The following is a 64,695-nucleotide window of genomic DNA, read 5'->3' as shown; positions in this document are numbered from 1 at the left end:
AGACATGGAAGAAAGGGATAGATGTGATCAGGCCTGTGGAAGGACACATGTGTGAAGGGGGGTGGGGGTGGGGAGAACATGGGGCCTGTCTTTTAAGGGCCAGCTTGCACCTGCGCACACAGGCCTATGTGGCTACACTTGCACATAGATTATATGATTGCACCGCGCGATTACATGACCATGCAGCCACAGGGCATGGTTTACGTAGGACTAGGACATATGACCTGGAAATGGCTAGGCAGAAATGACTAAGTGTCTTGCTGGGCACGCACAACCATGGGGGCGTGGTTGGAATTCCTATCATCCCAGACTATTTGATTTTATAAAAGATGGCAGATGAGTGGGTGTGGGGCATCGTGTCTCCCAAAAACTGCTTCCAGCTGACTTGGTGTGCAGCCACTTCAGCTTCCCAACATGGCGGTGGTACGTTTTCTACCAGCTCTGGGAGCCATCAACTCTCAGAAATAGTGGGTCTATGCTTCTATCAAAGCAGCGTGTAGCCCAGAAACCTCTTTTTGTTTTGTATTAGCAAAGGCTAAATCCACCACGCAGCTTAATGTGCCCCTTGCATAGGCCTCATTCCCGCCATAGGGCAGGTCGAGTGCACACGCTAGGAACGCAGGTATAGTAGATAGTAGGTCAAACACGCAGGCTGCCGCTAACTTGAAAGAGACAACTAGGAACTGTTTTTAGGTCCGTTTTAGTATCTTTTTACTCAGGTTTTAGGTGGAAACTCTTGTCAATCCATTGGGTGCCATTTGTAGCTAGAGTTTTCCTGCCTGGCCCACAGTCAGGACAAATCTCTGTCATTTGCCACTCCCACAGCCGCTCAGACCCAACCAAGTAAACACAGAGACTTATATTGGTTACAAACTGTATGGCCATGCCAGGCTCTTGCTAATTGTTCTTATATCTTAAATTAATCCATTTCTATAAATCTATACTTTGCCACATGGCTCGTGGCTTACCGGCGTCTTTGCATGCTGCTTGTCATGGTGGTGGCTGGCAGTGTCTCCTTCCACCTTCCTGTTCTCTCAATTCTCCTCTCTGTTAGTCCTGCCTATACTTCCTGCCTGGCCACTGGCCAATCAGTGTTTTATTTATTGACCAATCAGAGCAACAGATTTGACATACAGACCATCCCACAGCATGGTGGGTGTCGGTTGGCTCTTGGGGGGAATAGGGAGGGGAGCTTCTGACGTCCTGGGATGGTGGGCTGTCTGTCGTCTGTTGCCCTGGAGTTGTCCGTCCTTTGTGGCTCGGAACTTTTTGGCTGACAGGATACTGGTGACACAGAAAAAGCTTAGAGAAAAAAAGAATCATTATTATTTTATTTTATTTTATTTGGAGTTTTCCCAGACCATGGGAGTTAGCACTTATCTGAAGTAGATCCAGCCTGTCCAGATGGGTTTAACATGGTTTCTGGAGCTTGGGAAAATTTTTGAACATGTTAAGAAGTAGCCATGAGGAAATTAGTGACCATTGTAGTGTTTAGTACTCTGCTTAATTTTTACCTGAGACAAGCTTTATTAGAGGTAGTTTATTTAAGGCACATGTTTCCTTTATTAGTTTAGCATTCAGGAGACACAGGTAATCAATTGCTGAACATTTAACAGTGATAGACTGTTACATTACAGTCTGTTTTTGCAGAGCCCAGACACTTTTGGGTCTGGGAGTGTAAATATCTTTTGATTATTACTGTTTTTTGTTTTTTTTCCTTACCACCTGGATATTTTTGGTGGTCCTTTTGCCTCTAGCTCTGTGTGGCCCTAATTAGGAAAGGAAGAGCTTATGGGGTGATACCTCGTTCCTCTGGAATTGGTGACAAGGCAGTGGATCCTGATGTCCTCTGGAGCTTGAGAGAATAGGGCCCTGTCTGTGTCCCTATATATGAAGGGAGATTTTTCTGGGATGGAGGTGAGATAAAAGGTTTCAGATGAGACAGGTGGACCAAGTGAGGAAAGCCCTCAAGTTTAGCAGCCGTGGAGATTACAAGAATTACCTTGAAGGGTCCCTGCCACTTAGTGGGAAGGGGTGAAGGGTACTGACCTGGAGAGGAAAGAAGAACCTGGTCCCCAATGTGGATTTGGGGTGGGCAAGGACTGTCACAAGGCTGAGGTAAGGAATGGTCTGCGAAGTTCCACAGGATAGACCTTAGGTGACATGGCAGGGGAGTTATCAGGCTGTCTGGAACAGTTGGAGGGTTGGATAGAAGACCTGGTGTTAGAACCGGCCTTCCATACATTAGTTCAAATGGAGAAATTGAAAGAGGCTTTTTAGGAAGAGCCCTGAGCATGAAGAGAGCTAGAAGCAATAATCTTACCCAGTCGAGATGAAGTTCCTGTGACATTTTAGTAAGAATAGTTTTTAAAGACTGGTTGGTACACTCCACCTTTCCTGAGGATTGAGGACGGTATGGGATATGAAAATGCCAAGGAATGTTAAGAGCCTTAGCTAGTGTCTGGGAAATCTTGGAGGTGAACTCTGGACCATTGTCAGACTGAAGGGAAGCAGGATTCCCAAACCAAGGAATGATTTCTTGGAGAAGGAGGTCTGCAACTATCTGAGCCCGCTTATAAGAAACTGGGTATGCCTCCACCCAATTTGAAAATGAGTCCACCATCACGAGGAGATATTTAACTCTCCTGACGGTGGGCATATGGGTAAAATTGAGCTGCCAGTCAGTCCCTGGAAGGGAACCTCTAGCCTGGTGGGTGGGAAAAGGCTGACTTCTATGCTTAGCGTTGGGATCTGGTTTTTGGCAACTCTCACAAGAGGGAGTAATAGTTCTTAAGAATTGTAAGTCATCAGAGCTGGGGGGCAGGTGGGCTTTTACAAATTGAGACAGAGCAAGACTATTAGGGTGAAAGAGCTGGTGTAGATAGGACAGAATTTTCCTAGTGTCAGGGGTTCCCTGTGAGGGTGTGAGCTGCACTGTATGGGTTCCCTGTGATCGGTGGGGTGAGACTTAGTTGTTTCCCTTAGAGGTGATGGAGCTATCAGTCTGATGAGACCAGCAGTGGACAATTCCTATAGCCCTGGGGAGGTGGGAAGCCTCTAGCATGGCCATTATTTGGCCTGAGTTAGATATGGATTCACCTTTTGCTGTGAGGGGGCCACGCTCCCTCCAAATAGCAGCATGGGACAGGAGGATATGAAAAGCATATTTGGAGGCAGTGTAAACATTTAGAGATTGCCTCTGTGCCAATTGGAAGGCACGGGTGAGAGCTATCAACTCAGTCTATGGGTTAGTGGTGTGTGCGAGCAATGCCTGAGCTTCTATTAACTCAGTATCTGGTGTAGCCCACTTTACAGGTCCCCTCATGTAAAAAGGAGCTGCCATCTGTGTACCAGGTATAAGTAACCTGAGGCAATGTGCCCTCCTGTATGTGTGAAGGATGAGGTAACAGTTCCTCTAAGGTTTCAGTGCAGGAATGAGAAGGAGAATAGTCAGCATTAGGTTGAGGGAGGAGGCTTGAAATATTAAGGGGTGGATAGGTCTGGAAAGTAAGTGTGGCATCTTCTAGTAATGCCACCTGGAGAGAAAGAACCTGGGAAGGAGGTAAAATTTGTAAGCCTTTATAAGTTAAGAGATGGGACAGGTTATGAGAGAAGACAGTAATAGGTGACCCAAAGGTTAGCTTCTCTGATTCCTGAATAAGGAGTTCAGCAGCTGCTAAGGCATGGATGCAAGGTGCCCAGCCCTGACTGGTAAGGTCTAACTTCTTTGACAGATAGGCTACAGGTGCAAAGGAGGGTCCCAGCTGATGCCCTAGAGTTCCTGGGGAAAATCCTTCCTTCTCTGCTACATAGAGGGAGAAGGGATGGGTTAGGAGGTGAAGCACTGGGGCCTGGAGAAGAGCCTGTTGGAGCTTCTGGAAAGGTTTAGTGACAGGGTGAAGGAGGGGCTCATGTGGGGAGGCCTAACTTGCCTCGTATAAGGGGCGAGCAAGGAGAGAAAAAGATGGAACCCAAGACCGTAGAAAGCCAGCTGTCCCTTATCTGCAGGTGTCCTAGCCTGCTCCCAAACCCACCTGCGTTCCTCAGGAAGTAAATTATTAGCAAGTATCATATATATGTCATGAAAGGTGAGACTATAAGATTGAGTAATATATTGAAATTCTTTAATAAAGGAAGCAGAATTAGAGGTATAAGAACCCAGTATTTTTTCTATATGAGAGAGTTCTGCGAGAGAGAATGGGACATGGACCTTAACCAGTCCATCAACTCTGGCCACTTCTCGCAAAGGAAGAATGGTTGGCGGGTTTGAATGGCTGGGATCAGACCCTTTAGCAGTCTGTAGCAGGAGTGGGTAGCAGGAGGCATAAAGGTTGGGGCCAGAGCCGGACCTTTGGAAATGGCCACCATTGAAGAGGAGGAGGAAGCCAGAGGAGGAGCCAAAGGTACAGGCGCCCTGGGAGTAGGGGTGGGAGCGGAAAGTCGGATAGGCAGAGGTTCGTTTGCAGGATCTGGAGCTAGAGATTCTGGGGTCAGGGAATCATCCAGTTCAGGCATAGCTAAGAGCATATGGGCAGGAGAGAAGGAATTCAGAAGAGATGGTTTAGAACTTAGATAGAAAAAAGCTATAATGTAGGGTAACTCTTTCCATTTGCCTGTTCCCTGGAAGAAGTTAGATAATTCCCATAAAATATCAGGATCTAAGGAGCCGCTCGGCAGCCATTTTTTGTTATTCTCTAAGGCATATTTGGGCCATCTCTTAGTACAGAGATGGACAAGCTTAGGAATCTTTAAGCAAGGCATTGAGCTGAGAGGTTTTAAAGCTTCAAGAAGACATCCTAGGGGAGAGGTAGGACTGATGGGGTTAGAAGCCTTATTTCTCATGTCTGCAGCAGAGAGGCAAAAAATAAAAAAATGTGATCCTAAGCCAAGGCCCCAGGTGTCCCTAAGGCCAAGGATGGATCTGTACCATGCACAAACTACCAGACGACTTGTCAGATGTAAGGTGGGAGCCTAAAGCACGTGAAGGCAAGGACTCCTGGGAGTCTGACAGCACTTCCTGCTTCGTCAAGCCAGAAAAATGTGCCGACCTTACACAGCCTGAAGACACACCCAAAGATGGGGGTCCAACTGTGAGAATTATAACTCAAACTGCAGATGTGGGAGATGGCTAGAAATTTTAGCCTGTGATAGGGGCTGGCCATAGCCAGTGAAGACTGTGGTTGGGGGTAGCCCCAGTTTCAAGGACACCAGTGGGTGCCGGACACTCAACGGTCATTCCCACAGATCCAGGAGACTGTTTACACTCTTTACGCTGAAAAGTGGGGGACTCACCAATCGAAGTAGTCAGTGGTGTGTGCAGGATCCTGTGGCTAGGCAAGTGGACAGTGGGCTGTCGTGGACGGAGTAGACTTCCCTTGTACAGGTTCCCAGGCACAAAGCGCCTGGAAGGGCCTGTTGAGTCATGGCACCAAAATGATGGTTTTTTTGGCGGTGCTCTTACCCTGCGAGGAAAAGTCACAAAACAGGACAGAATTCACTAACAAGAGTTTTATTAAGACAAGGAGAAAGGGGTAGACGTGATCAGGCCTGTGGAAGGACATGTGTATGAAGTGGGGCGGGGAGGAACATGGGGTCTGTCTTTTAAGGACCAGCTTGCACCTGTGCACACAGGCCCATGTAGTTACACTTGCGCATAGATCACATGATTACACCATGCGATTACACGACCACGTAGCCACAGGGCATGGGTTACGTAGAATGTATGACCAGGAAACGACGAGGCAGAAATGACTAAGTGTCCTGCTGGGCATGCACGACCATGGGGGCATGGTTGGAATTCCTATCACATCTGGCCTTAAAAAGAAAGATGTTCATTTCTTCCTTTTTGTGACACATTATAGAATGCAAGTTCTATATAGGAAGAAGTTGTTTTCTGCTTATTATCTTACTCTCAGAGTTTAATACATCTGGTATACTGTCTTAATGAACATTTAAAAACAAAATCTTTTTACAACATACTTTGTGATATTATTTATTTATTTTTATTTATTAATTGGCTGTCATCATTCTAACTTCACGTGTCTTCATGTACCTTTGATAACCAACTATCATGTTCATCTCAAGCTGCCATAACAAAATAACATAAGCTGGGTGACCCGAACAACAAAACTTGTGTTTTTTTTTCCCCCACAGTCTGGAAGCTTTATTCTTAAGCTGTTGACCAGTCTGTACCTGAAAAAGCTTCTCTTTCACTTTCTGGCTTGCAGACAGCCAATTCCTCAATACAACATATAAACATGGAGATTGGGGCTGGAGGAAAAGGCCAAACTCGCTGGCATTATTTGCTGTTTGTTTTTAATAAGGACAGGGATACTATCGGATTACCACTCTACACTTAGAACCTCGTTTAACACCAGTTACTTCCTCAGAAGCTCGTCTCCAGACACAGCAATATTGGTAATTAATCTGTTACTTTATGGTTTTCAAAGGGCACACCATCCTTTTCCTCAATGGTTTCATTCAAACACACAGGTGTTCATATTGCTGCTTCTCTCTAGTGAACTCCTTTTTAGGTCTTATTAAAGTTTATTCTTTGTTTTATGATGTCTTTATAGAGAGAAATGCCTTCATTCACATGTTAGTAGATATGCCCTTGTTTTTCTCCATAAAGGGCCCTATAAGGAGTAGTTTTTTGTACATTTATTGACTGACTAAATTCATTTACACATTTCCATAATGAACTTTCATCCAATACCATATTCTCTATCTCCAGCTGCTAATTGTATTTACAGTTGACTCATCGATTTCAGTTCCAAATTAAGTGTACCCACATTCACCATTTGCTGACTCCCTGGTCAGCTTCCTCTCATGCTTTTCTTCCCCACCGCAGTGCCTTCTCCAGGCCACTCAGGCCTAAAATCTTGCTGTAATCTGTGACTCATTCATTACATGTTCATCTGCTAGAGTGAATTGGTCACCAAGAAAGTTGTTACTTACTTTGATCTTGCATGAAATATTTCCTTAAAATTAGTCTCTTGATTTAAAAATTAACTTTCTTTTTAGAATGACTTTCGATCTATAGAAAATGACAAAATAGTTCAGAATATTCCCTTATTTCCTACCCCATCCCCTTGCCATCAGCATCTTGAACATCACAGTTAATTTAGCATGAGTGACTAATGAATCAATATCAATATATCTGTTACCAGGTGAAATTCAGACTCTAGGTTCATATGTTTTGAATTTTGTCGAGTTATCATGTTACAGTGAAATATTATAGTTTTATGTTGCTTTAGCTCCATTTAGAGTATAAGTTGGTCTTTCTTACGTCAGAAGGAGGGTTCCATCACCCTGACACAATGTCTGGTTTTTGACACATTTTCTCAGTTCCTCAATGTGGTCCACATAGATATCAGCTTTATATAACTTCTGCTCTTTGTGGGAAAGCTAGATATAGCCTGTTTAAATGGCCCTCTTGCCCCTCAGACTCTGCATGGGCACTAGAGATATGCCATAGTAACTACTGCTCAGTCATGTGGGTCCTCTTGGAACTTGTGTCTGCCTGCTTTAAACCTATCAGTTAACATTCTCCACAGGAAACAGGGGCGGAGGGATCTCTGCAAACACAGTAGGATTTACATGGGTGTATAAACCTTCTTTTTACTCTTAAAATTTGCTGTTTAAGTACTTAATGGTGATGCTTCACAATGGCTTGACCCTGTGGATTATAAGGGATTTCAGTCACATGATTAATATTCTATAAATTGCAAAATTCCTTAAATTGTTTGCTAGTATAAGCAGGACCATTATTAGTTTCCGTTGTAATTGGAGTCCTAGAAAGGAAATGCATAACAGATATTTGACAAAGCCAGGTTCCAGATATGACACAATGGTATTTTCCTGGAGCTCTTAGGGCCCCATGCCATGCCCAGGGCTGTGCTCTGTGGCAGTCTAGTTAGGTAGAGACACTATGTGGTGCACTCTGAGCACACCTGACAGCAGAGAACGACCCAGGCACAGACAGCACTAGCCCAGATATCAAGCTGATGTAAAAACCACCCATTAGTAATTATGCACCAGGAGCTTGGAATACTGTGTAAAATGTGCTCTCGGTCGAGGATATGCTCTCCTGAACCTCCTCTAACTTCCTCCCTTGCCACAGTCTGATCATTTATATCAGATCAAAGGCAAGCACAAATCCAAAATGCAACAAAAACCTATTTAATTAACAATGGTCATTAACTTCTAAAGATTTAAACCTAATGTTATTTGCATAAGATCTGGATCTTTAAATTTTGAGGCAGTTGAAATTCTGAGCTCAAGATGACTCTTCTACTAGGTAATAGAACACTCAGAAGTCCCCGAGAAATGAACACAGAAAACCCTGAAGGAGAAAACAATTGTATTTTCCCGTGCGAGCATGAAAGTACATATCTAGCTGATACTCTAAATGAAAGGAAAATGTCAACAGTATCAAAGCATAACAGTTCCATGTAGACAGAACTCGCTGGAAGGATCTAGTTCTTACTACATTTCACAGACAGTTTGATATAACAGATTCTCAGACTGCACCAAAAGTAATTTTAGGTGAAAATTTCAAAATAATCTAACTCCTACTAATTGTACTCTGGGTTAGCCCCTTTCAGCCTCCAAGGAAATTTGAGAAATGTGCAATTACGCTTGCATTCCTTGGCCACTGTATTTATAATCCAGAAGAAATATCCTAAAAAAACTTTCTTGATTCCAATTTACCCCAGTTTTTCTTCTTATACATCTCCCAAGCCTGCTCACATTATTAAAATACAAATTTGTACAAAAATACAAATTTAAAAACTGAAGTTTTAATAATAATAAATACAAAGGAACCTTGGTAGATTGTGCCCTCAGTGCCTGAGAGGCTGGAAATGAGGAAGTCTCCACTTCTGAGGTAAAAGACAAGATAAAATTCCTTATTTTGCATGTGTTTGGCCGTGATAATTTGATGGATGGTAACTTGAGCATGCACCAGCAGTGGAAACATCTATAGTTTCAGTAACAGACAACTCACTTCACCAACCCTTTGGAACAGCCTCCTACCAGCAACAGCCAGGGCTGCCCCAGGCTTCTCTTCTAGGCAGGCTCTCCCTGCTTATGCTCTAGAGACAGAGATGCCAGCAGCTCAGTGTTACTGCCGTGTTTCAATAGGATTGCTTTTATTGTTCTATTCACTCTTTATTTTCAAGGCAAGGAAACTCAGTTGAAAGAGTGTGCTAAACCTTTCTTCTGTTTCTGTGTCCAAGCTCATGTCCCATTCATTCCCACTTTGCACTTACTAGACTCCATCCTCAAGGACATCATCCCAAATATTTCCAGACTTCTAGTATACCCTCTCCACATTCACAATCCTTCTGCAACTTGCCTTTTTACTCAAGTTAGGCCAGTTCCCATTTTCAGTCCACCTCTATCCTTCATTGGCTAATTTATATGTGATATCAGTTTCTGTTGAGCCTCAGTCACTCTTTTCAGGGTACCCATTTTGGGTGGGGATGTGCAAACTGGAGCTCCAAAGCTACCCATTGTGACTGGAAGACTCTGATCCCTCCTCTGTGTACCCAATAAACTGCCACGTGAATTAAAACAAATGGCACAGACCCATCCCTGCCTCTCAGCCTTTTCAGTTTTCCTGGGGTCAGGGGTCTTGACCACTCTGGCTATCCTCAGTCTCTTCAACTTGTCTGCCAAGTACATCTTCAGGTGGCCAACAGTGGGATGTAAAAAAATAGAAAAAAAGCAGTCTTTCAAGTCAAGTATAACAATAAATATCCTTGAGGAATCATAGTAGCAGCAGGGAAATCTGGCTGGAGGGTCTCCCCCCCCCCCCCCCCCCGTTTCCATAGTAGCATTTATGTCCCAAAGATCATGTAATAGTAGAATGTTTTTCCCTCTTATGAATACAAAAACAGGGAAGTTCCAAAGGCCAACTGAAGTTCTATATATCCTGGTTGTAATTGTTCCTATACTAGGGTTTGGGCCTATTTTAATTTTTCCCAACGAAGGGGCCATTGATAATCAATACTGGCTCATTTCCGCAGTGAGGGAGAACAGAAAGCTAGGTGCGCTGGGGCAGCCCAGCCCTGTGGCTCATGTAGTTGTGGAGCCCTGCCTGCCCCTCGAAATTCAGGCAATGAGCATCGGATTCTTCTCAGTGTTCCGTGGACCCAGAGGTCAGAAAGGGCCAAGAGGCCAGAGAACTCTGAGCTCTGCTCAAACGGGCAAGCTTTAAACATACCTGGCTCAGTGACCACCAGGGAGCAAGAGAGGCTTCGGAGTTCACTTGGCCGGCTTTGCCAAGACTTGCCTGCATGTATCCAGAAGGGGTGTGTGTGTGTGTGTGTGTGTGTGTGTGTGTGTGTGTGTATGTATGTTATTATCCTCCTGAGGGGGTCCAAGCAATATGTAACCGTAGTCTAGAATGCAAAATAATTTACAGAGATTTTAGTATGGGCTCTTTTTACATTAGCTCCTATGTGTTTTCAATTTTCAACATCAATGGTTCCTTGTTTAGGATCCAAACCATTTAGGATTAAATTTTACAGTCACTTGTACAAAGTTGCAGAGCTGTTGCTTTGAATGTTTTGCTTCTCTGGATCTTAACAAAAAGCTCAATAATTGTATAAAATGTTTTGCCTCAGAGGACTGAGAGAAACCCATGTTATTTTACTCTGTCACTTACGGTTGCAACCCCTTGGGTGAGAGGACTGAATTCCTACCCTCTGCTTCTATTTAAAAAAAAATTTTTTGAATCTTTTCTGAGGGTCAAGCCCCACACATTGGGTGCCAGTTTTAGGGGTGTCTACAACCAGCAGAATAATGATCTGCCAGAGGCAAGAAGGTAGTTGGGGTCAACATGACTCAGTAGCCAGTGTTGGTTTAAACTTAGGGAGTCTGTCCCTGAGTAGTTTATTTTAGGCATGTTTAATTAAGCACAGCACAATTTGGTGAAAACTTTCCTGGTGATAACGAATGCAATCCATGTGCACAGTAAAGCTTTGAGACATGATTACATTGAAATTCTTTCATTCTTCATCCCCACTTATTTCTTAAAACCCCAACAGGCCACTTGTTAGTTAGGTTAGCTTCACTGCCTGTTTTAGACCTTTATCTCTTATTTAGGTGATTTCCCCTCCACTTTCTGGGCCTGAACATTTTAACTAGTCACTTTACAAATGAGCTGTAGTCCTATGCCCTGCCTGTTAATACTAGATTTTGTTTTTTCCAGATATTGTCTACCTTAATGCTTCCTATGTATCCAATCCTATTCAGCCTTGAAAATTCATTTATTATATCTATAACTAATATATGCTAGGTAATATGAATATTTCCCTTCCTTAAATCTTCTAGTTTTTTAAAATGAGAGTCCATAATACCTTATATTTAAAATCTTTAATAATCCAAGTAAGGAGGGTTCATTGGAAATCACTGAACACCTTTTTAAATTTTAATTACAATTTTTAAATGTTTTTTAGTGCTAGTGTAAAATTCACTGTCTTGTTTCTTTACATCTTTAAATCCACAGCTGTCAAACAAAAGTCTAATTACTCTTTTCCCACTTGTTTTTTCTATTCAGTCAAAGTAGGAAATTTATCTTTCTTTTAAGATATATTTAATGTTTAAAATAAAGGAAAACAGTAATTTTTTAAAGATTTATGTTGGTTTTTGTTTTGTTTTATTTTTTGCTTTGTTTTTATTCTTTTCGCTTTTTTGAGGAGGGGGGGGGCGCCACTCAGCTCCCAAATAAATCACACAAAGAGGCTTATTCTTACTTATAAATGCCCGGCCTTAACTTGGCTTGTTGCTAGCCAGGTTTTCCTTCTTTTTTTATCTAAGTTTTTTTTTTTTAATTCATTTTACATACCAACCGCAGATCCCCATCTTATCCCACCTCTGGCTCCCCATCAGTCTTCCCCCTATCACCCAGCTTTTCTTAACTTAAATTATCCCACTTATCTTTTGCCTCTGGGCTTTTACCTTTCTCTACTTCTCTGTGACTTGCTGTGTAGCTGGGTGGCTAACCCCTGGTATCCTCCTCCTGTTCTTACTTCTCCTTCTTTTCCCCAGATTTCACCTCCCATTTATTCTCTCTGACTGCCAGCCCCACCTATCCTTTCTCCTGCCTTGCTATTGGCCATTCAGCTCACTATTAGACAGATCAGGTATTTTAGACAGGCAAAGTAACACAGCTTCACAGAGTTAAACAAATGAACCATAAAAGAATGCAACAAATCTTTGCATCATCAAGACAAATATTCCACAGCATAAACAAATGTAACACATCTTAAAATAATATTTCACAACAGATTTATTTTATTTTATTTATTTTTGTGTGTGTATGTGTCTATGTGTATATGTATATTCACTTAGAGGCCAGAAGAGGGTTACAAGTGATTGTGAGCCATTTGACATGGATGCTCAGAACTGAATCTAGTCCTCTGTAAGAGCAGCAATCACTTTTAACCACTAAGTCATCTCTCCTCCTTCAAGGTTAGTAATATTTTTAAATATTAGCATACAAAGGAGTTATCTGGAAGACTGACAAAAGGCAAATTCCCATATATCCCCAAATCTTGATTTGTCATGTATTTTTGTTGATATAATTACCATAAACTTAGTGGCTTAAATAACAAAAATGTGTGACCTTCCTTTTTTTGTAAACTAGCATTTAAAAATGGCTTTTTGTGTGTGTGTGGGGGGTTAAGTTGGTTCCCTTTCTGGAGCCTTACATGATACTTTATCTTTTTACCCATAGCAGCTCCTGGAAGGCACACCCAGTCTGCTCGTGACTGCTTTCCTCCATCTTCCCAGCTGGCCACACTGAATTCTGGGACTTTCTTCTATAGTCACATTTTTTTCCTTTGGCAGCTGATTCTGCTTTTACAGAGCATGTGGGTACCTGGATACTTTCCATATTTTAAGATCAGCTGACTGGCAACCTTAATTCCATCTGTGACCTTTTCATTTGTCAACCAAAATAGACAACAGATTTGGGGATTTTGACATGTTGTCTTTAAGGAGTCGTTTATTCTGCCTCCTAGAAACTTGGGATGATGGGGTATAGACGATTTCTTTATTAACAGCCATTCCAGCTGATTCTAGTGAAAGCAGCCAGACCAGAACAGTGAGAAAGCCTCCTCTAGAGACTTACTCATAGTGGCCCTATGTACTCACTTTTGGATCCAAGCACAGAAGATTTGGTTTCCACACCACATTTGATGTGAGGAGACCATTGAATTAAGACTTCGGTAAGATGACAGAAAGAGCTGCTGACACAGAAGTGTTGGCCCTGGCAGAGTTCATCGTTGTCAGAGGGGCTTCATTTTAGCTTGTTTTACATGATAGCTTGAAAGTCAAATTTGAGAATCATTTAAAAGCCTGAACGCAGAATATCAAGAAAGACAATGTAGAATGTAATTCATGAAATTAGAGCTGGAGAGATGGTTTGTAAAATTATTTGTCATGAAAGCCCGTGAAACCCTGAGGACTTGAATCCAATCATCAGAACCCACCTTGAACAAAGAGAACAGACTCCTGAAAGTTGTCTTCTCATCTACACATATGCCATGGCATGCATGTGTACATGTGTGCACACATACACTCCATATATAATATATATGCATATATATACTAATAATAAATAATTTTCAAATTTAAGTCATAATATATGAAATTAAATCCTCATTTGGTTTTAATACTATATTTGGCTAGTATTTCCTTATTATTTTCTTGGTTATATTAACATTTGTATTTGTATTTATATTTATTTATGGAATATTCACATTGCGTATGGGAATATGTCTTTTATCTACCCAAACCAGAAGCTGTGCAATAATTATGTTAGGAATCACATTTAACCTCCTATCTATATTAACAAAAAGATTAAGTGTGCTGGGACTTGTATTACATGATAAAGACAAATTCAACTGTTTAAGTACATAATTCATTCTTGCTTAATGTATTTTGAAGTATAACCTGCTTTCTAAAAATGTGTACTTATCAATTTTGTGTGTACCATGGTACCTGTGTGAAAGACAGAGACAATACTGGGGAGTTGGCTTTCTGTACCACACGGATCCTGGAGTTCAAACTCAGGTTGTCAGGGGGCATCTTTACTGCCTGAGCCATCTCACCAGCCCCCAGACATCATCTACATGTTCATAGCTTGGGTACTGATTTATTGCTGACAGTTTATATTATATGAGAGGTCAATAAATATTTATTAAAATTCTCTTTGAAGAAATGGTCATAAAATTTAGTAACAGATGGATGTTGTATTAGCCAGGGTTCTCTAGAGGAATATAACTGTTGTGGAATAATCTTTTTGTATGCTCTGAAGATGTGTCACTCAGATTGGTTTATTTAAAAGCCGAATGGCCAATAGTTAGGCAGGATTTCCAGGCCCAGGGGATGTAGCACGAATCTTAAAAGGTCTTGTTAATAAAAACAAACCCAGAGCCAGGTATTGGGGTGAATGCTGAAAGATCAGAGAGACAGAACAAGCCATAGCCAACCTCACCTCGCCAACTTCTAAACTGATCTTGTTTCCTCAAACTGGAAGCCTCTGAGTCCTCATCCAAATGGATCTCAGCTGAACTGTTGCTGAAAGCCTCAAAGCTTAAAAGCCTAAAAGCCTCTAGTTCCTGGTCCTCACGCCTTACATATCTTTCTTCTTCCTGCCATCACTTCCTAGAATTAAAGGCGTGTGTCTTTCCCAAACAAGACATGAGATCTCAAGTCCTGGGATTAAAGGTGTGTGTCACCATACCTGACTGTTTCCAGTGTGGCCTTGAACTCACAGAGATCCACATAGTTGAAAGTTTTTCTGTGTCCCAGCCTGACCGCAGTCGGGACAAATCTCTCCCACTCCCATCCCTCAAGTAAACACACAGAGGCTTATATTAATTATAACTGCATGGCTATGGCTCAAGCCTTTTGCTTGCTAGCTCTTATATCTTAAATTAGTCCATAACTATTAATCTATGTACCACCTCATGTTCTGTGGCTTTACCTGTGTCCCATTACATGTTGCTCCTTGGGCAGCTCGCTGGCATCTCCTCAGCCTTCTTCCTGTCTCTCTCTTTGAATTTCCTGCCTGCTTCTAAGCTACCCTGCCATAGGCCAACTGCCTTTATTTATCAACCAATTAGAGCAACACATATTCACAGCATACAGAAAGCTACCCACAGCAGATCCGAATGGATCTCTGCTTCCAGCATGCTAGGATTAAAGGTGTGTGCTATCACTACCTAACCTCTATGTTTAATATAGTGGCTGTTCTGTTCTGTGACCCCCAGATAAGTTTATTAGGGTGCATAATATATCAACCACAAGAGGACACCGGGAAGATGGGAGGAGACATGGTGGAAGCAGGAAAGCAAGATGGACAGTATGTAGATGAGGTAAATGAGCCTCGGAGCAGCACATAGCTGAGTAGGAGTGGGTTAATTTAAGTTATGCAAGCTAGCTAAAAACATGTCTAAGCTATCAGCTGAGCTTTCATAATTAATAATAAGTCTCCGTGTCATGATTTGTAAGTTGGCTGGTGGGACAGAGAAAGATTCGCTACATACAACCTAGAGAGGGGATATATATTACAAGGAGGATTTTTAGATTGGCTTACAGGATATGGGTTGGGCTGTACAAAATGACTGTCTGCACACTGGAAAGCTGAGAATCTGTGAGCTGTTCAGACCCTAACGTCAAATTCCTTAGCACACCCAACTGACATTGAGGGTCCAGAGGATTCTGGAGAGCCAAAAAAAAAGCATGTTCTGATGTCAGGAGAGGGTAGCAACAGCTGTAGTAGGCAGATTAGATGTACTCATGGGCCAACAGGGGAAAATCAGCAGTATTTATTTTCCCACAGACTTCTCTATATCTGTGCCACAGCCTGAAGATGCCACCTACTCTGTGGGAAGACTCCTGCTCCTTCAATTAACTTTTCCAGATTTGTGCTTTTTAGTTGATCCCAGATCTAATCAAGTTGACAAATAATACCAACAACCACAGATGTGAATACTTAGCAGAATGTTTCTGAAGAACTAGTTGCATCAGTTTAGTTCCAAAAAGAAGGTGGTTAACCATATTTTTATTATTAACTTTGTAAAGTATTTTTTAGAGCTGAAGCATGGAAAAATCTATTTACTGTATTACTTTTGAAAGATTGGAGAAGAAAGAAAAGTTAGGCAATCATGAAATCTTAATGAACAAAATAATTAAGGCAATATTTTGTCTGGCCCAACTCATCTAAAATATTAATTCAACTTAATTCTCATTACAATCCAGAAGTAAAGAATAATTATCTTTCACTTTTGAGAGAGGAAACATGCTATATTGTATGATTTTTCTTCTAGCTATTAAGTAAAGTTAATTAGCTATTCAAACTTGAGTCTCTGAGTCCAAGGTAAATGCTCTTTATTGCATAAGCAGGCTTCAATATGTTTTATTTAGTATGATACTTGCTTTTAGTGGAGGTAGGGTGAGGAGACAAAGTTTTACCTTATTTATAACTCACTAATCCAGTATGATACTTGCTTTTAGTGGAGGTAGAGTGAGGAGACAAAGTTTTACCTTATTTATAACTCACTAATCCATAATTGTAGAAGGCATGCACAGGCAAGCCAAGCTTGTCAGTATTTACCTTGGAGTTAGGAGGTGATATGTTTTATGGCTGACTCTATTATATGTTCAAGCAAGAGCCATTCTATGGAATTTAGTAATTGTTCCAGAGTTCTTACTTAAGTGTGTCTGAGTACATTTGGGCCCTTTGTAAAGTCTGAAAATTTATTTTTCACATCTTGAAAGTTATGATGTCACCAATAAAGGTGCTGTCATATGGTGAGGATTACCTTGCTGTGTCCTCAAATGGGAGAAAGGGGAAGGACAGAAAGACAAACTCTTTCCAACAAGTCCATTGTAATGGTGTTGATCTTTTCACTGGGATACATTTCTCATTACCAAAACACCTCCCCTAAGGCATTACTTTATGAAACAGCTGGGTTGGAGGTTAGGTTCCCCACATGTGAACTTAGAGACACCATTCAGACCACAACATTGCATAACTTCATATAGTTCAGTATCCTTCAGGGCATTGAATAAAAGTGTCCCTAATACAAGTGATGTTCCCTGAGTCAGGACTCTGTACTGCTATAAGAAGACACCAATCAATTAAGATATAACTCCATTTCCAACTAAATACACAGACAACCACAAGCAAAACAGGTAGCTATGTTTGCTATATCTTGCTAAGGTTATAATTAAGAAAGTTTTAAGTTGGCATTAAGTCATCCAAATCAAGTAATCCCGTTTTGGACCTGAAATTCAGTCAATAGTATCATAAGGAATTTTTCCTGGTTGTTTTAGAGTTATCTGGGAAGAGGGATTTCAGTTGAGAAAATGCCTCCATCAGTTTGCCTGTAGGCAAGTCCCTAGGTCATTTTCTTGATTAATGACTGATGTGGGAGAGCCCAGGTCACTGTGGACAGTGCCACTCATGGCCAGTTGGTACTAGATTATATAAGAAAAGAGAATGGCCAGGCCATATTGAACAGACCTGAGGAGTAAGCCAGGAAGCAGTACTTGTCCATGGTCTCTGCTTTAGTTCATGCTTTCAAGTTCCTGCTTGAGTTCCGGCCCTAACTCTCCTCAGTGATGGAATGCGATCTGAGAGTTGCTCAATGGAAAAAAAATCAAGTTAATTTAAAGAGGGAAATTACACTGGTGGTGCCAAGATGAGCCCCTGAAGTGAAGACAAACAGAAACTGCTGAAGAGAGACAAACACTGGCAGAGAACAAAAGGAAGGAAGCTGATCTAGTTGTTTGGAGGAGATTCTGCAACTCACCTGTCAGGTGACTTTCCTTACATTACTTAACATTTCTTGGTCTCAGTTTCAGCTTCTAATTTGGGCAGATACTTTCTAATTCTCTTTTTAGCAACGAAATAAGGAGTATAGTTAATAGGTTGCGCTGAGGGTGAGATTAAGATAAATTTGTTGGCTAGAAATAGATTTTCATGCCAGTTAGGATTTCTTTCCTGGAGTCTCTCCATGGGTGGAGAGAGGAGGTCAAGCTCATTAATGGTGCTTTCCATTTCAATTTCTGTTACTCTTCCACTTCTTTGTGCTTTCTTATAAGTGACCACTTTCCACTTAATGCACTATACTATGGAATAAGCCCATGGACACCACAGCCAGGCCAAACTAGCCTTCTTATAGTGGGTTCAACTCCTGTCTTTCTTACTCTTGTTTCTAATCGTAATTTGCCTGTATATTACCACCACTCAGATTTCTCCTTGAAAGCTGCTACTGTGGAATGCCACCTGGAGTGACATCATCAATGAAAGTTTCTGCCATTTAACAGCCCTAGGAGGCATTCACCACTGGACTAGTGAATGTATTTTTGTTGTGCAGACCAAGGCAAGGCTCTATCATGGCAGAATATTGCGGCAGGTTGTCTGAGAAACTTAACGGGCTCCTTGCAAGCCAAGGAGAAAACTGATAAAATTAAAAATATTGTCTTTTATGCAGTAGAAAGATCATAGTGGATGATATACCCTGTCTTGTTTTAGACAATACCTTTTTTTTTTAAATGAAGGCAGGAAATATTTTTTGAGAATTGCTATATTCCCATGATTTTGGAATTTAGAGTTACATGACTATAACTTGGAGTTTTCTAGACAGCTCAAGCTCTTAGATGTGCACTGAAGGCTCCATTGAAGTATATTGTCAAGGTTCCATTCGCTGATGTTTATTAGAAAGTGAGGATGAGAATATCATTCTCTTCTTGCCTCAGTTTCGGTCTAGACTTTACAGTGCTGGTATTACTTTTACTCTCACAGTAATATATTTTTAAGTAAAGGAAACATCTCTGTTCCAGTCTTAATCCAAACAGAGTCCCATCACAGATGTGCATTAGCGTTCAGATACCGCATGGACAAATACTTGCAAGGGACACTTGCTGCATATGGCATTCAGTCAAACTGCACCTCTGCAGGTCTCTCTAAGACAATCTCACAAGCAAGTCCTTGTTCTTTTTTCTTCCCTGCTGTTCATCAAAGGTTCATTTGTGCTGAGAAGATGCACAAATGCCACCTGTCTTGGCCCAAGATCAATGTCACTTTTCCTAAAGTACATTTCTGCCTGGCTGACTATGTATATGTGATATTATTTCAACTACATTAGGCAGTTGATATTTTTTTCTTGTTGGCTAGATTCCCAGTAGATCCTGATACTGAAAATCAGGTTGGGTTAGTACAGTCCACATGTGCCAAGTTTGGGATCTCTGGTTGGAGGAAATGATTTAAATCAATCTCACCCACTTTCAAACACCTCCGTTAAGCACTGCTTACAAAATAAGGCATATGGATTATGAAAGGACAGCCTTAAATGCCTACCATAACAAAATCTATGGCCAATTTTCAATTTTTCCTTTAAATGCCCTTTTGCCTAGAGCAATTTATAAGTTTCTCCCACCATTTAATTATCTAAATCTAGGAGCAAAGTTAAAATAGAAAGTCAAGGGAATATCTGTACTGCATCTATAGTATCCTAAAATACTGGAAAAATGAAGTTATTTTCATTGCTACAGTGAGTGGAATTATAAATGTATAGCACATACTTTATACTTAGAACTCCAGGCTTGATTTAGCGGGAGTGGTGAGCTGAATATGGACAAGTGTGCTTGGGGACAAATGACACAGCAATTCACAACTGCACATTTTGTTTATCATCCTTCTGTACTGGGCAGGGTACTCCACACCCTGTTGGCTCAGTCCTCACATCAGTAAAATGTGAAAACGTCCTCTCCTAGAGGCATTCTGTGAAGATGGAAAATCACCTCACATACCTGGTAATGTCAGGGATTTTGAAAAATTACAGTTAAAAGTTTTAAAGTAAGAATAATCTTGAGTTTGACCCAGACCATTTTTGGATATATTATCATTTGCTGTTGATAGCATAATTGTCATTGTTGACATCAAAGTCAGTTTCTTGCCTTAGCTCTGCGACTGAATACTTTTTTTCCTGCTCTTGTAATAGTGTTAGAGCCACAAAGCCTCCTTTCCAATTATATGATATGAAAGCTGAGTAGTCAGCAATGGGTTAATAAAGAGCATATTATTTATGCATTTGTAAAATGAATCAAATGCACAGATAGGCCTTTGGTACCCACTCGTTGGCACTGGTACATGATTCATTCTAAGGTTCATAATGTAATTTCATTTCTGTGCAAACAAATAGATGATTCTAATGATATATCAGGTTTATAATTGTTGAACTTAAGTACTGTGTATAGTTTGTAAAAACAGAAGACTTTTTTCTTATGACTTAGAATCCTTAATATTTTCTAACAGTCCATGGAATATTTGATATGGTCTGATAGCAAGACCTGGCAATTACAGTCCTAAGAGTTTATGATACAGATAAGGAAAACTGCAACACTGATCCTCTTCATTGTGTTGTTGTGCAGGAAAATTTATGAAAGTCAGGGGATCTGGTTTATTAATTGCTGTATTCCCAGAGCTTCCAACATCTAATGAATACTCAATGACTAAGTGGGCTTAAATTTATTATGGTATTAAAAGCAATTCTTTTACATCTCTGTTTTCTTTTTTAAAGTTATACCAACACAATGCAAATTTAGTACCACTGAGAGCATCATTAATCAAACATACCTTCATGATGGAAACATAAGGATTTTCTTAAGGTATGCTTTTATCACCAGAAAAAAATTATAATAGCATCATTATTCTTTAAAATTAAAATAAAATAGAAATAATTTTAGAGTATTTAATTTAAATTTGACATAAGTTATATTCCTCTTACTCACCAGTTAGTATATTTATTATATATGTATGTATAAAGAATATGTGCATATATATACATATGTAGCAATCTTATATGTAATATTTAATAAATTGATAATGCGAAGATACTCTCTGTTCTAGTTACTTTTATGTGTTGCTGTGATAAAAACACCATGACTAAAAGTCCCTTGGGGGAAGAAAGGGTTAATAATGGTTACACTTCCACATCACATCCATAATTGAGGGAAGTCAGGGCCGGGACTCAAAGCAGAAACCTAGAGTCAAGAACTAAAGTAGAAAACGTGAAAGAATGTTGCTTACTGGCTTGCTTAGCTTGCTTTCTTATACAATCAAGGGTCACTTGATTAGGAGAGGCACTGCCCACAGTGGGCTGGACTTCCTGCCTCAATCAGTAATCAAGAAAATACTCCGCAGACCAATATTATCAACTTAACTCCTCGGTTGAGGTTCCTTCTTCCAAGGTGACTAGTTTGTCTCAAATTGGCAAAAACTAACCAGAACACTCTCCAATAAGTGTCTGCTTGGGAGGATCTATCACTATGCTTGGCATGTGGTAGAAGTTCAGTGATTATCTATCAAGTACATCTAATTTAACGAAATATTCTCCTCTGCATATCTTTCTGTCATTTCTGTTTGTAATGTACATTGAATTTTAAGTGTATTCTGGAAGTACAAAGCAAGTAAATAATTTTATATATAAAATTGAAGAACAGCATTTTAACACACTAAACATATTATATTCCCCTAAATTATTTAAATTACTAGAGTTGTAGACTCTAGGGTCTAGAATACAGGTATATAGGTTTGCTTTTGAGGATAAAGTATACTTTCCACATCTCAAAAGCATTTATAATTTATTCATTCCAGTCCAGTACATAAGGGCAGGATTTTTTTTTAATATTTATTTATTATGTTGTTTATTTATTATGTTTACAGTGTTCTGCTTGCATGTATTCCTGCAAGCCAGAAGAGGGCACCAGATCTCATTACAGATGGTTGTGAGCCGCCATGTGGTTGCTTGGAATTGAACTCAGGACCTCTGGAAGAACAGTCAGTGCTCTTAACCTCTGAGACATCTCTCCAGCCCAAGGGCAGGATTTTTAATGGTTCAGAACTCATCTTGTCTTTAACCATATTTTGTCCTTGTGTCCGTAAGTATTTCTGACCATTCTGTCATCTGAACGTTAGGGATCAGGTCCCTTTCACCTGACATGCTTTTGCTGCTGTAATGGCCATGACATTCTAGAACCCTTGAAGTCTTTGGTACAAGTCAAGGCATCGAAGCTGCTGTACCAAGTTCAAATGAGGCAACTGGCAGCATTAATCAGTAAGTTGTTAGAATTATTATCGTGCCTATGATACTCTAAATCTTATGCAATTTAGATGTAGGTCAAGCTATACTTGTGAGAAGTACAGTAATGTTAGGTTTAGAAATTATTCCCTAAATGTGGCAAAGCACAGAGTATCAGATGTTGAAACAAGACAGGGGCATAGCTTCCTAAAACATATGAAAATAATTAAATGTTATGAAAAAGTATAATAATAATGTAACTCATTTCTCTTTACCTATTTATTCTCTTCTTTTTGTGTTAAAAATAGCTGATATTTTTGAAGATAGAGACTGATATAGGACTAAATTTACATTAAAAATGGTGGGGTTGTTTTAATCTATAAAACAACCAGAGCTTAGATTTCTTGGTAATCTATAGTAATTAACACCTTCAGGAAGGAATTAAGTTCCTTAAACTGTGAAATGAATTTCATCTGCTAACTCATCACTATTGTGAGTGAAAAAAAAATCTCGATTTGACAAAAATTAATATAACAGTTTCCAACTTTTAACCACAGATATGCACATAAACAAGTACTTGTAAACTTGCTATCTGAACACGGAACAAAACTTTTATTTTATCAGAGCAGCAAATTTTAAGTGTTAAGGCCGGGAAAAGGGGTTGTTTAAAATGAGGAGGTCTTCAGTGAGAGCTGAAGTTCCCGAGGTAGCCTACTATCTAGGTAAGACTGACAGTTGTGCACACATACCTTTAGTAAAGCCCACAATGCTGGCTTTAGAGGGAAGCCCCGGGAAGTTTCCTTGACTCAGCATGATGTAGCCTAGAAGCTAGAATTCCCCACTGTTTCAAAGAGCCTGCCTCACAGTCTGCCTATGTCCTCACATTTCCCACCATGTTGACGCAGTGAAGTACTGTCACAAAGAATCCAAATTCATTTCCTTTCACATTCTTTCTTCATGGTTGTCTTTTAGTCACGTGGGTATTTCTGGGTTGGAAGGTCTCAGCGATGCAGAGAACATTAAGTATCAAGAATATAGCCTGCAGTAGATCCTGTGCATTGTTATAGATTTTGTTATAGATTTTCTCAGTGTCTGTGTCATTCCCTTTGGTCGGTGACCAGAAAATACCGATGAAGTGTGACTACAACTTCATTTATCGATATTGTATCCCCCGTAAGCATTAAGAAGGCATGTGTGAAGACTCCAGGAGAAACATAGGCCTTAGATCGAGGCATGCTTTGTACATTTGTGGTTGGATTCTGAGCCAAATACTTCCTCACAGAGACATTTCTACAGAAAGTTTGTTCCGTTGTGTGCACTGGAACCAAAGACAGTGTCAATCTCTGTTTATATTTTAGACACACATCATCACCACTCTCCCATCTCTATCAAATTTTCAGTCTCAATATGCTTTGCATAGCATTTATTATATTGTTTTATTTTCAATTTTGTAATGCATAAAGAACAGACTCTAACTATAGATTTCCTCAGAGCATCATAACCAACCAAATTGGTTATAGTAACAGGACTTTCATGAAATGCTTAATCAGATATGCAAGGTTTTAGTCAATATATCATCTATAAATCTTTGAGTTTCATGTGAAAGTGGCACAGCCATAGACAGACCTCAAAAATACCGCAACTATAAATATTGCTAGAGGATGTGTAGAATTACAAATGACTTACAACACTATCATGCTATGACAAAAAGGAAGCTTATACATGTTTCAAATACTAATGCCAGGCACCCTGTCCTTGTAGTGTAATGCAGGATAATTACAAATCAATCACAAACAGTAAGCAGAAATATTCCTTCCCAACTGCTGAAGACTTGACAGGTAGTAAGTCTGTCCATGAACAACCAGCAAGCGCAGTAAAGTTGCCACAGGTGAAGCAATGGGCAGTACATAATTGTAAGTCTTACAAACGGGATTATTCCGTGCTGTGGTTCCATACCAGGATTAGGTGGGACCAAGTACTTACTTCCAAGTTCATCTTGTGTATTTTACAATTTCTCTGTAATTACTATACATCTAATCTTTAGAATTGGAAATTTAAAAATCTTTAGGGAATTGTATAGTACACTCGAAACCTATTTTTAAAAATTAGCTTATATCGGGAACAATCTAATTTATTCGTGATAATAAAGCCTTTTTGTATGCTGGCAATTCACACACACACACACACACATTAAAACCACTTACATATAAACACACACACTTCCTTTAGTTGCCTGAGAGAACAATAAATGCAGTACCTTTTCAACATTCACTCTTGTTAAGCACAACAACCAAGCTTGTTGAAACAGTCTAAACAAGATGAGCAGCAGTTGGGTAAGGTCTGGAGGCCTACAGCTGCTCTCCCTCTATCATTTGGCCACCCTAAAGGTCATGTGCAGTGGTAGATGGTTACAATACCTGCCTTGACTATCTGCCTCAACACTTGGGGTTCTGCACTGGGGTCTTCTCTGGTTACTTGGAGGAATGTTGGCTCAGCATATAGTCAAGGCAAGAGTGACTTCTAGTCAATCTTCCATCTTATTCCTTGGAGTGGCCCTCAACATGGAGGATCGAGAGGTTTATATCCTTCCCCACCTCCTCATTGCAACGTGACATTCGCAGGCACTTTCTATATGGTTTTCCAGAGTGTCTTCAGCAGGACCGAGCCTCACTTTCCACAGCAGACATCGTCTCACCATTAATCACCCCCTTTTTGCTCTCTTCCTTTACTACCTCATTTCCTCACTCCTAGCTTGCCAAATAGATTACTTGTATCTAAATGCCCATGTCACAGTGGTCTTTCTGAAAATGGAGTATAATCTAAGATTTTATGCAAGATATTAGGTAGTTTCTGGAAGCTCAGGGTGGTGTGTGTGAGTGTGTGTGTAAAACTCTAGATTTTCTGAAACAATACTATATATGTAAATGAAGTGCTTTTTCTAGGCTTTAACTAGATCTGAATTTAGTAGGTATGAGAGGAATACTCCACAGAACAAGGTATATTGGATTCATTTCTACTAAAGACATAATGAAAGAGCTATGACAAGTAGGTACTGATTATACTGATTATACTTTTGGAGATCCGTGAAACCTTCAAAGAGAAGGTGGTATTTATTACACCAGTTGTTTAAAAGATAAACAACAATTATTGAAAGTGGAGACAAAAGAATGAAATGTTGTTTTAAGTCAATGAGAAATCAATGACAAGTTAATAGAGGTGTAAAGGAAAGTTGATTATTCAAAGAGAAGAACACTGTTCCTGAGCTCAAGAATGTCTGAAGCAAGAGGGCAGAAAGCAAAGTGGATCTGTCAGTGGCAGTCTGGGCATTTGCGGAAGCCCTGAACAGAGTGGGGGAAGAATGCTTCAGAAGCATTCATACTGAACTATTTTTTTTTCTCATGTGACTTCTAAAAAAAAAATAGAATCTCACCCACGCATCATCAGTCACTTCCTTTGCCATCATTATTTTGAAAGTATGACTCACTGATAGAACATTTTCCCTGAAACTGAAGACATTTTAGAATTTGTGGATATTTTCTTATGCTCTCTGAATAGGAGAAGATTGCCTGGGATTTCAACATTTGTTTCTGTCTTATTATAATTCATTTATTTAGAACTTCCACTTTAAGGCACAGTGCAAGCTCCCTGTGTCCTGAAGGAGACTGTGAATGCTTCTCTCCCATCTAAGGAACCTAGGAACAAGAGTAAAAGCATAAAGTCCAAAACAAGGCTGAAGCAGAGTCAGGGACTGGGCAAGCACTGCTCTGGGGACCAGGAATTCAGGCCTCTCACTTGGGAGCTCTTGCACATGGTTTGTTGGTCCTTGATGAATGGCTGAATTTTCATCATCTGTTTTTCAGTGAGGTGTTGGGTTGGACCACCTCCCAGATCTCTACTGGTCACAACTACTTGTGGTAAGTCAAGATCAGGGGTGGAACTGCATCTTTCTTGTGCCTAACGCTAAAAATCAATAAAAAGATTATTGAAAATTGATGATATTCTTTCTTGAAAACAGATGAAGCAAATACTACTGCCAGTAGCTCCTTTAAAATACCCATTTTTGATTTCATATAAGTTCCATCAATTAGAAATACATAATTATGCTCATATAAAATAATGTTCTAAAACACATTTGCTGGCAATGGGCCTTGGGATATGTTTCTCTGGCTGCTGGAAAGATGATAACATTTCATTAAGATGTGATTCATAACCATAGGACTAGATATTCTGAGTGTACTCTCCTCCACTGAAATGCAAACATTACAGATGACAGATAATAGCCCATTTTGAGGGTTAATATTCCTTAGGGCATTGTTACAACATAAAACAAGAGGATTAAAGAGTTGCCTGCTCTTTCAGCCATGTGCCATACACACAAATAAACAACAGCTAAAGAAGCAACTATCATGGCTTCATTTCTACATTATTTAATCTCATGTGTTCCAAATTAGTGTTGTGGCTTCTCTTCTGTATTAGAAAATATGTTAGATTGTTCAATGAGTGATTTATCTTTCCTCCACACAGTCATGATAGGGTTTTGTTTATTTGTTTTGCTTAGGTGTAGGAGAAGACTAGTAGAATACAGTGATGTGGGGAGGAAAGAGGGATAATGACAGAAGGGTGTTATCTTACAGAGAAATAACTATGGAAGTAACTTGAGCATAGTGAGGTCAGAGGCAGCAGGAGCTGAAAAGTCTGTCCAAGGGTAGCACCCTCACCATAGCTCTCTTTTATTTAGAAACTTGATGTGGAATATCGTCTAGGGAGTTGAAAGAAAAAGTTCTGTGCTTAGTAAATATTTAAAAAAAAATCTGATCAGATTTTAGAACTCTTCAGCCTGCTTGCTTACTTTCTTGACAACAAACAGTTTTGGGAAATACAACACAAACTACACTTTGAAACTTAACATACAATGACAAAGGAACTTACAGTTATAAACATTTCCAAGTTTAGGACACTGTACTAGAAACACCGACATAGAAGTCTGAGAACCGGTTCTGCTGAGAAGTGGTAAGGATCCTTCCAAACAGGAGCAATGGGGATAATGGGCAGTCATAGGGTCCTGCTGTAAGTCAGCTGCCCTAATATGCACTTTATTTAAGTAATTTACATAATCGTCACAAGCTTAAGTAGTAGCTTCATTTTATAGTGAATAAAAGTGAAGTTCATTAAAGTTAACGTGGCCACACTTTAATAGTTATTAATATCCACAAGTGCATTCTATTTCAAAAGCTTTGTTTTCTAAAATGATGCTGTTTTCTTCATCAGACTATAAATGTCTGGTGTAACCTAAGACACATGCTGCACATTTATTTTTCAAAGAGTCAAATCACCATCATTTGATTTTAAAATAAGTATAGCAAAGGTCCCACAATGAAAGCCCATCATTGTTAAACTAACTTGGACTTGAGAATCACAGGGCATACCTGGCAGTTTAGTTTGATTGGGGGTTTGATGTTCTTGGGGGAGATGAAGACTGAGCTGTTACAGGATGATAGTTGGCCACTAGGAATCTCCAGGAGCCTGTTGTTTTATGGCAGAGCTGAAATAGGGTGAGGTCAAGGAACCAAATGTCATAGGTAAGAAATTTAGGGGTGTGCCTAACTCAGCAATAAAATACTGTTTTAGTGTCACTTTAAAAACTCAACAAATTACAGACCAACCACCTATTTTTATAAATGACAAAGGGACTGAGTTCCAAAGTTCTTTATCCTATGAGATATCTTTGTTTCTCTGGTCTAAGGAAAGAGGATGCACTCTGAATAAAATCAGAATGAACGTTACTCCTCCTGTCCAGGTGCCATGTTTGAGGAGGATAATATTGTCTATAGTTTCATTCTTGCAAATCTCCAATTTGACTATAGAAACATCACTTATTATGACCAAATATCCTGGTTTGCTCCCACTGTCTGGGTTTTAGTATTGAAAGAATTGCATCATTGAGGACTGCTTTCTCCAGTAAGCTGTCAATCATTCTAACAGAGGGGTATTTTGGGGGGGGGGGGCGTGGAGAGAGGGAGACAAAGGAAGGGGAGAGAACCCGACCAAGGTGCAGAAAATTTTATACTAAATTTGGTTATTACAGTTAGGTTCTTGCTAAACTGTGTGAGGCCATGGGTCATGCAATTTTTGTCTCCTCAGATTACCCCAGTCTGGGAATGTGGTATGGAGGGGGGGTGGGTATCAGTCTCATTGATTTTGCCTGTGTTTTTCTTATATTTTGTGGGGCTGAAGAATCTAACCCAGGGTCTGACACTTGCTAGACATGTGCTCTGCCATTCCACTTCTCGGTGATTTTTCACTCCCAGCTGCTTTGGGCCCTTCAGCTCAATTCCTAATCTGTTTTACTTATCACTGAAGTCCATAGGAGGCAACGAAGCTGCAATACTGAGCAAGGCCTTGTCGCCTCCGGGATTGCACACGGACATTAGTGACTACTAGTGTGACTGAAGGTTTGGAATTTTCAAAGCAGACAGACCAGCTGTTGCCAATGCTTCCTGCAGGGGTGGCTTTATTCAGTTATGCTCACTGAACTAAGAATTGCTTTCCCAGCCTGTTTTCAATGAGTTCCCTGTAGCTATTATTCCCTTTTATTTAGACACAAATGAAATCTAATGAACCCCTACTGCCAAACTGAGGCAGAATTACTGTTAAGCTAGAGAAACTGAATGATGTTCTAGGATTCTCAAACAGATTTGTACTAAATTTTAATAAGTTTTCTTAATGACTACAATGTTGCAGGCTGAATTATGTGCCATGCTCATTCATATATAGAACTCTAATTTCCAGTGCATTTAGAGATAGTAGTAGGCCCCTAATCTCAAAGTACTGGTGACCTCTCAGGAAGAGGAGGCGATCACTCTCACATCCTCTCCTGTCTTCTTCCCTCTTCTCTCCTCTCTCTGTCATGCAAGGACTTAGTGAAATGCCTGATTGTCGGTAATGCAGGAAGAAACTCATCATGCTGACATTTCAATTTTGAGCTTCCAGCCTCCAGAACTGTAAGAAAGGTATTTTCTATTGTTGAAGTCACCCAGTCTGCATCATTTACTGCAGTAGTCAAAGTAGGGTAACATGGCTCATTTTGGCCACAAACTGGTATCTGAATATCAGGCATGCAAATTGCAATCAACATCTCTGTCTTCCCCAGTCCCACATTACAATAGTAGTTTATGATTCAGAGCAGCAACACCACTCAAAGATACTTTCTGGATGGAGACTGATAATTTGACTTCCAGGAAGACAGTGTAAATGTCAGAAGTGCTAAGAGAACCGAATAAAATGCAGAATGATTAAAAAAAAAGTTTCTTCTTGAGCAACTCACATTGCTGTATTTTGGAGCACAACAGTGGGGACAGGTTTTGAATGTCAGTGAGAGGGGTGCGGGTGAGTGTGGAGCATGATGACAACAGGATGGTAGGTCAAAGGGAGAGCTCCAGATTTAAAACCTGGACCCAGGGGTTGCACAGTGGAAGCGGACACGTGGCTCCCTCGTTCCTTGATCCAGTTCCTTAGTGTTAAAGTGGGAAGAACTCTAGTACCTTTATCACCAAACTTCTGTATAGAACCAATTTTGTAAAATATATGCAACATTCAGAACAATTGCCTGGCACACGGTAAATGCACAACAAATTTCACCTACTTTATTTATAATAAGATGTTACCACTGTTCCCCAAATGAACGGAATTCTTATTTCTACAATTGCATAACCCTTGACTATATTCTGTGTATTACATCCACACTCAATACCTTCCTATGTATCTTGTCTTCAAAATATTCAAGTAATTCATGTTCTTCCACCTTTAAAACAGAGGGCAAATTTTCTGAATACTCAGAGTAAAGAATTTTTCCCTAGCCTCCTGCAGGGAGAAGAATGGCTAAACATCTTTATGTGAACTTAAACTTCTACCATTTATACCAAGGGCCTTCTAATCCAGCTGGCTTTGCTTCCTGTCTCCATTTCTTCTCTATTCTTCAGGAAGAGTGGACTTTCCAAAAGGGATATCCAACAGTATGTGGGGTACCCCCCCCACTTATTTACCCCAGGAACCTTTGAGGAATGAGGGGTAAGAGACTTAGAGAGCAGAGAGAAAAAAGGTTACACTTGAGTGGGCCTGGATCATTATCCACCGGCCCAGAACTTTATTCCAAAGGTCTATTTATAACAATGCCAAGGGGTGGAGCAAAGACCTCCCCCTGGCTAGTTAGACCCTTACAAACACCTGGTACCCAGGCCCGTGGTCCAATCAACCTCTTGTGCAGTCCTGCTAGGTAAAGCCACTAGGAAACCTAGTGGGCTCCAACAACAGTATTACTTTCTTCTCTCTCTGCCATTAAAATATTCTGAACTGTTGGTTTCAATGTGCATACACCTCATATGCCAAGCTGCTTCTTTCTCCGGGGTGTCTCTCCATGGCAAATATCCCTTCCCCCTCTCCTTTGTCCCTTTCGTCCCCTGTCACTTGTCTCCCATCCCATGGGGGTGGGGACTGGTGGGAACTCCTGGGTCAGCTAGTCCAGAGTATACCACAGCAAATGATGGGAAACGCTTTCTCAGACAATGTCAAAGGTGAGGACCTATACTCAAGTGTGGGAACCCGTTTTCAGGTTCCTCGTGGCTTTACCCAGCAGGTCTGCATAGAGAGGATGATTAGGACCATGGGCTTGAGTGCAGGTGTCTGGGATGGTCTGCACTTAGCTGTGCTGCTGGGGGGGGGGGGGGCGCGTTCTTTTGCTCCACTCCTTGGCATCTCTATAAATACCCTGAGGCAGAGACAGTCAGGGCCTGTTGGAAAAGGTTCCAGCCCTCTCGAGGCTATTCTTTATTTTCTCTCTGTTTATCTCCACAATATAAATCCTTCTATCTAATATTTCCTGCTGCTCACACTCAAGAAAACTCTGGGGAGCTGTGGGGTTGGTGGGTAAACACCCCACACCCAAGGTTGTCCTTCTGTCCTCTGCACGTGTGCCATGGTATCAAGTAGCCATTCTCACATGAACATATGAAAACCCTTCTCTCTTACATGGGTGTGTGTGTGTGCGTTGGGGGGGGGAGATAAAAACAAAAATTATATGCAGCATAAGTTTATTCTTGAACTTACTAAAATGTAAGTTATAGCTTTAGGTAAAGAGTTAAGTAAGGTGCTGTTTTCTGAGTGCCCCGCTCTGCCCACACTCATCTTTTCCAATCATGAACAGCTGCCTCCTGTCCCCAAACATGCCAGGAAAGCTTCATCTTGGGGCTTTGGAACTAGATTTTCACTCTCACAGAAGGCTCTTCTCCAGATAATTCTGCAGGCAACTGTCTCCTCCTCTAAGTCTCCATGTCATTCTTCTCCCAGCATGAAATGCCAATCTGGAAAGCAAGCAACCCTGTTGTTTCTGCAATGGGTCCCTCTTATGGGAGCCTGACATGTAGAAGGTTCAATGAGACCCAATTAGCATCTGTTATATGAACAAATTAAGATTTATGCAACCCACTGGTGCCTAAAAGTATATACTAGCTAAGGAAGTCAACAAAGACACTTTCAAACGCATCTGCCTTTGTTGTACGTGGGAGGTACAGAAACAGGAAGCCAAACAGGCTGAGGGCTTGTTTGGCTTCCTGGGAGAACTATTTAGAAATTAGTCCCTTTCTTCCCTGTTCACAGTGTTTCCTGAGGTTAGCATCTTGCATTTGGATAGTGCTTTAGATTTTTTTCTCAGTGATTTGAGTCATATTTTAGCCTACTTCAATCCCTGCCTTACAATAATAGAATAAAAGTTCTTCGAGGCAAAAACTTGCCCACTATCTCACAGAAGGTGTGATTTCACAGACTGGTATCCAGACTTCATGTGCTCCATCTCTACAGGGAAAACAGAAGTACCCTGCCACTGTGTGTGTGTGTGTGTGTGTGTGTGTGTGTGTGTGTGTGTGTGTGTGTGTTACAGTGTGATATCTGTCCATACATTAGACAAGAACAAGAAGAGATTGAGACAAAGGAAACTGTTGCCATTTTCATGACCTATATTTAGTGTTCCATAATCAAATCAATCATGTTTTAAAAACTTAAATGAAATATAAAGCATATTTCACAGTTTTAACTTATGTCTTCACAGGAATTTAACCTTTATAAATGGAGCTATTACCAGGTTCTCTGTTTCTCTTCATGTGAGCTATTTTCATTACTTCCCAATAGCTCTTGGCTCCCAGCTACAAATTGTCAGTATTCAATGCCCACTTTCCCTGTTGTAATCATGTGGTTATCAGATATTTATTTTGGGGACCCACAGCTGTTAACTGTAAAACTATTCTTTTAACTTTCAATCTTCAATCATTGAGCTATTTTATTTCTATTTTTTCCCCTAGCAGCTGTTCTGTTGATTATCTAGAAATTTTTCTCTTCCTTGTTTAAAATTAAAATAGCATGTACAAAATAAAAAGATTATATATAAAAAAAGAGTGATGGAATCATAAGAACACAAATGCTGGGCTCCAAGAAACTAAGAGTGTTTCATGCACAATTTGGAATGCATATACATATAATATATAATGTGTCTGATAATTAACATTTATGGCTACTGATAATTCATGAATAATATAAAAAAACATTGAGAGCATACTATGTGCTAGCTTTTTTGCTAATACTGAATCAGATCAACGCCATCCCTATTATGCAGTCAAGGGACCAAGGCTTAAGAAGGGAAGTAGTCTGGCCGAGGTCCCTGGATTTAGTGGAGTAGGTAGCAGGCATGAGACTGGAATGAGCTTTGTCCTAAGATCAAAATGCTCTGTTCTCTCCTCCTTTATCATTTTTTCTTTCTAAGATAATTCAAACTTAACAAAAAAATTTGTCAAGAGAATGAAAACTTGTATCCCCTTCCTTAAAAGGTAGGCTATGATGAATATAATTTGACCCCTGATTATCTCCCAACATTCCCTCATTCTTCTGAGTCCAGAATTTGAACTTATCATTCACGTTATTTACACTTTATTAAATGTGTATGCATCTCAGAAAAGTATTAGTGTTATTCGCTGTCTCTCTGAGTTGTGTAACTCTTGGGAGGATTTGCATTTCACCTAGTATAGTTTTCACAGGTTTACAGTGCTCCTCACGGGGACTTGGCAGCAGCTCTGGCGCGTGGTGTGTTGGCAGCTGCTCAGCTTGCTTCCGACTGTTAGCACTAGTCTTAAACTGGACAAGTTGGTTGGGTATAAAACGGCATCTCTGTTTTAATTGGCATGTTCTTTGTCGGTGCGGAAGTGGAGTATTTTTATGCGTTGGTATTTCATACACAGTGAATTAATTGCCAGCCCAAGCACTTTGTCCCTTGGTTATGTTAAATTGGCTACCTCTTCCTTATTAATTGTAGGTTGATTACAGGTTATAATCTTCTTTGACATTTTCCTGAACTCATTTTTCTTATATCATGCCTTTTCATGTGTAAACCCGTGTCCTTTGGGGTGGAGGGAAGAGACTGAATGCACAGATTTACTGATGTTTTTTGCATTTAAAGCAAATGTAATATTTTCCTGTGAATTGCCTCTTTTTTTTTTTTTTTTTTTTTTTTTTTTTTGGTTTTTCGAGACAGGGTTTCTCTGTGTAGCTTTGTGCCTTTCCTGGAACTCGCTTTGGAGACCAGGCTGGCCTCGAACTCACAGAGATCCGCCTGGCTCTGCCTCCCGAGTGCTGGGATTAAAGGCGTGCGCCACCACCGCCCGGCTTTTTTTTTTTTTTTTTTTTTTTTAATCCGTTGCCAAATTGTTCGTTTTCTGCTGCGGCTTTTTGTCTGTCTTTCTTTTTGTTCCAGGTTTTATTTTTTAAATTTAAGAGCAGAATTGTGTGTACTTTTCCCTATTTTGTGGGTCATCTTCTGACTTTTGTACCTTTTTTCCTTATAGAAAATGAGTTTTTGTGGAGTGTAAATTAATCAATTTTTATAGTTTCTGGAAATTGGGTCACATTAGAAAAACCTTCCTCTTCCAAGGTTTGTAAACAACCATTTTTCTTCTCGCATTTATCTACTCTAGTATTTTGAACTTAAAGTTTGTATCCTTCGGCACTTTTTCTCAGTGTATCTTGTATAAGGCTATGCATAATATTGGAACAATATAATTTGATAAATATATTTGTCCAAGTAGCATTTATTAAAAAGTTAATTAGTTGCACTAATCTGAAATGCCACTAGATTCTTATGTCTATTTATGAACTTCCTATTCCATTCCCTTGTCTGGTTTTGTAACATTACCACCATATTTTAACATATGTCTTTAAAACACATTATGATACAGGATACACTTAGTTGTTTCTGTTCCTGCCTTTTAAAAAGTTTTGTCATTTACTCTTGCCTTTTAATATTCTATGTGAACTTTCATATAAATTTGATTATTTCTTTAAAATACTTTTGAAATTTTAAGATTTAATCTAATTTTTAAATTAATTTATACTTACCAACTACTTCTACACTTAGGGGATTTGTCTACTCATCACAGAGATATTAAGCTATACACAGAGGAAGGCTATTAAGGAGTCAAAGGATGACCCGAGATAATTCAGCTCTGGAGTTGCAACATTTCAACCTCTACACATCATTATGTATAGTCGGTCAATCAGCCTTTGTAGTCACAGCTTCTTTCCAGGAATTCTCATTCACAATCATTAAGACTCAAACCTTAACTGAGACAAATTCTGTATGTAAAAGAAAATTAGTTATAAATTACATGGTATCTGACTGGGTCCAGACTACACAGGAAAGAGAGAGCCCACTGAGAGGGGAGCTGCAACGCCTTTTACAACTTAACGTCAGGACATAAAATGGAGAAATTCTTGTGTTTGATTTAGCAGATTAACAGGTATATTTCTCTTTTTACCAAGATGCCCCATCTACAGGAATTCTGAAAATATGTAAGTGGAAATGTTATATACATGAATATATACAAATATTATAGTATTTGTATTTTAAAAAGGAGCCAATCAGCTGCCTATCCCAGAAGAAGGGTTCAACAGGATGAGAGAGTTCTATCCATTTTTATTCAGGATCTCAATCTGTATTGCTAACTTGAGCAAAGCAAGGTCAATCTACTTGGAATATGCTTTGCTTACTAAAAAATAAATAAGCAGAGAGGAAACACAATAATGTATCTGTTTTTAGGAATAAACCAGGGAAGGATAAGCCAGAATCTAATAAAAATAAAACCTAACATGGAGAGACGTGGGGCACCTGGAAAAGTCAGGATGTGGAGGTGGGATCTCAGTGAATGTGCTTGTTTATAAAGGCTTCTTCTTGCTTTATGTAATTAAATACAGGAGTAAATAAAAGCAAAAGACCTAGACCTTGAAAAAAAGAAGCAGTGAGCCAAATGAATTTTGCCCTCATAGTCACATCAGTCTCAGCCACACTGAGAAATGGATGGCACAAATTTAAAAAAATAATATTTTGCTTGTATATTTCAAGTGTAAACTTAAAAAAAGGAACTGCAAGAAGCTGTGTGTTAGGTGAGGATTTTGTTAGGTGTATTTCTATTTTGAAACTGGTGCACATTTTAGCTGGAGGATTAATTGACATGGATGTTTCAGAAGCCAAGAGTTTTTATATAAGAAAATATATGCATAATATACTGAAGAACACAACACTTTGTAAATTTATATTTGAGTTGGAAATACCAATGAACATTTAATTCTACACCAACATATCCAAATAAAGACCCCACTAATTGTGTGTGTGTGTGTGTGTGTGTGTGTGTGTGTGTGTATGTGGTGTATGTATGAGATACATGCACACAAGCATGTGGATATCTGGGGCCAGAGCAGTACATGGTGATGTCTTCCTCTATTGCTTTCCATTGTATTGCTTTGAGACTAGCAATTGTCTCTCTCTGAATCTGAAGATTGCTTCTTTGTCTTGGCTGGCTAGTCAGTGAGCTTTCTGTATTTGCCCTTCTCTGTTCCTCAATGCTGAGGTTACTGGCTTGTACAGCTATGCCCAGATTTTTACATGGGTGCTGGGGATTTGAACTCATGTTCTTATGTTTACACAGCAAGTGCTCTTGCCCATGGACTGAGCTATTTTACACACCCCTAGCTTTGTTTTTTGAAATGTGTTAGACACAATAATCTAGTAATATCTAAGAATATGATTTTCCATTGAAAGGAATCTGAAATCCTTGAAGAAATGGCTGATTATTGATCTCAATCATTCAAGATAAGCTTGAGACACTCTCCCAAAAAGCGCAGAAGCTCTCGCTTACTAGTGTGGTTGCATTAAGTGGGTATGTAACCTGCTCAAAGGGGATTCCATTATTATAAAAGAGAGAACTTGAACTTGAGAAAGTTCAATGACTATAATAAATGAAAACATAACATAAAAACCGGTGAGTCCGTGAGATCATCACCATCAAACAAACAATACCAGACTGAATAAACCAATGCCAAGTATTGGCTTTCAATAGAGTTTACTTGGGAATCAGTTATGAGTTTGGCAACAAATTAGCTAATTTTTCTACCTGAATATTAGATGATGTGAGGAAAGAGCTCTTTAATAAACTAATTTCAGACATCATCCTGAGTGAGGTAACCCAGACTCAGAAGGACAAACATGGTATGTACTCACTCATACATGGATACTAGATATAAAGCAAAGGATAACCAGACTACAACCACAGCTCCAGGGAGGCTAGCTAGCAGGGAGGACCCTAGAAGGAACACATGGATCACCCAGTGAAGGAGAAATGAATGAGATCTACATGAGCAAACTAGGGGTGAGAGGGAGTAATGGAGGGCAAGGAATGGGGGATAAGAACATAGGGGACAGAGTGAGAGAGCAAGGAAAGAGATACCATGATAAATGAAGACATCATGGGAATAGGAAGAAACAGAGTGCTATGGAAGTTCCCAGGAATCCACAAGGATGACCCCACCTTAGATTACTGGCACTAGTTGAGAGGGTGCCTGAACTGGCCTACTCTAGTGATCAGATTAGTGAATACCCTAACTGTCAGCATAGAGCCTTCATCCAGTGACTGATGGAAGCAGATGCAGAGATCCATCTCTGGGTGCTGGGCTGAGTTCCAGGAATCCAATTGATGAGAGAGAGGAGGGATTCTATGAGCAATGGACAACGAAATCATAATGGGAAAATGTACAGGGATGGCCACCCAAACTAGTTGAAATGCATGAACTGTGGGCCAATAGCTGTGGAGCCCCTGTGGTACTGGACTAGGCCCTCTGGATAGGCGAGACAGTTGTTTAGCTTGAACTGTTTAGGGGACCCCCAGGCAGTGGGATTGGGACCCATCCCTGGTGCATGAGCTGGCTTTTTGGAGTTCAATGCCTATGGAGGGACACCTTGCATAGCCTTGGTATAGGGAGGAGGGGCTTGGACCTGACTCAACTGAATGTACCAGGCTCTGCTGACTCCCTAAGAGAGAGACCTTGCCTTGGAGGAGGTTGGAATGGGAGGTGGGTTGGAGGGGAAGGCTGGGAGGGCAGAAGGAGGGAGGAGAGGGGGATCTGTGGTTGGTATGTAAAATGAATAGAAAATTTCTTAATAAGAAAAATTTCTTAATAAAAAACACGAAAAGAAAAAATATATCTCAATGTAAAATAGAAGCATAAAAACTAAAAAAAAACCAAACTAATTTCAGGTAATAAATCTAGAATAGTAGCAGAAGAAAATAATTGAGAGAGGGCTGCATCATCAACAGATGCTACAGTATCAGTGAAACTTTGGGGAAGAATCAGGTTAATGTCTCCTTAGCCCTCTGGTTTATTTTAGCACTGCTACAGATGTGCTAGTCATTTGGGCCTCATGATATGGTACAGCAGGAAGCAACACAGAATTCCTGCCCATAAATGCTTCCAATTAGTGTTCTATGTATCTCCATGTATACCATTGCACTGAAGGAAAGACTAAATGAATGACGCCTCAAGAAAACAGTAAGACAAATCAAGAATGCTAGATTTACTACAGGACAAATGTTACTGTTGTCACAGCAAATTAAAGGGATTGGTAGACAGTGAGATTTAAAAAGAAAAAGCCAGCCGGGCGGTGGTGGCGCACGCCTTTAATCCCAGCACTTGGGAGGCAGAGCTAGGCGGATCTCTGTGAGTTCGAGGCCAGCCTGGGCTACCAAGTGAGTTCCAGGAAAGGCGCAAGGCTACACAGAGAAACCCTGTCTCGAAAAACCAAAAAAAAAAAAAGAAAAAGCCAATTGCAATGTATTGATCTTGTTAGCATCAAAATTATGTGGGTTTGCAAGTACTAGTGATATATGGTGACTCTTATTCCTTTGATTGATATAGCAGAATTATAATTGTATGCTATCATGGTTTGATAATTAAAAAAAATTTAAAATAAGGCTTTAAAAGTTAGAAATAGAATTGTTAAGATAGCCTCAAGAATTTATAGGTAAAATAACCAGAAGTCTTGTAAGATTTGCTTTAAAATGTCTAAGAAAGGAAACATTGTGGAGAAGCAGAAGAAATAAACTGGATTACATATTAAAAACTGTTAAATCTGCATAATAATGGGGTTCAAGATTATAATCTTTATAGTTCTGTATAGTTACAGTTAAAACCCTGCTTTCATGAATGTTACATTTTAGTCGAGCATAGAGATGAATTTAAAAAGAAAATACTTAGTATTTTAGATTACAGCAAGAAACACAGATGAGAAAATACAAATCAAACATGGAGGCCTGGGAAATAAGATGGAGACTCAAAATCTTAGTCAAGGGGCCAGGAATTCCTTCACTGAAAAAGTGACAACTGAGTAAGCATGCGAAGAAAATGAGGAAGCAGGCCATGAAGTTAGGTGTGGGAAGCACTTTCCAAGCAAATAAACAAGAATATACAGCAGGCCCTGATGCAAAAGCATGAGTCACAGAGGGAACCAAGAAAAGCCCAGTGTGACAGAACACTGAGTGAGAAACTGAGCACCAGGTGATGTCAGAGGAGGAAGAGGCATCCATGGGAGATGCAGATCCTGTTGTGCTTGTTAGGTCATGTTGGGGTGGCTTTTCAATTCCTCACTATCAGGGCAAGCTGCAGAGAGGTGTATTTGTCTCACAATATTCCCACACAACTGCTTAAGCCACTGGTATGTACTTTTATTTCAGAAGCCTAATCAGAAAATTGTAGCTGAAAGATCTATCTTAAGAAAGTGTATCAATATTTTTAAAAGAGAGTTATCTTCATTAGGGTTTCTATTGCTGTGAAGAGAGACCATGACCACAGCAACTCTTATAAAGGAAAAAAATATTTAATTCGGGTGGCTTATATTTTCATAGGTTTAGTGCATTATCATCATGGTACAACATGGTGGTGTGCAGGTAGACATGGTGCTGTAGAAGTAACTGAGAGTCCTACGTCTTGACTTGAAGGCAACAGGAAATGATCTGAGACAGTAGACAATGTCTTCAGCATAAAGTTCTCAAAGCCCACCTCCACAGTGACACACTTTCTCCAACAAGGCCACACCTGCTTATAGTGCCACTCCCTTTGGGGGCCATTTTCTTTCAAACCACCACAGGAATGCATAAGATTAATATTAAAGATTCATATGGTATGATCAGAACAAAGCAAAGCTAAGACACATATGAAAGAAAACCCTGTAGAAAGGGAATTAAAATTCTTTCACTAAATGTACTACTTAAAGCGTTTATAGATTTCCATTACTTTGTGTTGTAGTATAGAAGGGCGGTGTGGCAGCAGGCAGGCAGGCATGGTGCTGGGGCAAGAGCCAGAACTTACGTCCTGATCTGTAGGCAGCAGAAAGAGAGACAGCAAGACTGGCACTGGCTTGAAACCTAAAAGCACACCCCAAGTGACAAGGCTCAATACTCCTTCCACCAAGGCTAGACCTCCTAATCCTTCCTAAACAGTCCACCAACTGAGAACTAAACATTCAAATACAGGAGCCTATGGGGGTCACTCCCATTCAAAGCACCACACACACATAGATCTCAGTGAACTTAAAGGATAGTCTGATGGTCAAAGAAATCATTTCAAAGGAGCCAGGGAAGTTCCCCTCAAAGTGAAGTTTTTAGACAAATATAATACAAGGCATTATGAAATGTTTTCAAGGATAACTGATTTTTCCCAGAAAAATAGCCAAGGTTATGGACATTATCATTGTGCTATTTATTTGTCACAGAAACACTGAATGATTTTGGCTACATGATGGACAAATCTGTAACTTCAGCTGCATCCTGGAGTAATATGGGAGCTTTAATGTCTGATGGGAATGTGGAGAGCTACAAGGCACATTCGAAAGATACAAAGTCAATATATGGTGATAAAGTTTCTGAAACTAAAGATCTTGTCCAAAATAGAAACAAAAAAAATCAGATGTGGTTGAAAGACCTGTGATGAGGCTCAATGAATGGGTTTAGAAGAGGAAAATGAAATGGCATGCAGGGACAGGATCACTTCATAGAGCAATGGGATTTATGTTCCTGCCTTCTCTACCATGAGCTCGTTCAGAAAAAAAATGAGACTGCATTTCCCATCATGCTTCAGTCTGATAGTCATAGACAGGGCAAGCACACTGTACTAGGGAAGATCTAAGAACACTCCCAGGGCTCTGGTGGTCACATTGCCTATGGTTTTCCTGCAGTGATTTGATCCAGGCTCAAGACAAGTGACCAGCCTAGGTTGATTTACATGTTTGCATTCCTCTTGAAACTGATTAGGCAATATCAGGATCATACATTATCAAGTGGACAACAGTGATTCTTCGATGGAAACCAATAACTTTGTTAGCTAAGACGAGGAAAATTCACTTTGACACACTTCAACTATGAAGAATCCAATTTTTGTCCTGTTTGTAAAAAGTGACATTATGTCCATGTCACAAGCTTACAGATATGATGTTAAATCTCAACATATATCCTTTGTGGAATTTTATAATGATAGGAAAATCGTTTTCATGGCATGCTTTCTCAGAAATAGCTGTTTCTTACTAATGTCGATGGGCTTTACTGATTATTTTGAAGAGGTGTGAGGCCACATGCACAGTTCATATAGTTTTATAACATAAATTATGAAAGATTCTCTTTCCAAAACTATTTGCAATCTTTTCTATACTTTCCTGCTTGTAAACTTTATATTTTTAATGCCAAAAAGATACCAATTGAATAACAGGTAGGTAGTAGCCTGTCTATAAACTAATGATTACTTGGCCACCGTGCCCTTCTTACTTTCCTGAATTCTATGATTTCCTTCCTGCAAACCAGGCAGCCAACACAAACTTCCTAGAAGGAAGAGGGCTCCCTAGGAGTGGAAGGCCTAGAGTTTCCTGGCTAATTCTCTCTTTCCCCAATTCTTCAGACCCAGTCTGTGCTACATCCTAAGCTACTAATCAGGACAAAATTTATTAGGGCAGATCTGGGCATGATGGGGACCCAGGGGAGTCAGACCTATGGCAACCTGCTTGAAGTTTTTAGAATAAAGAGAAAACATACAAACACATGTTCTGCCAGCTTCCCACTTCCTATGGAAACTGCCGATTTCTTCTCTTATTTCACAGTTAATTTTGGGCTTTGTGGGCAGATGATCATATCCAAGTTTCAAACCTTACAGCTTCTCAGTGCATAAGTAACTTTGGCAATTTATCAAAAGGTAAAATGCTGTGGGATGTTCTGTATGGCAAATGTGTTGCTCTGATTGGTTAGTAAATAAAACACTGATTGGCCAGTGGTCACGCAGGAGGAAGTATAGGCGGGACAAGGAGGAGAAGAATTCTGGGAAGTGGAAGGCTGAGTCAGAGACACTGCCAGCCGCCGCCATGACTAGCAGCATGTGAAGATGCTGGTAAGCCACGAGCCACGTGGCAAGGTATAGATTTATAGAAATGGATTAATTTAAGATATAAGAACAGTTAGCAAGAAGCCTGCCACGGCCATCCAGTTTGTAAGCAATATAAGTCTCTGTGTTTACTTGGTTGGGTCTGAGTGGCTGTTGGACTGGCGGGTGACGGAGATTTGTCCTGACTGTGGGCCAGGCAGGAAAACTCTAGCTACAGTAAAAGCTGCAAAACTCAAGTTATCCTCAGCTTCTAATCTTCCTAATATCGGAGGCTTGTATTTAACACACATTTTGTTTATAAACATTTATTTGTAAATACCCATTGGGATGGCTATTCTAGATTGTCAACTTGACTATATCTGTAATTAACTAAAACCCAAATGTGTAGGCACACCTGTGAGGGATTTTTTTTTCTTAATTAAGTCATTTGGAGTGGGACGGCCCGCTTCTAATCCAGACCTTCAAGGTGGGAAGGTCCATCTTTAATCTGGGCCATACCTTCAGCTGGCCTCTGATATAAAGGACATGGATGAAGGCAGCTTGCTCTGTCTTTGACTGCTTACTCTCACCTCACTAGCAAGTCCATCCCTTCTCTAGCATTAGAGCCTACTTCTTTGGGATCCTGGCCTATACTAAAGACCTACTGTGGAATAATGCTCTTGTAAACTGTAAAGATTGTCACTCGAATTGGTTTAATGAAACACTGATTGGCCAGTAGCCAGGCAGGAAGTATAGGTGGGGCAACCAGACTAGGAGAATTCTGGGAAAAGGAAGGACGGAGTCAGGAGTCACCCGCCAGATGCAGAGGAAGCAAGATGAGAATGCTGCACTGAGAAGAGGTACCAAGTCACATGGCTAAACACAGATAAGAATTATGGGTTAATTTAAGTGTAAGAGCTAATTAGTAATAAGCCTGAGCCATCGACCAAGCACTTATAATAATATTAAGCCTCTGAATCAATTATTTGGGAAGTGGCTGCTGGGTATTTGGCAACAGGTAGGTGGGAGAGAAACTTATGTCTACAAGACCAGCTGAGACATCCGACCTCATAGACTGACCAACTACTGGATTCTTAGACCTTTCATTGTTTGATGAGCTGGACCACAGTCTGTAAGCTATTCTAATAAATCTCCTTTATATATAATTCACATATTCATTCTATAAATTTTATTTCTCTAGAGAACCCTGACTAATACACCCATAAAGGATGTTAGTAATTGCTAATATGAGATTTTATTGTGTTGTGCCTACATATAAAAATTCTTGATTGACACTCAGAAATACTTTAGTCCTAGATATGTCTGTTTTTTCTTACTTTCAGTGTGAGTAATGATAAAGCAATATAAAACAAAAATGTAAAGCCCATTAACAGTGCCATTTTCTGAATAAAAGCCATAAATCTTTAATATGAACCTAAAGATTACACGTTAATTTTAAGAGTGAGGGCCTAAGCCACAATGTTAATTACCAAATTATTATAGAAGTTATAGCATCACTTATTATCTGTGTTACACTTTAAATTCCTTTCCAATGCCTTTGCTGCCTATATTCCTGCTTTTTTTCATTTCCATCACACCTGAATCTCATTCCTCTATCTTCATTTCTTCCTACTTTTTCATTCCTTGCTGTCTATGCATGCTCTCTATCATACTTAGTGACACTTCCAACATTGCCTAGTGCTTGCCAGGATTTGTTCTTAATCTTAGTAATCTAACATGCACATTCAGATTGTAGAACCAAGACCTTCTTCTGTTTCTTAGAAAGACATAATTGCTAAGAAATCAGATAAGATATCAAGCAAATACACACTCCTACCGCTGTGAGTGCATATTTAGTGTAAAACAGGGCTTCCACATAAAGGGAAAATCCAATACCCCATGGTAAATAGGTTCTAAAATAGTGCTAACTTCTCTCAATCAAAACAAACAATTTCTACATAGCGAACACACTCATTTAACGTTTTTCGTGTCAGTTATAATACTATCCATGTCATTTGAGCCAGTACGTGGAGTCACACAAGAACAAAAACATATACACACAAAAGACATCTCTGAACTGGTCGATGGGGTGAATGAAATAGCACAGTTGTCGTAGATTTACAGTTGCATGTTTCTGACTCTCGCGTTGCCTCCCACTTGTGATGTCACCACAAAACAGCATCATATATTTATAGAGAGGCCGTTTTCTCTCAAAGATAGAGTGTGTGTAGCTAATGACGTAGTTCTGGTATGCACTGGTCAGGTGTTTGACTCTCTTGGTGTATAGCTACTTTCAGACTTACCAAATTAGATAAAAAGAAAAAATACATGCAGAATATTAATGATTAAAGTTGTATCACTTTTTTATAATCAACAGAACCAAATATGAGGGTAAGACAGTAAAGGTAGTTAAAAATCAAGTAGGGAGTTATAGAACAGATTGTACAGTGACACTTTCTTTCACTCTAACACATTTCTTTTTTTTTTTTTTTTTTTTTTTTTTTGGTTTTTCAAGACAGGGTTTCTCTGTGTAGCTTTGCGCCTTTCCTGGATCTCGCGCTGTAGACCAGGCTGGCCTCGAACTCACAGAGATCCGCCTGCCTCTGCCTCCCGAGTGCTGGGATTAAAGGCGTGCGCCACCACCGCCCGGCCTAACACATTTCTTAAAGAAATAAATGTTTGTGTTTGTTCTGTGACTTTATCCACTACCAGTTACCCAGGATTCTCAAATATGCTCACCCTGCTGATGTCTGGCTGGTTAAAGTCCTGACATCTAATTGTGTTACACATATGTGCTCATGGAAACATTAAAGGAGGATAACCCTACAGTGGAATGTTTTAATTTTTCTTTATGTTTTCTAACTTTTAACTGTGGGAGCCCACAAAAATTCCAATTTGTGATTTGACTCAAGGTCAGAGAGTCAGAGTTTATGTTGCTCTCCAAGGCTACATAATAGGGTGCAAAAGCATGGTTACCAGGTGTCTTTTACTTCAAGGCCTAATCACAAGATGATTTGTCATGGAGTGTGGTTACCAGGTATTTTGAAGGGTCTACACTTGGTTGTACGTTGTGCTTTGATCTTGAAAGGGGAGGACTTTTGCCTCTCCCCTTGCTAGTGTATAAAAATCCCATTAGAAATAAACTCGAAGCGGCTGGGTATTGACCCAGGGTCCTCCCGAAGCGATCCTGTGTCTCCGTCTTTTTCTTCATCTGTATTTCTATCTAGCATTTCTCAGTTTATCACTTCCCTCTTCAAGGAACCCTTCAATAGGCGGGGGCTGAACCCTGACAATTAACAAAACCAGAACATCAGGCAAGCACAGTAGGTACCTGTAGATTTACTGATATTTGGGAAGAACAAACATTCTCTTATTTGTAAGGAAAGCAGATGCACTCTGAGCATGAGATCCTAGTAGCTGTTTCCTTTTATTAGCAGAGACCCGACCGATGTCTTCCTAGTTCTCATGAGTGATTTGACAGTGAGGTGTTCGATGTCACTCAGCTTGTTAAAAACTCCGATTAAACCAAAGCCACAAGCTTCAAGTTTTAGTTTAATGTCTTGCCTTTTCTTCCACTGTACCCTACTTACCTGACTATACTTGATATTTATTACATTTCAAGAGTATGTATGCTGCTTTTGGTGTTTTCAAGCAACATGAAATCCATATTCAATTGTTCTTTGGTATTATGGATAGCAGTAGTGGTTGGATTTATAGACGAAAGAACTATCATAATATTCATGCATCCTATTTTTATTTGTAGAAGGAAAAGGATAGTTTTTCTATTACATAGCTCCATTCTTCCTTCAAATTTTAACTTCCCCATATGCATGAATCATCTCAGTGCACATTATTATACAGAAAATTGTGAGAGAACTGCCTTCACAAATGTAAAATGTTGTTATAAACCTTTTAGTGCACACTTACTGCATGGGATAAAAGTGTCTGTCACAGCTAAAATGAGAGTTTATTCTTCCTGATCCTCCTATTTTCCTTGTCTTCCCCATTGACTGCGTTATGTACCACATTCACAAATGTACTGTGGTAGAATCAAGAGCATAGGCTTTGGTATAAGATAGAAAAGTGTATTTAAATCCTGAGTATGTGATCTTGAACAAGCTAGTGACCCTTCCTCTGAGTCTCAGCCTCTCTTACTATAGTGGAAATATTCTAATATTAAACAGTGGGAGCTGGTTTAGGATTGGTGATCTTGAGTGTAAAATGCACACAGTACAATGTTGTGAAATTAATATGACATTGTTTTGATTCTTATATTATTTCACATAATGAAATCTCAGAAGGAATTACTTATGAAAGAAGATAAATGTGGTTTATTCTGGTGCATCATTCTGAAGCTCCTACTCTAGTGACTTTGGGCTTATAGTAAGAAAAGTAACCATAGTTGGGGGACATGGTAAAGCACTTAGTTCACTTCAGGAGCCAGGAAGCAGGGTAGAGAAGATGGGTCCTCTTTGCATGCATGCCCCTCAGTGAACAAAGGAGCTCCTTGCTCATCTCTACCTCTCAGGTTACAGCATCTCCCAGTAGCAACCACACCGGGCGGGGGAGGGTAAGAGGAGGTCACATTACTCTCCTTTCTACCACAGCAAGTGCACTGTAAGTCTCATTATGAAAATATCCTAAGGTCATTTAAAATCTTGCATCAATGTTGCTCATAGCTTAAATTATAAATGAGTTCCTATCAGTTTTACATGAATGTACAATGGAACAAAGTCTTGAATGTAGGTAATGCTTAATTGTGGCTTTATAAAATAAAGGGCTAATATTGAGATGCAGCAATACAAAGAGAAAAATAGATTAAATAGACAAAAAATGGTATCTCAGAAAATTAGCAATGTGCCTCATACTCCTTAGTAGAAAACTGGTATAAAAGAAGAAACAAAATGGTGAAATAGAGACTAGAGTACAAATAGATATTGGAGTGTAACTCAGTGACAGGGTATATACTTAAGGTATATGGGGTCCTCAGTTTAATCTTTCTCCATGAACATATTGCCCATACATGTATATATTTACTGTACATGTATCCTTCATCTATACATTAACCCACTACTGCTATCCCTAATACCAAAGTGTATCTGAGTGTGTATTTGATTTTGCTGAAAACACAAAAATGGCATACATACCTACATTTGAAATGTAGTGAATAAATATATTTATTGATATAATAAGCAATTTATTGTTTGTATTATTATTATTATATTAGTAAACTGTTTGAGACTAAGAAAAATGTATCATTTGTCTCTTATGACTCCTATTTCCTGAGATTAAGGTGATGCACCAATGCAGTGTGATCTTCTGAACTTGAATTAATTTGAAGAAAATCTGTGTGGCCAAGCATTTAAGCAGATGTACTTCACAGATAAGAAATTTAAAAAATATATTCTTTGAAAATGTCATATATGTGTGCAATGTATGCATCTTTCCCCCAGCTCCTTTCAGGACCCCAGTCACATCTCTCTATCACTTTACATCCTTTTATAACTTTCATCTACCTATTTATTTGTTTAAATCCACCCAATCCAATTAGTTTTGTTTATACATACATGGGCATGGAGTCATCTACTGGGGCTTTGGGAACCTACTTGTGGCCACATTCTCAAAGAAAAGTGACTCTGTCTTTCTAGCAACCATCAAATGCCAATAGCTACTAAGCTAGGTCTGGGGACTTGAAAGCTCATCCCCAACCCATGGAGGATTTTAACTGGCTTGATCCTGTGCAGGTCTTGTGTAGGTAACTATAGCTGGGAGGGTGTGCAATAACTATGCCATGCCCAGAAGATAGCATTTCCTAGCATGCCTCCTCATCCTCCAGCTCCTCCATTCTTTCTTCTCTCTCTCTCTCTCTCTCTCTCTCTCTCTCTCTCTCTCTCTCTCTCTCTCTCTCTCTCTCGGAGTTATTGATGTAGCTATTCCATCTATGGCTAAGCACTCACAATCACTTGTTTTCAGCCCATTGAACATCAATAAAGCTCTGTATTAACTAGTACCCTCTGTAGTAAGAAACTTCTCTGATCAACGTTGAGAGGAGAGCATCACAAATACATGTATAAACAAATATTAGAAGGCAGTGCGACAACATGACCATTTAGAGGAATAACATCGATAGGCTCTACCCCAGAGCCTGTATTAGGGAGCTCCCCTAGAGCCTGGAAACATGTTCAACCAAGGAAACAAAAGATCTGTGTATTAAAAGCTGTAAGACACCAAAGAAAGAAATTGAAGAAGACAACAGAAGATGAAAAGAACTCCCACATTCACTAATTGGCAGGATTAATACTGTGAAAATGGCCATCCTATCACAAGCAATCTATAGATAATGCAACCACAAACAAAATACCAGGACATTTCTTTACAGACATGGCAAAAATTTCTCAAAACATATATGGAGGCACCAAAAACCAAGGATAGCCAGAGCATCACTTAACACAAAAATATTGCAGGCAGTGTTACTATACATGATTTCAAATTCTTACAGAGCCATAGTAATAAAAACAGCATAGTGCTGATGTAAAAATAGATACATAGATCAATGGAATAGAATACAGGGCTCGGTATAACTCCACACAACTACAGCTACCTGATCTCTGACAAAGACTCCAAAAATACACATTAGAGAAAAGACAGCACCTTCAAAAAATGGCAATGGGAAACCTGGATTTCAACCTGCAGAAAATGAAGTAGATCCTTAACCTTTAACCTTGTTAACAAGACATAAAATTAGCATATTAACAACAATCCCTTCACATCATCAAATAGCCAGCCAAACACGGTATTTTTGTTTTTAATATCTGAATTTTTCTCTACAGCATTATGACTATTTTTCTTAGTAGCGTAAGGGCTGATTGATTAGAAAAGCTGAGGTAATATTAGCAAAGAAATTGTGTGAGTGCCACTTTCCCTCTATTCCATCCTTCATTGGATTTTTATCATTTTAACCACTGGATTTGATCCGAAGCACCATAAAAAAGTAAACTTTAGTTAATTACTTATCACGATTTTTACTTAGTTCTTATTAAGGTGTTTTTCTTATTGATTTGTAACCATTCTTCACACATTTGTCTTTGTCCTCAAATTTGTTACACTTTGGGAATTTTACAATTATACCTTAATTTTCTAATTGTATACCAATCAGAGCATTGGAGAGAAACAGTTGGTAGCTGTAGGTTTATTTGTATTTTGGCTAAGCATCATTTTCCTAGCAGAAGGCTGATCTTTTCATCCCAGTCACAATTGGTTCTCTTTGTACTATCTATAGTAACATTTAATTATATATGCTTCAAATGTTTTTCTTGTTGGTGCATAGATTTTTTTCATTTGTTCATAGTAATGTTTTCTGCCCTCATATTTCCATGTTTCAAGGTGAATATGATTAGTTTACTAATTTTATTCTTATACTTTTATCACTTAAATTTTCATTAAAAATATTTAACTCAAATTGAAATTATTGTAAAACATCAGATCTTAAATTTATCTTTATACCGAAAACTAATAACTGATTGTTTCATTGTTTTTGAGTGGATCATCTCTTCTCAATGATTTGAAATGCTGTCTATGTCATCTAAGTGAAATATTTGTATATTAACTAATTTTAAAATATGTACATAAAATATGTGTGTACACATATATGAATATAACAAAAATGGGGACCTAAGAAAATGGTAAGTTTTCAGTGGGAGTGGGAAGAAGGGAGTTTGTCCCAGATTGATGGATGCTCCACTGAAAACAGAAAACAAAGAGAAACTGTTAAGTGTTTGTCAGGAACAAACAATGAAAATGATTTAAAGGGAGAGGCAGAAAGACAGTAATTTAGCCCGTCCCACAAATCTGCTGAAGGCTAATTTGCCAGACATTAGAGACGACTTTTCTGAATTTGTTGAGCGCTCCCCTCAGACCTTCTGTTCCTTCTGTGTCATGGGTGTTTTGGTCATATGCTGCTGCTGAAGAAAAGGGCAGGATACAGTCTGTGACTCTAAGGAGTTCACATTCCCACTGATGATGCTTTGTGAATTGTGTTGTAATGAACTGCTGGTGTGCCCTGTTCTCATCTAGGACCCTGGCCTTAGGACAGGATTCATCAGACATTTGTGTTCCCACACCAAAGAAGATTGGATCCCATCCAATCTAATCTTCTTTTAAATTAAATTTAAATATAATTTTATTTAAATTATGTGTGTATGTGTTTTGCCTGCATGTATATCTGTGCACCATTTGCATGCCTGGTGCCTGTGGAGATCAGAAGAGGATATTGGTTGCCCTGGCAATGGAGTTTCAGGAAATTGGAGCTACTATGTGGGTGCTGGGAGTTGAATCCAGATCCTCTGGAAGTGTAGCCAGTATTTTTAATTACTAAGCACTAAAAAATATCTCTCTGGCCCCTAGAGTAGTTCTTGACGCACAGTGGCTGCTCTTTGATAAAAGTATGCTGGATTCTATTGAAATGGAATTCTTTTATTTCCAGAGTCATTAACACCCAAATCCACCTTCCAAGAGGAGGTAAAATCCATCGAAGGAGCATCCCTTGCTTCAGAGCAGCAACTTTCTTCCCTCCTCAGTCTCCTTTCAGTGCTACCGCTCTGGGGACTACTTGCTCGCTTTCTGCCGACGCACTTGCTGTCACCCCCATTTGGCCTTTTTCCTCCCAGAGTTAATTTGTGTTCCTTACATCAATCATCTCCAGTCTTGCCAGTGCTCTGGTTGAGTTTGCCAATGGCAAGCCTAGCCGGGGTGGGGTGGCAGGGAGAGGACACAGTGGTTAAGGGGCTTACTTCCCTAGTGTCCTTACTCAGGCTTCCATAGGCCAATGAGATTGCTCTGCCGAAGATCTCTAATCCCGCCTCTGAAGGCTCTAATGCCTTCCCCTCCTTCCGTCTTCCAGTGTCTTCTCTTCTTCCTTTCCCATATTATGGTGCTGACTGGCAAGTAGCAGCAGCCCTGGATTACTGACAAATTTTCATGGATCTTCTGGGATCCACTTATTTTTGAACTTTGCAAAGAAAGCCTCTTTACACAACCTTTTAAGTGTGCCATTGCTTTGGATGGTATCAATGTTTGCTGCCTTCTCTGGAGAGCCAGTGTAAGGTAGGGTAGTCAGCAGAGGTAGGCAGAACTGGAAAACATTTAATCCTAGAAGAGCCCAACAGTCTGAAAGGTAATCTTGAATACTAACGTGATAACTTGGCAGAAAGTTTTTGAGAAAATGAGAAATGTAAAACTCAGATACCTTTGAAAATAAGTTGTATTGACTTTTGTGTGAATGCATATGTATATGAGTGTGGTATATGTGTATTTAGTATATGTAGTGTGTGTGTGTGTGTGTGTGTGTGTGTGTGTGTGTGTGTGTGTGTGTGTACATGCATGCACACCGGAAGACCTGAAGAAGACATCAAGTACCTATCTATCACTCTCCACTTATTCCTTCGAGACAGGGTCTCTCGCTGACCCTGGGGATAGGCTGGTGCCAGCAACCCCCAGTGGTTCTCCTTTCTCCCCTTCAGCATTGGAGATACAGGTACATTTGTGACTATATCCAGTTTTTTACGTGGGTGCCGAGACCTAAACTCAGTTCCTAATGCTTGAACACCAGATGCTCTTACCTGCTTAGCTGTCTCTCTAGCCTTGTATTTCCTTACTTTTTAAAAATCTATTTTACCTGAACATTGGTCAATCCTGTCTTAGGACTCTATAGTTTCCTTTATTTTTTTAAACAATTTTTCAATTTGCTGTTATTATCTGAAGGTGACAGTGTCCACCCATAGTAAATAGTTGTGTCCATACACATTAGCTCAACTACATAAATTCTTCATAGATTTCAAGGTAATAAAATAAATCACAGCTCATTGCTTTGGGTTACTTACTGGCCCAGGGGAATCACTCATCATGTGGTTGGTAATATGTTTATCTATATATAATAGATGAGAATATTCTGGACATTTGTACTTATTATTTTTCATTCATAAATGTTTATGAGAACCAAGTAAGAGACTCCCTGCAAGTCAAGTGCTGAGGAATTAGAAATAAATACAATACGTAAACTATGGAACTAAAATAATGACCAAGGGGTTATAAAAAATGAGCCTCATTAAATATAAAATTACTTACAAAGGAGTAGCAAGAAACCCTTTGCCTTCACCATGAGCTTTTCAAATACTACTGACAGCATCACAAAGATTGGGTCCAAACTTGTACATATCATCGGTTATTGGAGTTTTGAGTTGTGCTCAGTATGAATTAACCTCTTCCATATTCTGAAACTTCTTTTTCAGTATTCATATTTTTATAATGATGCCAAAGTTTGTTGAAGTTAACTTTGGCATATCACATTCAGACAGAATAATCTGAAAATTTGATTTTGGTTTTGATCAAAGGAAACATATACTGTTTAAAGGTTTACAATAAATCCTTATGTGTGTGGACCCATGGAAAGCATAAAACTTACTTGGTGTATGAGCTATTTAAATAATGACAATGGGTGTTTGATGTTACCTACTCTAGCATTCATGACATTGAAATATTTTTTCTATGCATTGAGTGGTTATGTTCCTCTGTAGCAGCAGTATTACCTCATTACTTCCCACTGAGTAAGCTTTAGCAAGCAGGTGTTATGTGCTGGGGATGAAGGAACTCCTGTGCTTTTAAGACACTATATAATTCATGACTTTGCTGTTGCTCTTGTCTCCTTGTATTTTCTGCTGGCACTCTTCTTCATTAATAATAGAAAACCTTAAGCCTTAACACACTGCTTTTATGCATGGAAGTGCTTTCAGAGTCCTTCCAAGTTGTTTCAGTACATGTGCTTTGAAAGATATCCTTTTACAAGGCAGAAATGGAATATTTTAATAAACCTTGAATTAGAAAGAATATTTAATTTATGTGCCATATAGATAGCCAAATAATAGATGTCAAATATTAAGTATCTTATCTTTAGTAGTTTATCTTTAGTAGTGTTCATAGGTTGCTTATTTGCCCTTCTAAACAAAAGGATGTTGGCATTCTTGGGGAGTTGTGTGCCCTATTTCCTGTTATAAAATTTATAATTTTAACCAAGCCTTATAACTATCCAGTGATAATCAAGGCAATTTTCAAATGTTTTGTAATTCAGTAAATATTAGCAAGAATAATTTATAGATTGTGCTTATCATTAAAAGAAAATATCTGATTCTCAAGAAAAAATATATTAAGAACAAGATATTAAAATGTTCATTAACACTTGCTGCTTTATTTTCTGAGACAAAAAAGTCTTCATTTGTTTTTACACATAAGATAGTGTTACATTTGAGAAGCAGAGGGCCTGGAAAAATTAATGAATGGTATAAAAATACATTTAGAAGCAAATATCTTTAATCCCAACACTCCAGTGTGCAAACAGAAATAGGTAGATTGATTATTCAATGATGATTAGTTTTTTCATTTTTATTTAATATACTAACAAATAATTTTTAAATTTTAGACATTGGAAAGCCAGTTGAGCATGCAATATTTATACCAAGCAGCAAGAGAAGGCAGAAATACTAATGGTCCCAGCACGTGCTCTTACTCTTTTTATTTCATGGGAAGGGACATTTTTCCTTGAGTTGTGTTGAACTGATCCTTACACAGGTAAGAATTCAAGCAATGTTAAAGGACCACATGAATGATATCAATCTAATTCAGTTTCTGTTTTGTAAATAAATAAACATCAAGAACTTTGTTAAAACCATTTAACATTTTTAAAAATATTTAAAATTTTTATTAAAGATGGTTAATTAAAACCAAAGCTTCGCCGGGCGGTGGTGGCGCACGCCTTTAATCCCAGCACTCGGGAGGCAGAGCCAGGCGGATCTCTGTGAGTTCGAGGCCAGCCTGGGCTACCAAGTGAGTTCCAGGAAAAGGCGCAAAGCTACACAGAGAAACCCTGTCTCGAAAAACCAAAAAAAAAAAAAAAAAAAAAAAAAACCAAAGCTTCATTGAAGAATGCCACCAGACACATCTTCCTTTTGGACAAAGACAAAGCTTGTTTTTCTCTTCCTTCTGATTCTTAAATTAACTTGGCTCAAGAAATGGTTTTAAACTGTTATAAATATTTAATCAAGAAATATCCTTATTTTTTTTAAAGTATACAGTTTTGTCCAGACTTTAATGCTTTCATTTTAAGAGAGTAGTCTTCAAAGAGAAGCCAAGTACATCTTTATAAAGCCAAAAATATAATTGCCTCCACTTCATTAATATGTTCCTGGCATTACGAAAAGCATTTTATTTTAGGTAACTTTACAAACAGACCTGCAAGATTACTGGTCATCAGCATCCTTCCCACAGGTCCATTTAAGTGATTTGTCATATAACCTAGTTATTATTATTTTTTTTTTACAAAGACAGAGGTTTTTTTCAAGTACAAAACATATGTACCTTTGAATACTTACATTGTCTACTGTGATTTTAATTTTCTTATGAGACTTAGTTTACAGCAAAGAAAAACTCCTTTGCTGACTAGATAATTAAATACAAATGCAATCCAAAGGCTCCAGAATTTAGCAGAGAGTACCTATAAAATGAAACCATACTTTCTCAAATTCCCAAATTGTCTTAGCTTAGGTTTTTTTTTCATCCTAATCACTGGAAATTAGACTTACTTACTTTTGAGAGTTGCCCTGTGTACTATGTCCCATATGCTCGGGAGCAGGTGGCCTCCCCATCACTCTGCTGTCTTTGCTGCTGGCCATCCTCAAGAGACCACTAAACATACGGGCTCAGCTCTCCTTCTCTCCAAGTGTGCCAACCACCACTGTTGTTCTTTTGATCTCAAACAAGTGTGACACTTCTGCTTCCTTCTCAGAAAAAAAAAATGAGAGAGACCCTTTCCTAACTCCCCACAGCACAACTGAAACCAAGTGAGAGAAATGTTATCACAAATATCAAAAGTTCAGGCATCAGGAAAAGTGCAACAAAGAGATGAATTATAGTTGTTGTAAAACTGCTGCTTTGGGAGCAAAGAACATGGAAAAATGTATAGGTCCAAGTTCAGGCTAGGTGACATCTCCTTAAGAATGCTCCGGCACACCTATGACTCAGAGCTTGAGCTAAATTCCTTAGTTCAAAGTGAAGACTTGGCCTCTCTGGTTCTGTGGATTATATCCTGGCTATCCTTTACTTTACAGATAATATCCACTTATAAGTGAGTACACACCATGTTTGTCTTTCTGGGTCTGGGTTACCTCACTCAGGATGATTTTTCTTCTAGTTCCATCCATTTGTCTGCAAATTTCGTAATGTCATTTTTTAAGAAAAACATCTAAGAGTAATACTCTACTGTGTAAATGTACACATTTTCTTTATCTGTTCTTTGGTTGAGGGGCATCTAGGTTGTTTCCAGTTTCTGGATATTATGAATAAAGCCATTATGAACATAGTTGAGCAAATGTCTTTGTGGTAGAGTGGAGTGTCCTTTAGGTATATGCCCAGGAGTAGTAGAGTTGGGTCTTGAGGTAGATAGATTGCCAATTTTCTGAGAAACCATCAGGGCTATTCAAGTTTGCAATCCCAACAGCAATCGAGGAGTGTTCCCCTTGCTCCACATCTTCTCCAGCATGAACTGTCACTTGTGTTTGTCATGTTAGCCATTCTGACAGGTGTAAGATGAAATCTCAGAGTCATTTTGATTTGCATTTCCCTAATGACTAAGAATGCTGAACATTTCTTTAAGTGTTTCTAGGCCATTTGAGATTCCTTTTTTGAGAATTCTCTGTTTAGATCTGTACCCCATTTTTAAAAATTGTGTTATTTGGTTTGATGATGACTAGTTTCTTGACTTAAAATTGTATGTTTTGGAAATTAGCCCTTTGCCAGATATGGAGTTGGCAAAAATCTTTTCCCATTCTGTAAGCTGCTGTTTTTGTTCTATTGATGATGTCCTTCACCTCATGGAAGCTTAGTGCCTGTGCTATTGTGTTCTGTTCAGGAAATTGTCTCTGTACCAATGTCCAAGGCTATTCCCTGATTTCTCTTCTATCAGATTCAGTATATCTGGTTTTATGTTGAGGTGTTTGATCTACTTGGACTTGAGTTCTGTGCAGGGTGATAGATATGGATATATTTGCATTCTTCTACATGCAGACATCCAGTTAGACCAGCACCATTTGTTGAATATGCTTTCCCTTTTCCACTGCATATTTCTGTGTTCTTTATTCAAAATCAGATGTCCATAGGTATGTGGATTTATGTCAGGTCTTTGATTCTATTTTATTGATCAACCTGTCTATTTTTATGACAATATCACATCACATTTATTATTATTATTATAGCTCTGTAGTACATCTTGAAATCAGGGATGGTGAAAACTCCAGAAGTTCTTTTATTGTATAGGATTGTTTTAGCTATCCTGGGTTTTTGTTCTTCCATATGAAGTTGAGTATTGTTCTTTCAAGGTCTGGAAGAAATTATGTTGGAATCATGATGGGAATTGCAATGAATCTGTAGATTGCTTTGGTAAAATAGCCATTTTTATTATGTTAATCCTACTGATCCATGAACATGGAAGACCTTCCCATCTTCTGATATGTTCTTCAGTTTTTTTCTTCAAAGACTTGAAGTTATTGTCATATAGGTCTTTCACTTGCTTGGCTAGTCTATATTATTTGTGGCTATTGTGAAAAGTCAGGAGGGCTCACGGGGTGTGGGGGCGAACTCATGGATCTTACTGGGAATGGAAAGTAGAACAGATTTCATGGGTGGACTGGGAGTGGGTAAAGATGGGAATAAGTGGAGGGTGGAAGGAGGGAGAGAGTACTAGGAAACATGATTGGAACTGGAGTGCATTTTGGGGGTGAGGTAGAAACCTAGTGCAATGGGAACTCCCAGGAACCTGTGAAGGTGACCCTAGTGAAAACTCCTAATAATGGAGGATACAGAGCCTGGACTGGCCATCTTCTGTAACCAGGCAAGGCTTCCAGTAGCGGGACTGGGACACCAACCCAGCCACAAAATCTTTTACCTACAATTTGTCCTGCCTGCAAGATGTTCTGGTATAATGGTGGCACAGAACTTATGGGAGTGTTCAACAAATGACTGGTCCAACTTGAGACCCATGCCATGAGAGGAAGCCCATGCCTGACACTGTGTGGAGAGCCAGGAACTAGAGCCTAGATAGTCCAGAGACTTAGGATAGAAACAAACATATCTGGCAAAAAAAGTCAATGAAATGATTCCTAATGATACTCTCCTATACTTGTAGACTGGAGCCTAGCATAATGCTCATCAGAGAGGCTTTATCCAGTAACTGATGGGAGCAGATGCAGAGACCCACAGCCAAACATTAGGAAGAGCACAGGGAATCCTGTGGAAGAGAGGGAGGAAGGATTGTAGGAGCCAGTGCAGTCAAGGACTCCACAAGAAAATGGCCCACAGAATCAACTAAGGAGGGCTTCCAGTGGCTCATAGAGACTGAACTGGTGTCCAAGGAGCTTGCATAGATCTGACTTAGGTTCTCTGCATGTATGTAAGGGTTGTGTAGCTTGGTGTTCTTATGTGACTCCTAACAGTGGAAGCAGGGGATGTCTGTAACTCTTTTGCCTGCTCTTGGGACCCTTTTCCTCCTAATGGGTTGTCTTGTCCAGCCTTAATATGAGGGATGTCTAATTGCAACATCATGTGTTGTGTTTGGTTGATATCCCTGGGAGATCTGCTCTTTCCTGAAGGGAAATGGAAGCAGAGTGGATCTGGAGGAGAGAGGAGGGAAGGGAAACTGTGGTTGGGATGTAAAATGTGAGAGAAGAATACATTAAAAAAGAGGTTAAAACAGTGAAGATTTGTGTTCACTCCAACTCACTGTTGTTGATCCCGAAACTTGATTCATATTAGAGCTAATCTAGGGTGACTGGCAATGAGAAGCTATGGCCTTTTTAAAGGAATACTCTGTGCCTCGCCTTGGGACCCATGAAAAACAATCACTGTTGGCACCATCTCCCAATAGGTGCCCCCGCGGTGCCTGGTGTGTATTCGGTCATCTCTGTGAGTGGGGACTGACTCGGCCAGTCTGTTTTCTTTTAAGTGCTAGGAAAAGAAGATGGGGCTAATGACACTTTCTGCCTCTGCTTTCCACTTCACATATTCACTGAGATAGGTAACTGCAAATCACGTCTGTGAAAGAAACACCTTTTTAAAATGCAATCTTGGGAAGCCTCCCTAAAAAGTTCTCAGTTTATATTAGTTAGCCTTAGCTTCCCATTCCAGAAGGATTTGCAAAGGATTACTTCCCTGAATTCAGTTCCTTTGCTTTCTTTTCTCTAAGCAATGAGCTAATACTATTATTTTTTAGTCAAAATGGAATTCTGTCCAATAATGTGGAACAGGGAGAGGAGGACTTTAGGGGCCAGCCACTCAGCCACCCAGCTACATAGCCAGACTCGAAGTAAGAAGGAAAGAGAACGTATACAGAAATAGAGAAAGGTAAAAGCCCAGAGGCAAAAGGTAGACAGGACAATTTAAGTTAAGAAAAGCTGGCAAGAAACAAGTCAAGCTAAGGCCAGGCATTTATAATTAAGAATAAGCCTCCATGTGTGATTTATTTGGGAGCTGGGTGATGGGCCCCCCAAAAGAGCAAAAACAACCAACTACATCCTGGAATAGGAGTTACAGATGGTAGTGAGCTACTGTGTGGGTGCTGGGAACTGAACCTGGTCTACGGCAAGATCAGCAAGTGCTCTTAACTGCTGAGTTGGTTTGATACAGGGATTGAACTCAGGGCTCTACACTGAACTAATTAATTGTCCAACCCATTCACAAATTTTAATGTAGCATCCAAAGAATCTTTTAAGTATTGCAAATGGCAGAGAGGGAACAGTATAGAGAAGAGGTGATCAAATTAAAACAATAATAATACCTCAAGTTTTGGAATCTAGAGTACTCAGTAAGAAACTAAAATTCACTTAAATTTAAAACTCCTCATGCGGATAAATTCAGAGTCTGATCTATGAGCTGCAGGCTGCATGTTGGGTCAAACCTATAGCACAGGTTCATTCTGGGGTCTAAACTGGACATGGATGGGACATTTCTTTTCACTGAAGTTTCCAAGACCTCAGAGAGAAACCTCAACCACACAAGTACATTTCATACCTTTGCTTGAGTAATATCCAGAAATATCCATTGGTCAAAAAAAGGTAGATGGTTAAGTCAGTAAGGGATCAAAAGATCGAAGTGGTTCTCTCCTCCACACATCATAGCAAGAATGTATGTATATAATCTTTTTTTTTTTTTTTTTTTTTTTGGTTTTTTGAAACAGGGTTTCTCTGTGTAGCTTTGCGCCTTTCCTGGATCTTGCTCTCTAGACCAGGCTGGCCTCGAACTCACAAAGATCCGCCTGCCTCTGCCTCCCGAGTGCTGGGATTAAAGGCGTGCGCCACCACTGCCCGGCATATGTATATAATCTTACTACAGCACAACATATCAGTCTACCTAGTAATTTAATTTTCCTTTCTGGAAACTAGACTTTGCTAGCTCTCCCTTTTCTCTAATCTTGCTCCATATTCCCATTACTTATATTTTTCTCATTTTTCTACTTTAAACAATAACCCCCATTATAGGAAAAATTGAAAACTTTAGGAAACCCAATAAATTCATCTTGGTTAATTTTATAAAGTCTTAAAATTTATGTATCTTGCTCTCTTACCTACATTTTTTTTATAGCTCTGCCTTTTCTGAATCTTTAAAACTTTTTAAGGCTGACCTGCCATACTGTCAAGGCAATATGAGCCATAGCCATCACCAGAGGAGTTTCCTCCTGAAGCAGATGGAAACAAATACAGATTCTCACTGCCAGCAATAGGCACAATGTGAGAAATCTTGGAACACTCAGCCCTAAATGGGATGTCTATCAAATCTCTCCCCGTGGGGGTCAAGGAACCCTGTGGAAGAGGAGGTGGGAAGCCGGTGGAAGACCAAGAAAACAAGGCCCTCTAAATCAACTGAATCGATGCACATATGAACTCCATGAGAGACTCAGACATCATGAGCAGGGTCTGCACCAGTTAAGGTCCTAGAGCTAAAAGAAGAAGTGGACACATGCCTCCATCACGAACCAAGAAACAATTCCCAATTGATAACCACTTGCAAATGAAAATTTAGTTTTCTCCAAGGGAGTCTCACCTAGGAAACAAACTACTCAAGTTCCCATCAGTAGATGGCCAGCAAAAAATGAACTCCATGACATCTTTGGAGGTTCCCTGTCTTATAATGCCATGCCAGGGTTTTCCACTTTTTTTTTTAAATTTAATTTAACTTTTTATTTTTATTTTATTTCCCACACACATTTCTTCTTCTCCACTGGTTCTTTACATGTATATTATGGCTTACAGTTTAGTGTGTTAATGGGATTCATGAATGTGTGAATGAGTGGGTCTTTGTTTTTTGTGCCTTTTCTTGGGCTCTTTCTCCTCAGTTTGCTTATTTTATCCTATTCTGATGTGTTAATTTTTTATTTTATATTATTCTATTTTGTATTACTCTTATCCCTTAGAAGCCTATTTCTTTTCTAATGAGAGACAGAAAGGGGCTGAATCCAGGTGGGAGGGGAGGTGGGGAGGAATTGGAAGGAGTTAAGGAAGGGGAAACTGTAATCAGAGTGTATTATGTGAGGAAAAAATATTTTCAATTACAGAAAAAATAAATCAATCAACAAACAATACAAGAGAAAAATGATAAGACGTTGTCACTGTGTTATGTAACATTGGAAGCAGAGATAGGATTTTAATCAGGTTTTCGTACATAAGCACATGACTTTAAATCCTCTGGGCAAGAAGGCTTACTTAGTGGAGTCCTAGGTCAAAGGTTTTTGGCAGGAGGAGGGATGAAATGTTCCCCATGGGAAGAAACATGAACAAAGGAACAGGTCTCCAGCATTTCAGGGCTTTGGAGACATCAATTTTTCTGCTGTTATTGCTGATACAGACCCCACCTCAAAACTGAAAAATTGCTCTAAATAAGTAGTGTTTCTGGCAAAAACAAAACAAAACAAAACAAACAAACAAACAAAAAAACCCTATGAGACACAGACCACAACAATTTTTTCTTTTTTGTGAGTTAATTATACTAACTAGTATCAAAATAATGGAAACATAACTATTTTTCCTGGTCTGGAAACAGATGTTAATTGTGAAAAAAGTAAGCATAATTATAGAAAATAGTGAATATATTTCTTGTGTGTGTAAGATTGTAAAATTCGATTCCTATATATTACACAGGTCATTTCTAGTCTTTTGCCTGTCACTTTGTATTATGATTAGGTAACTGTTTATAGATTGCAAATAACAGGAACTTGGAGAATTTCTGTAATTTGATTTATTTTCTGCATCTAGTGGTGTGTAGCTGATTAGATTACTGAAGTATCTTTAATGAACCATCTATCACTGTCTTCCTCTATCTCCAGTAATTTCCATTTATTTACAGTGTTAAACTGTGAATATGAAGTCAATTAACACATAGTTTGGACTTCAAAAGTCTTTGCTCTCAGAAGCGTCATTCATTTTAACTTCTTTCTTCATTCTTACTTTTTTTTCCTCGATGCAATCGGTTGAGAATAAATAAGAAAATGTAACACAAGAACCTTTAAAACAAGGTGTTCATTTGTCACACTATGTGATTTCCAGACTCCACTGTACCAACCCTGGCTGTATATAGTTTCTAGAAGACGATGCTGATGAACGGAAAGGGAAAACACATAGTCCACAGAGGACTCATGCTAGGATAGACAGCAACAGATCACTCACAGCTCTCAAGGGCCAGGCAGTCCAGCACTGTCATCCAAGAGGAAAATCAGGCAGGGGGCCAGAATCAGGCAAGGGGCCAAGCACACTTGATGCCAATCAGGGCCATTGCTGGTTTCTGTGATGACAGACACTAGCTAGTTGCTGAGCTACTTAGTCATTTCTTTCTGTTTCCAGTACCTCTTTGAGGTTCCAGGCTTGTGAGCATGACAATTCTACACCCTTACTCACCCCAAATGTCTGTTTCTCTGATTAGACGAGTGTAATGTTTTCAGCCTTACTTGACTTTATGGAAAGTGATTGTGTCAGCAATACCAAAGCATTTGTATAAAATGTCAAGTATGAAGAAAAGTAAAGGTTCTTGCTCTCATTCCCTTATGCACTTAGCAATACATCTGGTTAATACCATGAGGCCCTAGAGTAGAGATTAGGGGTATCCCAAGGAACCCAAGTCATATGAGAGCACAGAAAGGGAATGCAACATAGAAATTAAGGACACAGAGAAGCAGACTTTTTTTTTAAATAGAGGCAGGGCTTTGTTATGTAGTCCAGGGTGGCCTACAACTTTCTGTTAAGTCAAACTGGCCTCCAACTGATGATCCTCCTGTCTCAGCTTCCCAGGGGCCAAGATTATAGATGTGTGCCACTATTCCCATCTGAAAGAGATTCTTCATTTGTTTGTTTTATCTTTCCCTGGCTGGCCTAGTGCTCAATGTTTAGACCAAGGAGATATTGAAAGTCAGTGGTAATCCTCCTGAGTTCTGGGACTATGGCCTTACATGTGTCACTACACCCTGCTGAACTAGACCTCGAAGATGACTTAAGAGTTTGCCAATTGGCTCAGAGAGACAATTCCACTCAGGAAAAAAAAGGAACAATATTTTGGAAGACACAGAATCATTAAAGATTATTTGTGAATTGGAAATTAGCTGTGAGAAGAGCTGCCTTGGGCATGAAATAAGGGCAGAAAACAGGTATGTTATTGACTTTGCATTCCACACTTACCCGCTAAGACATTGTTAAGAATTTTACCGATGGTTCCTTTTTTGGTTGTAGACTCATGTGACAATGCTGCTCCTCTTTATTGATGCAGAAGTATGTTGGTGTTGAGTGAATGTGGCTAAACAGATGAGGACAAAACCAAATAAACTGCAGGGTTGGAATAATTCATATAACACAGTTTTCACATAATGGCTATACAATTGCTTCTTACTCACTGATGTTTGGGTTTTGTGGGGGCACGTACACACCATGTGTGTATGTGTGTGCACATATGATCTTTTGATCTGTAAGTTTATATACAAGTGTGCTGGCGTGGAGTAAAATCCTTTATGCCTCTGCTCACAATTATGTGAACTGAGTTGCCTTTCAGGTTCCTAGAAGACATGAGTAACAAGAACAGTGTGTGCATATTTCTTTGACTTACTCTTCCCCTAGTCAATAGGAAGGATTTTAGTTCATGCACAAAATAGAAGCATAGTGGAACCATGATAAAAGACAAGATCCTTGAAAGAAAGTCCTTGTTAGTTTTTCTTCAGGACTTAATTCATTGTTTCTAACATGGCAGTGTAGTTACCTTCTCTTTTGGGGCGTTAGAAGGCAGCTTTGAGTATTCCTGTTCAGTTACTGTCATGGTCTTCCTCTTGACAGGAGGGAAGGCCCTGGGTTCTGTGGTGGAGGCGGAAAGGGTCCTGTTGTTATGGGACAGCATGAATAACATTGCCCAGCTAATACAGAGTTAGACAAATCATCTGAGGCCATTGCTGGTCTCAGTTACTGGCAACAAGATTATTGACATGAATAATCTACAAAATCTGTAGCCCTATTTAAAATACAAGGTAATATAAGATGTGGAGGTGGGCAGCATGGTTAGAAGAACTGGTCAGGTGGTCCACTCTTCCTTCCTTTGTAATCTGACCCATAGTATCTTTTCTACTGTTTTTTGGTGCAAATTTAAATCCTTGTATCTTATAGTGTCTTGCTATTCTGGACTTAGGATGCCTTGATAAGGGGGTATTTAAGCTTCAGTTTCTTCATGACTCAGTCCAGTAATTATCCAACTGTGTAAATATATTTAGCTTTGTTCTAAAAACTTAATTTCCTTTGCAAGACAAATATTGTCTTACAGCAGGTGCAGATGCTGAGTTCTTAGTGACTATAAATCCCTGGTGGAGATAGTTTTCATTCTCTGCATATTCTCTGCATACCATTATTCTGCTATTGATGCTTATAAATCACAAGGAGATACTTATATGTTTAGATCTCATGCTTATCCATCCATTTCTATAAAGTCCAATTTTTTTGTGGGGGGGGAACATGGGGCTGCCTATGGTTTTTTTGTGGATATACATATGTGTCTACTAGGTTTGCTGGAGTTAAAAGTCACTTGATTTATTTCAACTCCCTCTGTACTCTGAGAGTCATTTAATTGTTAAAACACAATAACATGATATTTGCTGGAAACAAATGTGAGCCATCAAGGAAGTACTCCAAGGTGCCTTTTAAAATCTACTTCCCAAGCCCCACTTAAAATACAATTTGGGTGAATAAAAGGGAAAAATGAAACCAGTATTGTCTGGTGTACGTAGGCTGCACCATACATTTCCAGAAGCAGTAAACTATTTGCAAACACCTGAATCATGTCCCAATGGTTCTGTCTTCCCACCCTTCTTCTCTCCCTCTTTCCCGTCCTCCCCTTCTTCTTTTCTTTCGTTTCTTCACATCTTCCTTCTGTCCCTTCCTCTCTTTCTCTTTCTGCTCTTTCTGTCTCTATTTCTCTTTCTCTTTATCTCTCTCATTGATAGAGGCTATGAAGTGTTAAGTTTCTAAATTAACCTTTACCTTGCTAACCTAGACAGTGACAGCTCCCTTCTTGACAACTTGTTCTTGAAGATTCGGACTTATCTCTGTTTGTACTCTGGTTCCAGAGATAACATTTAGTCTCCTTTTAGTTGACATTTCTTTGCCTATTCCCTGTTTTCAATTCTATTTATTTCTGTGCCTCTGTAACCACAATACCTGTAAACAAAACAACAGGGAAAAAAGGTTTGTGCAAGCTCACAGCTTCAAAGGTT

At 39.4% G+C, this 64,695-nt stretch overlaps 1 long non-coding RNA gene across 1 annotated transcript; it reads left to right on the top strand.

The window, feature by feature from the left end:
- Window positions 1–11,704: 11,704 nt before the first annotated feature.
- On the top strand, window positions 11,705–26,021 carry LOC128106329 (uncharacterized). The gene is made up of 4 exons (XR_008216661.1): window positions 11,705–12,480; window positions 12,746–20,694; window positions 21,752–21,966; window positions 25,967–26,021. It is a non-coding gene; the product is annotated as an uncharacterized LOC128106329 (long non-coding RNA).
- The last annotated feature ends 38,674 nt before the right edge of the window (window positions 26,022–64,695 follow it).

Source organism: Peromyscus californicus, unplaced genomic scaffold (assembly GCF_007827085.1).
Source record: "Peromyscus californicus insignis strain IS unplaced genomic scaffold, ASM782708v3 Scaffold_9__1_contigs__length_137607984, whole genome shotgun sequence".
Classification (NCBI taxonomy): Eukaryota; Metazoa; Chordata; class Mammalia; order Rodentia; family Cricetidae; genus Peromyscus; species Peromyscus californicus.
This window is presented reverse-complemented; position numbering and strand designations above follow the sequence as displayed.